This window comes from Pelobates fuscus, chromosome 9, assembly GCF_036172605.1.
Source record: "Pelobates fuscus isolate aPelFus1 chromosome 9, aPelFus1.pri, whole genome shotgun sequence".
NCBI classification, from domain to species: domain Eukaryota; kingdom Metazoa; phylum Chordata; class Amphibia; order Anura; family Pelobatidae; genus Pelobates; species Pelobates fuscus.
Window position 1 is genome coordinate 28644820 of NC_086325.1, and position 70816 is coordinate 28715635.

The 70816-nt window shown below is 43.7% G+C and overlaps 1 protein-coding gene across 1 annotated transcript; it reads right to left on the reverse strand.

Annotated features, from left to right (window-relative positions):
• Positions 1–40275: 40275 nt before the first annotated feature.
• Positions 40276–57294, reverse strand: ERCC2 (ERCC excision repair 2, TFIIH core complex helicase subunit). The gene is made up of 23 exons (XM_063431749.1): positions 57249–57294; positions 55610–55709; positions 54662–54739; positions 54498–54560; positions 54278–54391; positions 53389–53505; positions 52457–52573; positions 52153–52276; positions 51977–52073; positions 51599–51732; positions 50199–50367; positions 48297–48415; positions 48099–48168; positions 47757–47826; positions 47241–47342; positions 46067–46130; positions 45264–45385; positions 44871–44963; positions 44708–44780; positions 44019–44089; positions 43407–43550; positions 42105–42248; positions 40276–41979 (listed from the first exon to the last, which is right to left on the reverse strand). Exons 1-23 carry the CDS (start codon positions 57251–57253, stop codon positions 41887–41889), a joined length of 2283 nt encoding a protein of 760 aa, XP_063287819.1. The 5' UTR covers positions 57254–57294; the 3' UTR covers positions 40276–41886.
• Positions 57295–70816: the final 13522 nt, after the last annotated feature.

A 70816-nucleotide genomic window follows, 5' to 3' on the forward strand; every position in this document is an offset into this window, starting at 1 on the left:
ACTATAGTGTGTGCCATTTAGGAGTAGGATGTAACGGACCGTTTCACTTACAAGGGGATAAAACCCAGTTTAGGCGATAATCCCCTTTCCAGATGCACAGGCAGCTACTGCAAACACCATTCTCCCGACTGGAACCACACGAACACTGGAACAGCTGAACAAGAAAAGCAGACATCGGCTTACACTCTTGGCAGTCAGCATACAATCCCATTCTCCCAAAGACCGAGACGACACATCGCTTTGAGGGTTAAGCAAGAACTCTGGACTGGGACACCCAGTCTGGCTTTTATTACAAACAAGTACATACAGGACACTCCCAGGGGGAGGATGAATTTAACCAATCACATGGATGTACCTCCCACACATTTCCTCCCCTTAGATTAGCACTTAACATAATTATACCGTACACCCTTTTCCCCAATTCCTGGATGTACCCCAAAAACAGGGGGTACACCTTTAAACCCAGCATCGCTGGATAGCCCTTATTCAGGGGGACAACATATCCAAAATTCAAGTAATTCGGATGAATGGTTCGTGAGATATGGGGTTCCAAAGATTTGACCGACCGCATGGGTAAAGTATCCAAAAACAGTTCCATGCATTTTGGCCCTGCGGTCGGTCACAAACAAGGGAATGAAAACAGGCGAATTGCCTGTGTTATAGAGCCTGGAGAGGGTTTGAATGAATTCCCTTGTTTATGGGGCTCTTTCTACCGAACGGCGGGTCATTCGGTAGTTTTTATACGAATTCCTGGAAGTCTGGAGGTCTCAGCGGTGTTTGCCTAGTCAAGTGTCCGATTTTAGTTCCAGACACTCGACGGCAAAACACCGCTGTTCGGTAGTTTAAGATGGCCGCCGCCACGTGTTTGTTTCCCGAATGGCGGCCACCCAGAGGACAAAGCATACATTACACGGATTGCCAATTACCCGTTTGCAACATTGTTGCAAACTGTAATTGGAGGCACACTTATTCCTGGGTGGTCTGGTTGTTCGGTAGTTTCACTCAATATAATGAATGGAGTGATTCTACCGAACAATCAGATGAATGCTGCATACATATCACCCAGGTTAAACTTAACACATGAATACATATACAATATTACAGGCAGTACACTAGAATATGCTTCACAGTCTTAAAGGGACAGTAGTCCCAAAAGTCCCAATCTGTTCATAGATGATTTTAAAGGGCCAGTAGCAGCCATATACATTATTACATGCCCAAATATAGTTTTTATAGAGCAATATGTCCAGGGGCCGTAGTCAGCGGGCAGGAGGCCAGCAGCCAGGCCTCTCCAGTTCACAGTGGCGAAGCTGGTTTCGCCACATTTCTCCCCTTTGCCAATTAGACTAACAGGGTACCTGACTTTCTGCCGGTCAGTGCCCTGGTTAGTCCAGCAACCCACCCACAAAACAGAAATAACAGAGCAGCCCACCCACACTAACCGGTTACTACATCTGGGTGAGAAAGGATTTTGTCCAAGTTCTGGTGTTTCACCACTGCTGGGTGGGAGACGGGTAGGTTGCCTTGGTGGGTTGCTGAGGGGGCAGAGACCAGCGGTACTCTGTCCTGTTGCCAGCACTACCACGGGAGTAGTCTGGTGGGCGCCTGGTTGCTGGAGACTGGCTGTCTCCCCTTTAGGTGCACCGCTCGACGGCCGGAGGGGGAGACCGACTGTCTCCCCTTTGGATCCATCACACTGAGGCTGGGGAACAGGACCGACCGTCCCTATCCCTTGTGCTGTAAGTGCAGAGACTACGGTCCCATCTGCACAGTTGTGGGGCTTAACATCTCCCCTTGGTGGGTTAGGTTGCCGTGGGAGAGAGGGTGTAACAAGTTCCTCTCTCTGGATGGCAAACTGCCGCTGGGGAGAAAGGATGGCACCTTCTGCTCCCTGGGGTACACACTGCCGCTGGGGAGGAAGGATTGCACCTTCTGCTCCCTGAGGTACACACTGCCGCTGGGGAGGGAGGACGCTGCTCTCCTCTCCCTTCACCTCACACTGCCTTCCTGGCACATCACTTTGTTGCTGGGGGGCAGGAACAACAACCTCTGCCCCCTGTAACTCAGCCTGCCGCTGGGGAGGAAGGATGACACCTTCATCTCCCTGGGGTTGCTCACAGGACCAGTCTAGGAACTCTGCTACCTCGGGTACTGCTGGTTGCTGTTGGGCGGGAGGACCGGTTGTCTCTTCCCAGGCCTCATTGATGAGTCGCAGGTAATCCCCCTCCAGGTTCCATTCCTTGGTGACCAAATATCGTAGGTCTGCCTCGAGGTCCACAGCGCCAAAGAGACCCAGCATGTTCTCCCGGATGCCGTACAGGTCCCAAAAACGATAGTCGGCATCTTCCCCAAAGTCCCCGTCACCACTATTATCCCAAAATAGACCAGTGTATTCTCCGCCTTCTGGGAACTCATACTCTGCCATCCTGGGGACACACTGAGCCGCGTACCACTGTAGCGCCTGGTACGCGTTGTCGAGCGTCAGTTCTGCGTATACTAGAATCTCGAGTCTAGTCACCCACTTTTCTGTGGTCTGTTTTCTCAGGAGGGGCATCCGCTCTGCCATTCTAGCCAGAATTCGCTGCCTTCTGCTGCGACGCCGATCCCCTCGTGAATACTGTACTTCTTCTAGGGCTTCGTCCCACAATCTGGCTCTGGCCATATCTCTGTACCTCATCATGTCCTCCTCTGGGACTACTCCAGCCCACAGGCCTACGTAACTGGACATTACATCCTGAAGCTTCTTCTCCATTTTCTGAGTTCCTTTGTAGATAGGGTCGCTGTACGGATACTAGCGTTGCCCTCAATTTGTAATCCAGAAATAGTGTTGTCTGTAGCTGTCCCTCTGGTTGTAGGAACGATCCCGCCGCTTGCCACCAATTGTAACGGACCGTTTCACTTACAAGGGGATAAAACCCAGTTTAGGCGATAATCCCCTTTCCAGATGCACAGGCAGCTACTGCAAACACCATTCTCCCGACTGGAACCACACAAACACTGGAACAGCTGAACAAGAAAAGCAGACATCGGCTTACACTCTTGGCAGTCAGCATACAATCCCATTCTCCCAAAGACCGAGACGACACATCGCTTTGAGGGTTAAGCAAGAACTCTGGACTGGGACACCCAGTCTGGCTTTTATTACAAACAAGTACATACAGGACACTCCCAGGGGGAGGATGAATTTAACCAATCACATGGATGTACCTCCCACACATTTCCTCCCCTTAGATTAGCACTTAACATAATTATACCGTACACCCTTTTCCCCAATTCCTGGATGTACCCCAAAAACAGGGGGTACACCTTTAAACCCAGCATCGCTGGATAGCCCTTATTCAGGGGGACAACATATCCAAAATTCAAGTAATTCGGATGAATGGTTCGTGAGATATGGGGTTCCAAAGATTTGACCGACCGCATGGGTGGTCTGGTGGTGATTCTACCGAACAATCAGATGAATGCTGCATACATATCACCCAGGTTAAACTTAACACATGAATACATATACAATATTACAGGCAGTACACTAGAATATGCTTCACAGTCTTAAAGGGACAGTAGTCCCAAAAGTCCCAATCTGTTCATAGATGATTTTAAAGGGCCAGTAGCAGCCATATACATTATTACATGCCCAAATATAGTTTTTATAGAACAATATGTCCAGGGGCCGTAGTCAGCGGGCAGGAGGCCAGCAGCCAGGCCTCTCCAGTTCACAGTGGCGAAGCTGGTTTCGCCACATAGGAGAACCTAAGTGCTTCAGTCCGGAGTATCAACCTCGTACAATTTGGTTGACTCTCAGGAATGGAGATCCTCAGGGGACCCTAATTAATAAGACGGTGTTAGAATCCGTACATTCTTCGGGTGTTCTGCTATTTGATGCGTGTAAAGCGATATCGAGTGGTAGAAAGCCGTGGAATGTATGTGGGGATCTTAGATGGGAGAGGACGTATGGGTCTAATGATAAATATATTTGTCCCAGTAGTAAAAATAAATATGTGAGTCCTAGATGCCCAAATAAAGACTATAACTTTTGCCCATATTGGTCTTGTGTGGGGTGGGCGACTTGGGGACAGACAGTAGACAAAGACATGATAGTGACTAAGTTGCCGACTAGCCCATATTGTAAGTCTATGGAATGTAATCCCATCCATATACTTATAAATAACCCCGATAAGTTCTTAGACAAATATGGCAATTTATTTGGGTTTCAGATATACGGGACGGGTTTAGATCCTGGGACATTATTGTTTATAGGGATAGAGACTGATACGGTATCCTCCCAAACTCATCAAGTATACCATTCCTTTTATGAAGAGATGAGTATAGATAATAAGATCCCCCATAATGCTAAAAACCTGTTCATCGATTTAGCCGAAAGTATTGCCGGTAGTCTTAATGTTACCAACTGCTATGTGTGTGGAGGTACTAACATGGGAGACCAATGGCCTTGGGAAGCAAAGGAGGTAATGTCCGGTTCTGAGGCAGTTGACCAACTAATATCTACACAAGCCGATTATCATATGAGTGTTAGAGGTAAATCTGAGTGGAGATTAAAGACCTCCATCATAGGTTATGTTTGCATAGCAAGGAAAGGAATAATGTATAACACTTCTGTAGGAGAATTAACTTGTCTAGGGCAAAAAGCTTATGATGATGATACAAAGAATACAACTTGGTGGTCGGCTTCAAATGTCTCAGAACCATCTAACCCGTTTGCTAGATACGCCAATTTAAAGGATGTGTGGTTTGACCTATCCATCACATCTACCTGGAGAGCCCCAGCAAATTTGTACTGGATCTGTGGTAAGAAAGCCTATTCGGAGTTGCCACAGGACTGGGAAGGGGCATGTGTGTTGGGTATGCTCAAACCATCCTTCTTCTTGTTACCGATTGAAACAGGTGAGACTTTAGGTGTTAAAGTGTATGATGTGAATCATAGGAAGAAAAGGGGACCCATAGAGATAGGCACCTGGGAAGATATGAATGGCCTCCCCAGCGTATCATAGATTATTATGGGCCAGCCACGTGGGCTGAGGATGGTACCTTTGGTTACAGAACCCCTATTTATATGCTCAACCGTATTATAAGATTACAGGCGGTGGTTGAGATTATCACCAACGAGACATCACAAGCGCTCAATCTTCTAGCGAAGCATAACACCAGGATGAGGACAGCAGTCTACCAAAATAGATTAGCCTTGGATTACCTTTTGGCAGTAGAGGGAGGTGTATGTGGGAAGTTTAACCTGAGCAATTGCTGTCTTCAAATAGATGACGAAGGGCAAGCAATAGCTGAGCTTACTAGCCATATGGTTAAACTAGCGCATGTGCCTACTCAGGTATGGAAAGGGTATAATCCAAGTAGTTGGTTTGGTAGCTGGTATGAGTGGTTTGGAGGGCTTAAGGCAGTGGTAGGTGGAGTCCTACTGATTTTAATGTTGTGTCTACTCCTGCCGTGTCTTATACCCTTAGTAGTTAGGTCTGTGCAAAGCCTGATAGGAAATATAGCAGAGAGGAAGGCTGCTGCACAGATAATGGCGATTTATAAGTATAAGGCTTTAGATCAGGGAGAACCAATGCAGGAAGATGAGTGTTAAAAGATTCACATCATAAGATAAGTCTGGTCTGGTTCAAGGTAACTTGCGGTGTATGCAAACCAAGGCTAAAGTGATGCCTCAAGTAATTGTGAAATATCAAGAGGCATCAAAGGGGGGAATGTGGTGGAATCTCGGTAAAAATAAATTTAGTAGGCCGAGATTACCACGTGGCATGTGTACGTGCATATGCTGACGTATCGATCAGTTGGTTGCACGAGGCAAGATACGATCAGTAGTGTACGGAGCATGTGCAAGAATACAGGATGTAGTATTCCCCCTCCTCCATTAGTGCTGGACAAGCCATGCGGTCAAGCAGGAAGTTAATTCTGTAGCGGAGAGCCGATCTTGCACAGCTATTCTCCACTAGAGATTCCAGTGAGGCTCAGGAACAAGGTGATGTTAAGTCCATAGGCAAGGTTTCCAGCAGGTAAAGTAATACAGCAGTATCCCCATCGCAATCCCAATAACTGGACGACACACAGTTTCAGGAGTAGACTGACAAGCTTTATTCCACAGTTCCTTATAAAGCCCTCTCCCATGCAAGGGAGGAGGTTCTAACACTTAAGACATTATCCAATCTCTAAGTAGTAACCTCCCACAGATCTCCTCCCCTCCTCTAGCATCATAATCCCCTTATTGTGTACACAGTTTTCCCCGAGTTTTGGATGTACCCTAAATACTTGGGGTACATCCACAAATCCAACATCCCCAGATAGCTCTATTCTGGGGGACCAACATACTTAAAAATTAGCCCATTCGGATGAATGGTTCGTGAGATATGGGGTTCCAAAGATTTGACCGACCGCATGGGTAAAGTATCCGAAAACAGTTCCATGCATTTTGGCCCTGCGGTCGGTCACAAACAAGGGAATGAAAACAGTCGAATTGCCTGTGTTATAGAGCCTGGAGAGGGTTTGAATGAATTCCCTTGTTTATGGGGCTCTTTCTACCGAACGGCGGGTCATTCCGTAGTTTCCATACGAATTTCTGGAAGTATGGAGGTCTCAGCGGTGTTTGCCTAGTCAAGTGTCCGATTTTAGTTCCAGACACTCGACGGCAAAACACCGCTGTTCGGTAGTTTAAGATGGCCGCCGCCACGTGTTTGTTTCCCGAATGGCGGCCACCCAGAGGACAAAGACCACACTGCACTGATTGCCAATTACCTGTTTGCAACATTGTTGCAAACGGTAATTGGAGGCACACTCATTCCTGGGTGGTCTGGTTGTTCGGTAGTTTCATTCCCTTGTTTTATTTGAATGATTCTACCGAACAACTAGAGGAATACAATTCTTTACATACATTTAACTGTCATTATACCCGGATACCATGCTTTCTATACATGTACATACACATTAAACCAGCCATATGACCAAATACACTTATTCTCATACATGTCGTGGGACAGCCCGGTACCAATCCGCTACACTGCTCCCCCTTGCCCACAAGCCGGCATACACAGTCTGATCCAACACGGATCGGCTTGGGGATGTCCGGGGGCTCACGGATCATTTCTCTAAGTCAGTTTGTCTTGACAACCCATCAGCATTTCCATTCTGCTTACCCGGCCGGTACTGGATATTAAAGTCAAAAGGCTGTAGCGCCAAACTCCAGCGCAGCAGCCTGGCGTTGTCTCCAGCCACCCGGTTCAGCCAGACTAACGGGTTGTGATCCGTGAGCAAGGAAAAGGGCTGTCCATATAAATAGGGTTGTAGCTTCTTTAGGGCCCACACCACAGCCAGGCATTCCTTTTCGATGGCGGCGTAGCTTACTTCTCGAGGTAACAGTTTGCGACTGATGTAAGCCACTGGATGTTCCCCGCCATCGGCCCCGACTTGACTCAGTACTGCCCCCAATCCAAACATAGAAGCGTCTGTGTGAACAAGAAAACGTTTAGTTGGATTGGGAGCTGCCAAGACAGGGGCATTTATCAGTGCATTTTTCAATTGTTGGAATGCCTGCTCACACTCCGGGGTCCAGTTTACTTGGCGGGGAAGGTTCTTACGGGTCAGGTCAGTGAGGGGTTTGGCCAGGGCGCTATAATTGGGAACAAACTTCCGGTAATACCCTGCTGTCCCTAGAAACGCTAAAACCTGGGTCTTAGTCCTAGGGGTGGGCCACTGGGCTACAGCCTCTACTTTGGCGGGTTCGGGTTTTTGTTTACCGCACCCTACTCTATGTCCCAGGTATTGTACCTCAGCCATGCCGATACTACACTTGGCCGGCTTCAAGGTCAGACCTGCTTCCCTTATCCTATCTAGTACAGCTCCGATGTGAGCTAAGTGTTCCTGCCACGTATTGCTAAAAATAGCAATATCGTCCAGGTAGGCACATGTATAGTCCTGGAATCCATCTAGGAGTCGATCCACCATCCTTTGGAAGGTGGCTGGGGCGTTTTTCATCCCAAATGGCATGACCTTAAACTGGTACAAGCCAAATGGGGTGACAAAGGCCGACTTCGGGATGGCGTCTGGGGCCAGGGGGATTTGCCAATACCCTTTACACAAGTCAATAGTGGTGAGGTATTGGCCCCTGGCCATTCTGTCCAGTAACTCGTCTATCCGGGGCATCGGATAGGCGTCAGATACAGTCTTCTCGTTCAATCTCCTATAGTCCACGCAGAAGCGGGTCGTACCGTCTCGCTTTGGTACGAGGACTACAGGAGATGCCCAAGGACTGTCTGAGGGTTCAATCACCCCCAGTTGGAGCATTTCGTCGATCTCCTTACGCATGTTTGCCCGTACCGCTTCTGGAATGCGGTATGGCGTCTGGCGCATGGGTAGTTGCCCTGGGGTCTCGACCCGGTGAGTTGCCAGAGGCGTGTATCCAGGTACATTAGAGAACGTGTCGCGTTTCTCTTCCAATAGTTGCTGTACCTCGATCCGCTCCTGTGGGCTCAGCCGATCTCCCAGCGTAACCTCCCCTAAATCTCCGGACAGCTGCCCATCCCCCAGCAAATCGGGGAGGGGTAAGCTGTCAAACTCTTCCGTGTTAGGGGCACAGATGGCGGTTACCTCCTCAGTACGCTCGTGGTAGGGCTTCAGCATGTTCACATGGAGCATGCGTCGCCCCCCAGTCCCTGTGCAGGGGCCGATAATATAGGTGGTATCGCATCTTTGCTCCACCACCTTATATGGGCCCTGCCAGGCGGCCTGTAACTTATCATGTCGGACAGGTTTTAAAATTAGTACCTTCTGCCCGACCTGAAAGCTACGGTCCCTGGCTCCCCGATCATACCATGTACGCTGGCGGGTCTGGGCCTCCTGAAGGTTTTCCCGTACCGTCTTGGTCAACGCTTCTAGGCGGTCCCGAAAGGCCAACACATATGGTAGGATGGGAGTGCCATCTGTGCTCCGGTCTCCCTCCCAATGCTCTCTAATAAGATCCAATGGGCCTCGGACCCTCCTTCCAAACAATAATTCAAACGGGGAGAACCCTGTGGATTCCTGCGGCACCTCCCGGTATGCAAATAGGAGGTGCGGCAGGAATCGTTCCCAGTCCTTGTGGGTCTCTGCGAAGGTTCGGAGCATCTGCTTCAAGGTACCATTGAATCGTTCGCAGAGCCCGTTCGTCTGGGGGTGGTAAGGGGCGCTGATAATAGGCTTAATGCCACAGATCCTCCAGAGGTGTTGGGTGAATTCTGCGGTAAACTGGGTACCCTGATCCGAAATAATCTCCCTGGGTAATCCCATCCGGGAGAATATCCGCATGAGGGCATCCGCGACCGTCTCAGCGTGGATGTTGGTCAGAGCCACTGCTTCTGGATACCTGGTGGCATAATCTACGACCGTTAAAATATACCGTTTTCCTGACGGGCTAACTTTATTGAGGGGGCCTATCAGATCCACCGCTATTCGGCTAAAAGGTTCCTCTATTATGGGTAAGGGGTGAAGTTTAGCCTTCCTGCGATCCCCCCTTTTTCCCACTCTCTGGCAGGTATCGCAAGTCGTGCAATATCTGCGTACTTCCTGGCTAATCCCTGGCCAGAAGAAACTCTGGGTTAGTCTGTACCTGGTGCGACTAACCCCTAGATGTCCGGATAGCGGAATATCATGCGCTATCCGGAGTAATTCAGCCCGGTACCGCTGTGGTACCACTAATTGTCTCCTCGCTATCGGGTCTAACCCCGTAATCTGTTTGGTTGTTTCCCTGTATAAAAGTTGTTTATCCCAGATAAACTTCTCTCCCTCCGCCCCGGGGGAACCCGTGCCAACCTTGTCCCTATACACCTGAAGCGTGGGGTCTGTTGCGACTTCAGCTACAAATTCATTAGGTGGAGCCCAGGGGACACATTCTAGAGGGGGGGTAGGGTTGCTTACCTGGACCTCCGGCAGTGTGTTGTGGTCCTGGGTGCGGGCCTGTTGTCGGGTGACTACAGGGTTGACCTCTCCTGTGGTGGGTGACTGGGGCTCAAAAGCAGAAGTGAGCCTCCCCAGATCGTTCCCCAATAAAACCTCCGCCGGTAAATGTGGCATCAACCCCACCTCCACTTCCCCTGTCCCCGCTCCCCAATGTAAATGTACCCTTGCTGTAGGTAGCCGGTACACTGCTCCCCCAGCTACCCGGACGGCAACAGTTTTGTTCAGTTTTGCCTGATCTGAAATCAGGTGGCTCTGTACCAAAGTGATGGTGGCTCCCGAATCTCGTAATCCCCGGACTGCTGTACCATTCAGATATACCGTCTGTCGATGGTGCCGTAGATTATCCACATTGGCCTGGACCGGATCTGCCTCGTGCAGTACCTCCCATTGTTCCACAGTAGTAATGGGGACTGCGGAACCATATGGGGTGGTGACTAGGTCCTGGTAGTGGTGGGCTGCGGCCGCCCTGGGTGGAGGTGGGCCTGGACGAATCCAGGTGGAACGGTCCCGTAGCTGTGGGCATTCCCTTTTATAATGTCCCCACTTCTGGCAGTGATGACAGGGGCCAGCGGTGGGTTGTCGGAACCGGGGCTGTGCAGCGGGTGGTGGAGGTGGTGGTAGCGGTCTCGGTGGAGCTGGGGTGTAGTTGTTTCCCCCGAATGTTTTAAAGGTTGCTTTTGGAGCTGCAGGTTTTTGTGACCTGCGTGCATCCAGGTAGTCATCCGCTTTCCTAGCCGCCTCGGTAAGGGAAGTAGGGTTTCTGTCCCTTACCCATTCCTGGACCTCATTGGTTACTCCCTCATAGAACTGCTCCATCAGCAACATTTGTATTACATCCTCCATAGAACGTGCCTTGCTAGCTTGCACCCACCCGAGCGCTGCCCCCTGTAATCGGCATGCCCACTCTGCGTGCGAGTCCTTCTCTGTTTTCTTTAGATCCCGGAACCTCCGCCGGTATGCCTCGGGTGTTATAGCATACCTGGCGAGTATAATTTCTTTCACTTTACTGTAATTCCTTATTTCGTCATTAGGTACAGTCCGATATGCCTCTGCTGCCCTCCCGGTTAACCTTCCGGCCAAAATAGGTACCCAGTCCTCTGCGTTAATTTTATGCAGTGCACACAGTCTTTCAAAGTCTTGCAGGAAAGCGTCTATATCTTCCTCTGCCTCCACATATGTTTTAAAAGCCTGGTATGGTATTTTAGGCTTACCTTCCTGTGGCACATTAATTGCAGAGCTTTGTTCTGGTGCCTGTGTCCTTAGGATGAATTCTTGTACCTCGGCCATTGTCCTGGTAACAATTTCTGTTGGGGGGTTTTCCCCATAAAAGGATAGCCTGAACTGAACCTGCCTCTGGAATTCCGATCCTTGTGGTGTTCCTCCCGGCTCCCTCTGTGCCGGAACTGAATCGCCCTCCATTCTGTACTCTGCCATGAGTTCTGTAACAAGTACTGCTTTCTTCTTATTGCTGGCTTGTATACCCCTTGCCTCTAGGAGGTCCTTTAGCGTGGAGCGTTTTAGCGATGAAAAATCAATCTCCATCCGTACTCCATTTACGCTTGTTCCTCTGTGAGTTTGGATCCCAGCGCTGCCAACCAATGTAGCGGAGAGCCGATCTTGCACAGCTATTCTCCACTAGAGATTCCAGTGAGGCTCAGGAACAAGGTGATGTTAAGTCCATAGGCAAGGTTTCCAGCAGGTAAAGTAATACAGCAGTATCCCCATCGCAATCCCAATAACTGGACGACACACAGTTTCAGGAGTAGACTGACAAGCTTTATTCCACAGTTCCTTATAAAGCCCTCTCCCATGCAAGGGAGGAGGTTCTAACACTTAAGACATTATCCAATCTCTAAGTAGTAACCTCCCACAGATCTCCTCCCCTCCTCTAGCATCATAATCCCCTTATTGTGTACACAGTTTTCCCCGAGTTTTGGATGTACCCTAAATACTTGGGGTACATCCACAAATCCAACATCCCCAGATAGCTCTATTCTGGGGGACCAACATACTTAAAAATTAGCCCATTCGGATGAATGGTTCGTGAGATATGGGGTTCCAAAGATTTGACCGACCGCATGGGTAAAGTATCCGAAAACAGTTCCATGCATTTTGGCCCTGCGGTCGGTCACAAACAAGGGAATGAAAACAGGCGAATTGCCTGTGTTATAGAGCCTGGAGAGGGTTTGAATGAATTCCCTTGTTTATGGGGCTCTTTCTACCGAACGGCGGGTCATTCGGTAGTTTCCATACGAATTTCTGGAAGTATGGAGGTCTCAGCGGTGTTTGCCTAGTCAAGTGTCCGATTTTAGTTCCAGACACTCGACGGCAAAACACCGCTGTTCGGTAGTTTAAGATGGCCGCCGCCACGTGTTTGTTTCCCGAATGGCGGCCACCCAGAGGACAAAGACCACACTGCACTGATTGCCAATTACCTGTTTGCAACATTGTTGCAAACGGTAATTGGAGGCACACTCATTCCTGGGTGGTCTGGTTGTTCGGTAGTTTCATTCCCTTGTTTTATTTGAATGATTCTACCGAACAACTAGAGGAATACAATTCTTTACATACATTTAACTGTCATTATACCCGGATACCATGCTTTCTATACATGTACATACACATTAAACCAGCCATATGACCAAATACACTTATTCTCATACATGTCGTGGGACAGCCCGGTACCAATCCGCTACAAATTCTTATTTGTGTTGATTGGTTAAGAGAATGTGCGGGTGGAGCTTAATATGGGAGGAGTTATGTGCCTATATAAGGAGCCTGCACTATTGTCCGGGGCTCAGAACTTGCTGTATTTTGGTGACGTTAGTCCCTCTGAGTCCCGATCGGTGATCCAATAAAGAATCTCTTCCTTCCTGAAGAAACCTGTGTCCATCTCTCTGTGCTTGGCTTCCGTCAGTTTCTCCGGTATCAAGTATAGTTTAATCAGGGTGGTAATCAAGGTGAGGATAGTGTAATCAGGATGGTAATTCATGTGAGTATAGGGTAATCAGGGTGATAATCCATGTGAGTGTAGTGTAATCAGAGTTATAATCCATGTGAGTATAGTGTAATCAGGGTGATAATCCAGGTGAGTATAGTGTAATCAGGGTGATAATCCATGTGAGTATAGTGTAATCAGGGTGATAATCCAGGTGAGTATAGTGTAATCAGGGTGGCAATCCAGGTGAGTATAGTGTAATCAGGGTGGTAATCCAGGTGAGTATAGTGTAATCAGGGTGATAATCCATGTGAGTATAGTGTAATCAGGGTGATAATCCAGGTGAGTATAGTGTAATCAGGGTGGCAATCCAGGTGAGTATAGTGTAATCAGGGTGGTAATCCAGGTGAGTATAGTGTAATCAGAGTAGTAATCCAGGTGAGTATAGTGTAATCAGGATGGTAATTCATGTGAGTATAGGGTAATCAGGGTGATAATTCATGTGAGTATAGGGTAATCAGGATGGTAATTCATGTGAGTATAGTGTAATCAGGGTGATAATCCAGGTTAGTATAGTCTAATCAGGGTGGTAATCCAGGTGAGTATAGTGTAATCAGGGTGATAATCTATGTGAGTATAGTTTAATCAGGGTGGTAATCAAGGTGAGGATAGTGTAATCAGGATGGTAATTCATGTGAGTATAGGGTAGTCAGGGTGATAATCCATGTGAGTGTAGTGTAATCAGAGTTATAATCCATGTGAGTATAGTGTTATCAGAGTGATAATCCATGTGAGTATAGTGTAATCATGATGGTAATTCATGTGAGTATAGGGTAATCAGGGTGATAATTCATGTGAGTATAGTGTAATCAGGGTGATAATCCATGTGAGTATAGTGTAATCAGGGTGATAATCCATGTGAGTATAGTGTAATCAGGGTGATAATCCAGGTTAGTATAGTGTAATCAGGGTGGTAATCCAGGTGAGTATAGTGTAATCAGGGTGATAATCTATGTGAGTATAGTTTAATCAGGGTGGTAATCAAGGTGAGGATAGTGTAATCAGGATGGTAATTCATGTGAGTATAGGGTAGTCAGGGTGATAATCCATGTGAGTGTAGTGTAATCAGAGTTATAATCCATGTGAGTATAGTGTAATCAGGATGGTAATTCATGTGAGAATAGTGTAATCAGGGTGATAATCCATGTGAGTATAGTGTAATCAGAGTGATAATCCATGTGAGTATAGTGTAATCAGGATGGTAATTCATGTGAGTATAGTGTAATCAGGGGGATAATCAAGGTGAGTATAGTGTAATCAGGGTGGTAATCCAGGTGAGTATAGTGTAATCAGGGTGATAATCCATGTGAGTATAGTGTAATCAGGGTGATAATCCAGGTGAGTATAGTGTAATCAGGGTGGCAATCCAGGTGAGTATAGTGTAATCAGGGTGGTAATCCAGGTGAGTATAGTGTAATCAGAGTAGTAATCCAGGTGAGTAAAGTGTAATCAGGGTGCCAATCCAGGTGAGTATAGTGTAATCATGATGGTAATTCATGTGAGTATAGGGTAATCAGGGTGATAATTCATGTGAGTATAGTGTAATCAGGGTGATAATCCATGTGAGTATAGTGTTATCAGAGTGATAATCCATGTGAGTATAGTGTAATCAGGATGGTAATTCATGTGAGTATAGTGTAATCAGGGTGATAATCCATGTGAGTATAGTGTAATCAGGGTGATAATCCAGGTTAGTATAGTGTAATCAGGGTGGTAATCCAGGTGAGTATAGTGTAATCAGGGTGATAATCTATGTGAGTATAGTTTAATCAGGGTGGTAATCCAGGTGAGGATAGTGTAATCAGGATGGTAATTCATGTGAGTATAGGGTAGTCAGGGTTATAATCCATGTGAATGTAGTGTAATCAGAGTTATAATCCATGTGAGTATAGTGTAATCAGGATGGTAATTCATGTGAGTATAGTGTAATCAGGGTGAGTATAGTGTTATCAGGGTGGTAATCCAGGTGAGTATAGTGTAATCAGGGTGGTAATCCAGGTGAGTATAGTGTAATCAGAGTAGTAATCCAGGTGAGTATAGTGTAATCAGGGTGCCAATCCAGGTGAGTATAGTGTAATCATGATCGTAATTCATGTGAGTATAGGGTAATCAGGGTGATAATTCATGTGAGTATAGGGTAATCAGGGTGATAATCCATGTGTGTATAGTGTTATCAGAGTGATAATCCATGTGAGTATAATGTAATCAGGATGGTAATTCATGTGAGTATAGTGTAATCAGGGTGATAATCCAGGTGAGTATAGTGTAATCAGGGTGGTAATCCAGGTGAGTATAGTGTAATCAGGGTGGTAATTCATGTGAGTATCGTGTAATCAGGGTGATAATCCATGTGAGTATAGTGTAATCAGGGTGATAATCCAGGTGAGTATAGTGTAATCAGGGTGGCAATCCAGGTGAGTATAGTGTAATCAGGGTGGTAATCCAGTTGAGTATAGTGTAATCAGAGTAGTAATCCAGGTGAGTATAGTGTAATCAGGGTGCCAATCCAGGTGAGTATAGTGTAATCATGATGGTAATCCAGGTGAGTATAGTGTAATCAGGGTGATAATCTATGTGAGTATAGTTTAATCAGGATGGCAATCCAGGTGAGGATAGTGTAATCAGGATGGTAATTCATGTGAGTATAGGGTAGTCAGGGTGATAATCCATGTGAGTGTAGTGTAATCAGAGTTATAATCCATGTGAGTATAGTGTAATCAGGATGGTAATTCATGTGAGAATAGTGTAATCAGGGTGATAATCTATGTGAGTATAGTGTAATCAGAGTGATAATCCATGTGACTATAGTGTAATCAGGGTGATAATCCACATGAGTATAGTGTAATCAGGGTGATAACCCAGGTGAGTATAGTGTAATCAGGGTGGTAATCCAGGTGAGTATAGTGTAATCAGGGTGGTAATCCAGGTGAGTATAGTGTAATCAGAGTAGTAATCCAAGTGAGTATTGTGTAATCAGGGTGATAATCCATGTGAGTGTAGTGTAATCAGAGTTATAATCCATGTGAGTATAGTGTAATCAGGATGGTAATTCATGTGAGAATAGTGTAATCAGGGTGATAATCCATGTGAGTATAGTGTAATCAGAGTGATAATCCATGTGAGTATAGTGTAATCAGGATGGTAATTCATGTGAGTATAGGGTAGTCAGGGTGATAATCCATGTGAGTGTAGTGTAATCAGAGTTATAATCCATGTGAGTATAGTGTAATCAGGATGGTAATTCATGTGAGAATAGTGTAATCAGGGTGATAATCCATGTGAGTATAGTGTAATCAGAGTGATAATCCATGTGAGTATAGTGTAATCAGGATGGTAATTCATGTGAGTATAGTGTAATCAGGGTGATAATCCAGGTGAGTATAGTGTAATCAGGGTGGTAATCCAGGTGAGTATAGTGTAATCAGGGTGATAATCCATGTGAGTATAGTGTAATCAGGGTGATAATCCAGGTGAGTATAGTGTAATCAGGGTGGCAATCCAGGTGAGTATAGTGTAATCAGGGTGGTAATCCAGGTGAGTATAGTGTAATCAGGGTGGTAATCCAGGTGAGTATAGTGTAATCAGGGTGATAATCCATGTGAGTATAGTGTAATCAGGGTGATAATCCAGGTGAGTATAGTGTAATCAGGGTGCCAATCCAGGTGAGTATAGTGTAATCATGATGGTAATTCATGTGAGTATAGTGTAATCAGGGTGATAATCCATGTGAGTATAGTGTAATCAGGGTGATAATCCAGGTGAGTATAGTGTAATCAGGGTGATAATCTATGTGAGTATAGTTTAATCAGGGTGGTAATCCAGGTTAGGATAGTGTAATCAGGGTGGTAATCCAGGTGAGTATAGTGTAATCAGAGTAGTAATCCAGGTGAGTATAGTGTAATCAGGGTGCCAATCCAGGTGAGTATAGTGTAATCATGATGGTAATTCATGTGAGTATAGGGTAGTCAGGGTGATAATCCACGTGAATGTAGTGTAATCAGAGTTATAATCCATGTGAGTATAGTGTAATCAGGATGGTAATTCATGTGAGTATAGTGTAATCAGGGTGATAATCCAGGTGAGTATAGTGTTATCAGGGTGGTAATCCAGGTGAGTATAGTGTAATCAGAGTGATAATCCATGTGAGTATAGTGTAATCAGGATGGTAATTCATGTGAGTATAGTGTAATCAGGGTGATAATCCATGTGAGTACAGTGTAATCAGGGTGATAATCCAGGTAAGTATAGTGTAATCAGGGTGGTAATCCCGGTGAGTATAGTGTAATCAGGGTGATAATCTATGTGAGTATAGTTTAATCAGGGTGGTAATCCAGGTGAGGATAGTGTAATCAGGATGGTAATTCATGTGAGTATAGGGTAGTCAGGGTGATAATCCATGTGAGTGTAGTGTAATCAGAGTTATAATGCATGTGAGTATAGTGTAATCAGGATGGAAATTCATGTGAGTATTGTGTAATCAGGTTGATAATCCATGTGATGATAGTGTAATCAGGGTGATAATCCAGGTGAGTATAGTGTAATCAGGGTGGTAATCCAGGTGAGTATAGTTTAATCAGGGTGGTAATCCAGGTGAGTATAGTGTAATCAGGGTGGTAATCCACATAAGTATAGTATAATCAGAGTGATAATCCATGTGAGTATTGTTTAATCAGGGTGCCAATCCAGGTGAGTATAGTGTAATCAGGGGGCCAATCCAGGTGAGTGTAGTGTAATCAGGGTGATAATCCATGTGAGTATAGTGTAATCATAGTGATAATCCATTTGATTATAGTGTAATCAGAGTGATAATCCATGTGAGTATAGTGTAATCAGGGTGATAATTTATGTGAGTATAGTGTAATCAGGATGGTAATCCAGGTGAATATAGTGTAATCAGGATGGTAATCCAGGTGAATATAGTGTAATCAGGGTGGTTATCTAGGTGAGTATAGTGTAATCAGAGTGATAATACATGTGAGTAGAGTGTAATCAGGGTGGTAATCCAGGTGAGTATAGTGTAATCAGGATGGCAATTCATGTGAGTATAGTGTAATCAGGGTTATAATCCACGTGAGTATAGTGTAATCAGGGTGATAATCTATGTGAGTATAGTGTAATCAGGGTAGTAATCCAGGTGAGTATAGTGTAATCAGGGTGCCATTCCAGGTGAGTATAGTGTAATCAGGGTGTTAATGTAGGTGAGTATAGTGTAATCAGGGTGTTAATCCATGTGAGTATAGTGTAACCAGGGTGGTAATCCATGTGAGTATAGTGTAATCAGGGTGCTAATCCATGTGAGTATAGTGTAATCAGGGTTTTAATCCATGTGAGTATAGTGTAATCAGGGTTTTAATCCATGTGAGTATAGTGTAATCAGGGTGGTAATCCATGTGAGTATAGTGTAATCAGGGTGCTAATCCATGTGAGTATAGTGTAATCAGGGTTTTAATCCATGTGAGTATAGTGTAATCAGGGTTTTAATCCATGTGAGTATAGTGTAATCAGGGTGATAATCCACGTGAGTATAGTGTAATTAGGGTGATAATCCATGTGAGTATAGTGTAATCAGGATGGTAATTCATGTGAGTATAGTGTAATCAGGATGGTAATCCTGGTGAGTATAGTGAAATCAGGATGGTAATTCATATGAGTATAGTGTAATCAGGATGGTAATTCATCTGAGTATAGTGTAATCAGGGTGACAATCCATGTGAGTATAGCGTAATCAGGGTGATTATCCACGTGAGTATAGTGTAATCAGAGTGATAATCCATGTGAGTATAGTGTAATCAGGATGGTAATTCATGTGAGTATAGTGTAATCAGGGTGATAATCCACATGAGTATAGTGTAATCAGAGTGATAATCCATGTGAATATAGTGTAATTGATGTGAGTATAGTGTAATCAGAGTGATAATCCACGTGAGTATAGTGTAATCAGAGTGATAATCCATGTGAGTATGGTGTAATTAATGTGAGTATGGTGTAATCTGGGTGATAATCCATGTGAGTATAGTGTAATCAGGGTGATAATCTATGTGAGTATAGTGTAATCGGGGTGGTAATCCAGGTGAGTATAGTGTAATCAGAGTGATAATCCATGTGAATATAGTGTAATTGATGTGAGTATAGTGTAATCAGAGTGATAATCCACGTGAGCATAGTGTAATCAGAGTGATAATCCATGTGAGTATAGTGTAATTCATGTGAGTATGGTGTAATCTGGGTGATAATCTATGTGAGTATCGTGTAATCAGGGTGGTAATACAGGTGAGTATAGTGTAATCAGGGCGGTAATCTAGGTGAGTATAGTGTAATCAGGGTATTAATGCAGGTGAGTATAGTGTAATCAGGGCGGTAATCAAGATGAGTATAGTGTAATCAATGTGCCAATCCATGTGAGTATAGTGTAATCAGATTGATAATCCATGTGAGTATAGTGTAATCAGGGTGTTAATCCATGTGAGTATAGTGTAATCAGGGTGTTAATCCATGTGAGTATAGTGTAATCAGGGTGTTAATCCATGTGAGTATAGTGTAATCAGGGTGTTAATCCATGTGAGTATAGTGTAATCAGGGTGTTTATGCAGGTGAGTATAGTGTAATCAGGGTGTTAATCCATGTGAGTATAGTGTAATCAGGGTGTTAATCCATGTGAGTATAGTGTAATCAGGGTGTTAATGCAGGTGAGTATAGTGTAATCAGGGTGTTAATCCATGTGAGTATAGTGTATACAGGGTGTTAATGCAGGTGAGCATAGTGTAATCAAGGTGTTAATGTAGGTGAGCATAGTTTAATCGGGTTGCTAATTCATATAATTGTAGCATAATCAAGGTGTTAATTTATGTAAGTATAGTGTAAATATGGTGCTAATCCAGGCTAATATAATGTAATCAAGGTGTTAATTCAGAGTGACGTATTAGATGTGCCAACATCTAATGCTTTTATCATAACCATGTTGCTAATTTGTTTGAATTATTTGAGTTTAGCATAATCAGGGTGATAATCCATGTGAGATTAGGGAAATTAAATACTTCCTGAGAGATTAAGATTGTGTATTGATGTCAAGGCCATGGTGTATCAGTTTGTATATGAGATACGTGGTCTATGACTGAATGGTTACAGTTGTATAATATTCTCTCCCAGAACAATAAAGGGCAGGGAAAGGGTACAGACCAACTGCTGCTGACACAGACAATGACACAGATATCTGTTTATTCAACCCATAACTCCTGCCAGATTGCTGCTCTCATTGTTTAGTTCCTAACTAATATCCATTCAGCATCATGAACAATCAGAACACCTTGTTTCTCTTTGTTCTTGTCGAGTTCCCAAAATTTTGGTTCCAGTTAGTGAAGCTGTCCCCATAGAATCAGATTCTATAGTTGTGTAGTGTAGTGTAACCAACATGCCAATCCATTTGAGTTCATCATAATCAAGGTGCAAATCCATGTAAATTCCTTACAATCAGAGTGCCAATCCAGGTGAGTATAGTGTAATCAGAGTGATAATCCAAGTGAGTATAGTGTAATCAGAGTGATAATCTATGTGAGTATAGTGTAATCAGAGTGATAATCAGGGTACCAATCCATGTGAGTATAGTGTAATCAGATTGATAATCCATGTGAGTATAGTGTAATCAGGGTGGTAATCCATGTGAGTATAGTGTAATCAGGGTGTTAATGCAGGTGAGTATAGTGTAATCAGGGTGCCAATCCAGGTGAGTATAGTGTAATCAGGGTGTTAATCAAGGTGAGTATAGTGTAATCAGATTTATAATCCAGGTGAGTATAGTGTAATCAAGGTGTTAATCCATGTGAGTATAGTGTAATCAAGGTGCCAATCCAGGTGAGTATAGTGTAATCAGGGTGCTAATCCATGTGAGTATAGTGTAATTCCTAGATTTTACTAGTAACATGACGTAAAGTCATGATTTTATTAAAGACACGGAGGCGAGTATTATGCTTCTCTTTCTTTAATTCTCCCTCAGCAGCGAAGAGAGATATATGCAAAAAAGATAAAAGAACAAATAACATTAGCATATTGACAGTGCTATCATAGGTATCCACCCCCTTAGTATATAAGGTGTAGCACTCCATGCTTCTTCCTCTTTCTTCCGTGGTCCGAAGAGTAAAACCATAACCGAACGATAAACTTGGCCCGAACAGGAACAACGGGTGATAGCCAAATGTCCATTCTTTGAGGTTGGACTGTAGCGCCTTGTAACGGAACTTCAACACCTTGATAGTATAATTCAAGCTAAAATGAGAGGAAAAATATGGTAAAATTTGGATGATAACTGGTTGTATCATGTATCACCACATAGGTCATAAGTATTGTGTAAAGAATTGTAGTCATGTCGTCATAATCTAAAATATTAGTTAAGGTCTGTCTACCTGTATCTCAATATGGTCACTTACCTGAGTGACGTATGATACCTTCTAATAAGGTAGCTTGTTCGGAAGGGCACCCGATCTGTGGTCGATATCCGTGTGAAATCCAATCCCTCCACCCAGGGAGGGCGGGAGGGAATAATACTCGCCTCCGTGTCTTTAATAAAATCATGACTTTACGTCATGTTACTAGTAAAATCTAGGAATTTTATTAAAGACACGGAGGCTCCTATTATGCTCTTTCAAAGCTGAGCAATAACTCTTTCCGAGAAATGTTGGATTGGTTTAAAATAGAAATTCCGGAATGTGGATTCCGTAGACCAGTCTGCGGCCTTCAAGATGTCTTCTAATCTACATCCTATTGTCGATGCTTTAGAAGCCATAGCGCCTCTGACCGAGTGTGCTGAAAAGACTGTAACGTCTATCCCGGCCGAAGCTAATAACCATTTGGCCCAGCGGGCGAGAGTTGGTGTAGTCACTGGAAGGTGTGGTTTCTTCAGTGAAATAAATAATGGGCCGTCGTTAGATGGTTGTAGGGAAGAAGTACGGGATTCGTATTCCTTTAAGCACAGTATCGGGCATAAATTTGGTTGATTCGGCAGTCGTGGATAGAAGACTTGTTTAGTCGCCGATTTTGTTCTCCGTGAAATATCAAATGAAACTCCTTCTGGAGTGAACGTGCGGGCTTGCCAGTCCAAGGCCCTTACATCTGACACTCGTTTACTGGATAGTAAACATAAAATCATGAGTAATTTTGTCGACAATTGTTTGATTGACAGTGCAGTATTGCCGGGCCATTCTTCCAGGAAATTGAGCACTATGTTGATATCCCAAAAGGATCCGTATCTGGATTTCGGTGGACGTGAGAAATGTATACCTTTGAGTAGGCGACAGACAAGGGGATTTTGTCCGAGAGGAATTCCATCCACAGTATCATGACCTGCCGATATCGCAGATCTGTAGATGTTGACTGTACGGAATGCCTTGCCTGATGCGAACAATTGAGTGAGGAAGTCTAGTACCGTCTTTACAGAAGCTGATATGGGATCCACTGATTTTTCCAGGCACCAATCGGACCAAGCTCGCCATGCCGTAGCATATGTGCGCCGTGTTCCTGGTGCCCAGGCGTTCGCCAAGAGTTGGGTAGTCGTTCTCGAAACCTCCGTGATTTCCCAGGGTCCCCGGAAAGGAGCCATGCCATGAGCCGGAGGGTTCCCTGTACTATCAGTTCGTGGTTCTCCCCATCCGGATTGGTTAACAGGGACGTTTGATCCGGTAGTAACCGTGGGAAGTCGATTGCCATGTCCAACAGGAGAGGGAACCAGGGTTGAGATCTCCAGCATGGTGTCACTAAGACCAACGTGGTTCTGCAGCGGCAAATGTATGCCAGAGTCCGAGCAATCAGGTTGAACGGGGGAAAGGCGTATGCTCGTCCCCCGGACCAGTCCTGAAGGAAGGCATCTGTCGCCAGGGCTTCCGGGTCTGGTCGCCAGCTGAAAAATTGAGGAAGTTGCGTGTTCAGTCTGGACGCAAAGAGATCCGTGCTCAATGGACCCCATAGTCGTGCGATTCTGGAGAAGACCTTCGGTTGGAGTCTCCAATCCCCTAAGTCCCTCAAGTATCGGGAGTTCCAGTCCGCGGTGTAATTGTCCAGGCCCGGTATGTGTTCTGCGGTCACCGACACATTGTTTTGTAGACAGTACTGCCAGAAGTCTCGAGCCAAAACCGCCAGGATGCGTGATTTGGTGCCTCCTAGATGGTTTATGTATCTGACCGCTGAGATGTTGTCCAACTTGAGGAGGATTGAGCAAGAGATGCCTTTGGGTGAGAGGCTGCGGATGGCAAATGAGGCCGCCAGTAGTTCCAGTGAGTTTATGTGTAGGAATGATTTGTTTACTGACCATCTGCCTCCTGTGGATATGGAGCCGCAGCGCGCGCCCCAGCCATGTAAGCTTGCATCCGACTCTATTATTAAATCTGGAGTGGAACCAAAAATCGCCCGTCCGTTCCATGCTTCCATGTGGGTTAACCACCAGTCCAGTTCCTCCTTGGATTCTTTGTCCAGAGTGATGTTGGACTCGTATGACTGACCGTTCCTCAGACAAGATGCTTTCAGGCGTTGTAACGCCCGATAGTGGAGTGGTCCCGGGAAAATCGCCTGTATAGAGGCCGCTAGCAAACCGATAACCCGAGCCAGTTGTCTCAGAGAAATGTTCGGACTGTTCATTATTTTCCTGATCTCCTTCTTTATGCTGGACATCTTTTCCGAAGGGAGGCACAGAATTTGTTGTACGGAGTCGACTCGGAATCCCAGGAATTCCATCTGTTGAGAGGGTCGCAGTACCGATTTCTCCCAGTTTATCAGGAAGCCGAGGTTCTGTAGGAGGTGAAGGGTCCACGACAGGTGTGACAGCAGAAGGGATCGTGTCCCAGACAGTATGAGGATATCGTCCAGGTAGATAATGAGACGAATTCCGTGTAGCCTGAGGAAAGCGACCACTGGTTTCAACACTTTTGTAAAGCACCATGGAGCGGAGGATAGACCAAAAGGAAGGCAGTGGAAGCGCCATTTCTTTGTGCCCCACTGGAATTGTAGTAGATTCCTGTGTGTTGGTGTGATAGGGATCGTGAGATACGCATCTTGCAGATCGAGTTTCACCATCCAGTCTCCTGGGAGAAGGAGGTCTCGGAGGCAGTGAATGCCCTCCATTTTGAAATGCCGATATTGGATGAAGGCATTGAGGGGTCTTAGGTTGATAACCGGGCGGACACCCCCGCCTTTCTTTGGTACCAGAAACAGGTTGCTTATAAAACCTGGGGTATCTAGAGGGATCTCCTCTATGGCATTTTTGTTGTGAAGTATCTCTATCTCCGTGGAGATGAGGTCGCGGTGAGACTGCGGCATGTGTGGTACGTTTGGGGGGCAAACCTGAAAAGGGGGGTCCGTCAGTTCTAGGTGATATCCCTCTACAGTCTGTAACACCCAGCTGTCGGACGTGATAGTGGCCCAAGTCTGAGAGAACAAAGCCAATCTGCCCCCCACATTTATATGGGAAAAATGGGGAAAGATCGTACTCACCATAAGGGCGTTTTCCTGGGGTCGTTCCTCTACGGGTATTCCAAGCTCCTCTACGGGAATTCCTCCACGGGTATTCCAAGCTCTTCCTCGAGAGGGAAAGAATGGAGTGTAGGATGGAGTGTAGGAGCGCTCCTGGTTTTGCCTCTGTGTGCTGAAGGAGCCTCTGCCCGGTCTGGAGAAACCTCGGGGATTGCGGCCGGGTAGACGGCTCCTACCTCTACCGGCCCCACCGAAAACCTTTTGGTGGAAGACCCTTTTTATGGATGATTGGGCTTTATCCAGAGCCGTGAAGGTTTTGACATAGGAGCCTAGGTCTTTGACGAATGATTCGCCGAATAATAGACCCTTAGCCGCGGCCCCTGGCTCAGTGGAGGCCATGCTCGCCAGTTTGGGCTCAATTTTCATCAGGATAGCCTTCCTGCGCTCCGTTGACATGGCAGTATTGGCGTTGCCAATCATGCAGACCAGGCGTTGGAGCCAGCCAAATGCCACCTCAAAGTCTAATGGTGCCTCACCCGACTGAGCTGCTTCCAGCAGTTCATACAGTTTAGTGACGGGACCCAGGGTGTCTAGGAACTTGTCCTGACAATTACGGAGGGAATAGTCCAATCCCCTTTTAGGTTTCCAGCCGGTTTTGGCTAGAAACTGGACTAATTGGGGGTCCACTTCTGGGGTTTTTGCCACAGCATCAGGTATAATGGTACAACTTATTACGGCCCTCCTGAGAGAGGGACTTGCGTACCCTGAGGGCCAGGTATTGGGCGATGTGTACGGGTGGTTCCCACTCAGCAGAGCGTGGGTGTCTCAAGTTGTCAGGGTCAAATAGCGGAACCTCTTTAGGGTCGCCTGTAGGCTCTGCCCCGGGCGCCCCTGAGTGCGCCGAGGTACGTGTTGGCGCCAAGGGGAATTGTTTACCCTGCAGGCCTTCGCCCTCTGAGAGCTCGTCCTCGTACGGATCAGAGTACGGGACGTCTGACCCCTCTTCCCCCTCCTCGTCTGAATCAGACAGTATATCTTGGGCTCTTGCCCGTTTCCAGTCTCTGGTAGCCGTAGCTCGCCCAGAAGCTCTATTGCGCGGTTGTTGCGCGCCATCATGGACAGCCTGAGGCGTGTCAATCAGAGCAGGGTCAACCTGCATGGGGGGGGGGGTCTTGTGAGTGCTTGCGTTTGCCTGAAGCCTTGCGTCCTGACAAGGTCCCCTCAGGGGGGGTATGAGTCAAGGCAGGGGTAGTGTGGGGCTGGACCTGCCTGAGCGCTTGTGCGATGGAGTCTGAGATGGTAGAGGACATAGCTCCCATGGCTGATGATATGGCCTTAGAAATAGAGTTGGACATGGTGGCGTCCAGGAGGCATTGAAATTCTTCCGAGCCCATGACCCCAGGGTCAACTATGGGGTCAGGGTTAGCATTGGCCATAGAGGGGCTAAGTTTGCCAGGGAGTTTATCCCCAGATTGCATGGTAGCAGGATGAATGCAAGTGAGAAAATAACAAATGAAGCTAAAAGGTGAACTAGAGTACTAGGATTGATTAACCCAGGTACAAGATGGGAAGGTACAGGGAGATGGAGGGTAGCTCCAAAGAATAAAAGGTTAGGAAGACACTGTACCCGCCTGGAGAGATGAGAGGATCGAAATCAGCGTGCAAGAACGAACCAAAGCACGATAAACGGATCATAAGATGGCCGCCGCCATAACCGGCGACCAGAAACCAATAAAATGGCCGCCGCGAGCTACCGCGCATGCGCGCTGCTCGCGAGCGGCAAAAACGAAAGTAAAGTGAAATCGCCGCGCGGCCGAAAGTAGGTCCGGCCGCCGGTGCTGAAAAATAGTGCCGGGAAGCGCCGTGGGGGAGACAGTGGAGTCCCGTCGGCGAAACCAGTATGGAGTGACCGGGGGGGGGAGCCCCAACCGGAGGGGGGGGGCGGGAGGGAGCGAAAACAGATAAGCCCAAAGGTGGAAGGGAGGGCAACACGGTCACACAAGAGATATAGTAAAGGCACAGTAAAAAAAACAGATAATGGAGTAAACTAGTGGGAAAAAAGGGGAATAAACGTTAAAGTCTATCCCAATATAAGTAAAAAACCGGGTTATATACAGTACAATAACAGAAAAATCCCACCAGAGCACATTATAGATAAAAGGAGGTGTACTTATCTCCTGAGGGAGCAGCGAAGAAAGAGGAAGAAGCATGGAGTGCTACACCTTATATACTAAGGGGGTGGATACCTATGATAGCACTGTCAATATGCTAATGTTATTTGTTCTTTTATCTTTTTTGCATATATCTATCTTCGCTGCTGAGGGAGAATTAAAGAAAGAGAAGCATAATAGGAGCCTCCGTGTCTTTAATAAAATCAGGATTGTAATTCATGTGAGTGTAGTGTAATCAGGGTGTTAATCAAAGTGAGTATAGTGTAATCAGATTCTATAGTTGTGTAGTGTAGTGTAACCAACATGCTAATCCATTTGAGTTTATCATAATCAAGGTGCAAATCCATGTAAATTCCTTACAATCAGAGTGCCAATCTAGGTGAGTATAGTGTAATCAGAGTGATAATCCAAGTGAGTATAGTGTAATCAGAGTGATAATCCAAGTGAGTATAGTATAATCAGAGTGATAATCTATGTGAGTATAGTGTAATCAGAATGATAATCTATGTGAGTATAGTGTAATCAGGGTGATAATCTATGTGAGTATGTTGTAATCAGGGTGGTAATCCAGGTGAGTATAGTGTAATCAGGATGGTAATTCATGTGAGTATAGTGTAATCAGAGTGATAATCCAAGTGAGTATAGTGTAATTAGGGTGTTAATCCATGTGAGTATAGTGTAATCAGAGTGATAATCCAAGTGAGTATAGTATAATCAGGGTGATAATCCATGTGAGTATAGTGTAATCAGAGTGATAATCTATGTGAGTATAGTGTAATCAGAGTGATAATCCATGTGAGTATAGTGTAATCAGGGTGGTAATCCAGGTGAGTATAGTGTAATCAGGATGGTAATCCAGGTGAGTATAGTGTAATCAGGGTGATAATCCATGTGAGTATAGTGTAATCAGAGTGCTAATCCATGTGAGTATAGTGTAATCAGAGTAATAATCCATGTGAGTATAGTGTAATCAGGGAGGTAATCCAGGTGAGTATAGTGTAATCAGGGCGTTAATCAAGGTGAGTATAGTGTAATCAGATTGATAATCCATGTGAGTATAGTGTAATAAGGGTGTTAATCCATGTGAGTATAGTGTAATCAAGGTGCCAATCCAGGTGAGTATAGTGTAATCAGAGTGATAATCCAAGTGAGTATAGTGTAATCAGGGTGGTAATCCATGTGAGTATAGTGTAATCAGGGTGCTAATCCATGTGAGTATAGTGTAATCAAGGTGCCAATCCATGTGAGTATAGTGTAATCAGGGTGGTAATCCAGGTGAGTATAGTGTAATCAGGATGGTAATCCAGGTGAGTATAGTGTAATCAAGGTGCCAATCCATGTGAGTATAGTGTAATCAGGGTGGTAATCCATGTGAGTATAGTGTAATCAGGGTGGTAATCCATGTGAGTATAGTGTAATCAGGGTGCTAATCCATGTGAGTATAGGGTAATCAAGGTGCTAATCCATGTGAGTATAGTGTAATCAGGGTGGTAATCCAGGTGAGTATAGTGTAATCAGGATGGTAATTCATGTGAGTGTAGTGTAATCAGGGTGTTAATCAAAGTGAGTATAGTGTAATCAGATTCTATAGTTGTGTTGTGTAGTGTAACCAACATGCCAATCCATTTGAGTTTATCATAATCAAGGTGCAAATCAATGTAAATTCCTTACAATCAGAGTGCCAATCCAGGTGAGTATAGTGTAATCAGAGTGATAATCCAGGTGAGTATAGTGTAATCAGGATGGTAATTCATGTGAGTATAGTGTTATCAGGGTGGTAATCCAGGTGAGTATAGTGTAATCAGGATGGTAATTCATGTGAGTATAGTGTAATCAGGGTGTTAATCCATGTGAGTATAGTGTAATCAGGGTGTTAATCCATGTGAGTATAGTGTAATCAGGGCGGTAATCCAGGTGAGTATAGTGTAATCAGGGTGTTAATCCATGTGAGTATAGTGTAATCAGGGCGGTAATCCAGGTGAGTATAGTGTAATCAGGGTGGTAATCCATGTGAGTATAGTGTAATCAGGATGGTAATTCATGTGAGTATAGTGTAATCAGGGTGTTAATCCAGGTGAGTATAGTGTAATCAGGGTGGTAATCCATGTGAGTATAGTGTAATCAGGATGGTAATTCATGTGAGTATAGTGTAATCAGGGCGGTAATCCAGGTGAGTATAGTGTAATCAGGGCGGTAATCCAGGTGAGTATAGTGTAATCAGGGTGTTAATCCAGGTGAGTATAGTGTAATCAGGGTGGTAATCCATGTGAGTATAGTGTAATCAGGATGGTAATTCATGTGAGTATAGTGTAATCAGGGCGGTAATCCAGGTGAGTATAGTGTAATCAGGGTGTTAATCCATGTGAGTATAGTGTAATCAGGGTGTTAATCCATGTGAGTATAGTGTAATCAGGGCGGTAATCCAGGTGAGTATAGTGTAATCATGGTGTTAATCCATGTGAGTATAGTGTAATCAGGGCGGTAATCCAGGTGAGTATAGTGTAATCAGGGTGGTAATCCATGTGAGTATAGTGTAATCAGGATGGTAATTCATGTGAGTATAGTGTAATCAGGGTGTTAATCCAGGTGAGTATAGTGTAATCAGGGTGGTAATCCATGTGAGTATAGTGTAATCAGGATGGTAATTCATGTGAGTATAGTGTAATCAGGGCGGTAATCCAGGTGAGTATAGTGTAATCAGGGCGGTAATCCAGGTGAGTATAGTGTAATCAGGGTGTTAATCCAGGTGAGTATAGTGTAATCAGGGTGGTAATCCATGTGAGTATAGTGTAATCAGGATGGTAATTCATGTGAGTATAGTGTAATCAGGGCGGTAATCCAGGTGAGTATAGTGTAATCAGGGTGGTAATCCATGTGAGTATAGTGTAATCAGGATGGTAATTCATGTGAGTATAGTGTAATCAGGGCGGTAATCCAGGTGAGTATAGTGTAATCAGGGCGGTAATCCAGGTGAGTATAGTGTAATCAAGATGTTAATTCAGAGTGACGTATTAGATGTGCCAACATCTCATGCTTTCATCATAACCACGTTGCTAATTTGTTTGAATTATTTGAGTTTAGCATAATCAGGGTGATAATCCATGTGAGATTAGGGAAATGAAATACTTCCTGAGAGATTAAGATTGTGTATTGATGTCAAGGCCATGGTGTATCAGTTTGTATATGAGATACGTGGTCTATGACTGAATGGTTACAGTTGTATAATATTCTCTCCCAGAACAATGAAGGGCAGCAAAGGGTACAGACCAACTGCTGCTGACACAGACAATGACACAGATATCTGTTTATTCAACCCATAACTCCTGCCAGATTGCTGCTCTCATTGTTTAGTTCCTAACTAATATCCATTCAGCAACATGAACAATCAGAACACCTTGTTTCTCTTTGTTCTTGTCGAGTTCCCCAAATTTTGGTTCCAGTTAGTGAAGCTGTCCCCATAGAATCAAATTCTATAGTTGTTCCCTTTTGCTTTGCTGCCCTCTACATCATTGGCCACATAGCACCCCAGTCTCTATTTGCAGCGTGGAACACATGATCGGTCAACGATAAATTATCACCTTCACCGGTAACCCTGGCCAACTCTCCCCAGCTCAAACTGTAACTGAAACCTGGCTCTCACCCACAAGAAATCACCTGATCTGATCAGCCGTCCATGCCAGCTCTGTGACTTTATACAGAGGTGACCTTTACAAATCATAGTCTGGACCAGTAGGTTACAATGTATCTATCAGTTTGGGTATTAGGAGACACAATGTGGCATTGCTACCATTTGCTATGTAGTATTCCCGATTTCCAGTCTCCGCCTTCAAAACATATCCCGAATAAAGCATCTGTCTAGAATTTATCTTGTTGTCCACCAGCAAGAGCCACAGATTAACATTCAGTGCCATATATGGGCACATCTTAACATCCACAGAGAATAACATCCAATACTCCAACATATGGCAATAGCCCATATTCCTAGCCACAATCATAAACGCTAAATATCCACATATTGCAACAACTTACCACAACCAGCAATGTGCATCATAAACATGGAGTCTATTTTCTAAGCACCAAATGGCAACCAAATATCAGCCGAATGCGGTTTGGTTGTCACAATTTAGCTGATTGAACCCATTCTTGCTATTAGCAAAAGACAAATATGATTATTTTTACAAAATGTGTAAATTCCACCCGGTTAATTCGTCTGCTGAATTTAGCCAAATATCCATATAACATGCGTGATTCGGCTAGTCGTCAACAACCAATAATCAACCAAATTGACTTGATTTGGTTGTTCTAATTCCTTTGACGCAGGCCAGAGAAACTGCACCTCAAACTCCAAGCCCTCTAATCCCACCTCACTTTAACCCCAACTCCCATTAACCCTGTAAGGGTATAAATCATTTGCAATTTGGTTGTGCTAGTTTGAAATTAATTTCACTACAGCAATGGGATCCATGTGAAAAGAACAGGGGTCCAATTGGATCAATTCATTTACCATTCAGTTGTTGGGGAATATAGTGAACTACAGGGAGATTTTAACAACAATGTACGCTCTCAGCTCAAATAGAAACCCTATTACAACGTCCATCCCCAATCCCAGATACAGACGACCCACGTGTCTGCATGAGACAGATGCCTGGGATATTGTTAAAACCGTTTAGCATTGCACTGCCAGCAGCTTCAGGAAGCTACACATCATGTGTGTTAGCCTTGTCTCATGTCAAGGCTCAAATTTAGAATGTGCCCACCACCTGTTCAATGCACAGAAAGCAGGCTCAATACTAAATACATTAGGTGCTGAGTGTCAGGGTGACTTTATAAGCACCCGAGTAAAGTCAGCTGAGATTTTTTTTGTTAAAAAAGATCTTGCGGAGTGTTTGCATAGTCATGCATATCAAGTGACCATAATGAGAAACAGAGTACATAAACATTGGCTTATACAATTAAGACATTAACACGGTAGGGTGTACAGACATGGCAAGTGTCAAGGAACTTATTATACAGTACTGGTAGATGCAGATATTTTAGAGTGTCTTTTGTTTTGTTTTTTTAATCCCCAGTTTTCACTTCCATTGTGCTAGTGAATGTGATTGATACATATCCCTTTTACTCGAAAGCACGTTGGTAGCTCAATAGTAAACTTTTAATGCTAATTCTAGCTATCATACAGGTTCTTCAGTCATGGTAGGTCTGGCTCAGCTCCTGCCATTCCACGTCAATGCCAGATTTGACTAGTAGAGAGGCCTTCTACACCTGGTTGCTCAGAACCATCCCCTGTACCTCAATAGTAAAAGTGAGCTCTGACGAGGAGATACCACTCTCACTACTTATTTTCTGTCAGAGTTTCTCAGTACAAACACATTTGTGGGGTGCACAAGCCAGAACGAGCATGTACAGGGTTATTATCAAAGTGAGAATTCAAAATGAATTTTGAACTTTTTTTTTTTTTTAAATTCTTTATTTTGTTCGGGTGTTTCAAGGCAGTTATGCAGAGTTAAAAGACATTCGCGTTAACAAAAACATTGCAAATATATATGAGCGGTTACGTCCTTTTGTGAGTTGGCCCGTTTTTACATTATATACATCTAGGAGTTTGCTAGTAGTTCCCAGGAGTGGGGGATATTAGGGTATAAAAGGTGTCGACCACCAGGTAAGGCTATGTGTATGTTGCGGTCTATCCTGTGTGCGACTGTATGTGCGATTTATAGCTCCTGTTCTTAGTGTTTTTGCCCCCTAACCTGTGGGGCTGTGGGGGGGGGGGGAGAGGGAGGTTTACATGTGTAGCGGAACGCAGTAAGCCTGTCCTGCAAAATGCCTGTGTGACTGTAATTGTTATATTTTTACCTATGTTGAAATTGCTATTCGCCTACGTAATATGTGAATTGTATGTCATTCGGTAGTTTCCATCCGTACTATATACTTCTGGAAACTACCGAACGGAGAGACCACCCCGGAGAGAAGTGTGCCAGCAATTAAGGTTCACATTCTCTCCAAGCCGCAAGTTAACCGGCTCATTAACAGTGTGTCTGGGTGGCCGCCATTCGGCATGCGTACACGTGGCGGCGGCCATCTTACGCATGAAAATCTCAGCGGTGTTTTGTCGTCGAGTGTCTGGAACTCAAATCGGACACTCAAACAACCAAACACCGCTGAGACCTCCAGAGCTCCGTAACTGCCGAACGGAGAGAGTTAACGAATCCCCATTCGGTAGTTACAAAGTACCGAATGAGGGAATCACTATCTAGGGGAATTAAAGTATGGATGGCAGTTATAAATGTCTGTTTTAACTGCCGAACGGAGACCGACCGCAGGGCCCATTCTCATGGAACCCTTTTCGGATACCAACTCGTGTGCGGTCGGTCAAACTTCACCTTCCTGTAACTGCCGAACCACTGGTCCGATCTGGGTGAATTTTGGATATTATATTCACCCAGATCAGGGCTACCTAGCGGTACCCTAATATTAAGGATATGTGATGGTTTAGGGGTACATCCAAGTTTGGGGTAAAGCACTGTACAAGTTAAGGGGATTATGATGCTCTCTGAGGGGAGGAGATGTGTGGGAGGTAACAAGCACTGCATTGGTTACTGTCATAATTACTGTAGTTCCCTCCCTTGCATGGGAGCAGGCTTTATAAGAAACCTTGGAATAAACGATTGTCAGTTCTACTCCTGAAACTGTGTGTCGTCCAGTTATTGGGAGTGCTGTGGAGATATTTCTGTAACTTTTTACCTGCTGGAAACTCTGCTGTGGATTTACTAATGACCTGTTCCTGAGCCTTCCTTGGATCTAAAGTGGAGAATAGCTGCGAGAAATCAGCTCTCCGCTACATTGGTTGGCAGCGCTGGGATCCAGACTCACAGAGGAACAAGGATTAATGGAGATTGACCTTTCTACGCTAAAGAGAACCACTTTGAAAGACCTTCTGGAAGCGAAAGGTGTTTCTGCCAGCAGCAAATCCAAAGCAACGCTTATCACCGAAGTAATGGCAGAGTACAGAGCAGAAGAGGTCCAGGCCACGGAACAAAGACCTGAAACAGAACAGGAGGAGTTCCAAAGGCACTTACAATTCAGACTGGCCTTTTATGGGGAAAACCCACCAACAGAGATCATCTCTAAAACAATGACAGAGGTGCAGGAGTTTGTGATGAGAAATAGGAGACCACAAACACCGGAAAGAAGTGCAGCAGGAGCTGTGACACAAGAGGGTAAGCCCAAAATTCCCTATCAAGCTTTTAAAACGTATGTGGAAGCAGAGGAGGATATAGATGCCTTCCTCCAAGACTTTGAGAGACTGTGTACGCTGCATAACATACCAAGGGAAGAGTGGGTACCCATATTAGCAGGACGGCTGTCAGGAAGGGCAGCTGAAGCTTACCGCACTGTGCCTGATATTGAAATTAGGAACTATAACCGGGTAAAAGAAATTATCCTGGCCCGGTATGCAATAACAGCAGAGGCATACCGGAGGCGCTTCAGGGAATTGAAAAAGGCGGACAAAGATTCGCACGCAGAGTGGGCTTGCCGACTAGAAAGGGCAGCTCTTGGGTGGATGCAGTCCAGTAAAGCGCGGTCCATGGAGGACTTGTTACAAATGCTGCTGTTGGAGCAGTTTTATGAGGGGATATCCTCAGAACTACAGGAATGGGTGAGGGATCGCAACCCCACCACCCTCACCGAGGCTGCCAAAAAGGCAGATGATTTTATGGACGCTCGCAGACAGACCAAGGCAGTGAGTACCAAACCTGCCATGCGGCCACTAGGGGGGAATTCCTTCTCTCCTAACCCTCAACCCCAACCAAGACAAGTCCCTCCACCAGCACCAGCAGCAGCACAGCAGAGATACCGCACACCTGCTTCTGTGCAATGCCACCGATGCCAGAAGTGGGGACATTTCCAACGAGAGTGTCCACAGTCTAGAGACCGCAACACCTGGATCCGACCAGGGCCTCCACCACCACCACCGAGAGCAGCCGCGCATCACTACCAAGATGAGGTACCACTTCCCTACAGCTCTGCCGTTCCAGTTACGACTGTGGAACAATGGGAAGTGCTGCATGAGGCCAATCCCTTACAAGCACAGGCGGATAATCGACAGCACCATAGGCAGACCGTATATCTCGAAGGGAAGCCTATGCAGGGGCTCAGAGACTCGGGAGCCACCATCACCCTGGTGCAAAGTCATTTGGTTTCGGACAAAGCCAAACTGAATAAGACTGTGGCTGTCAGGGTTGCAGGGGGAGCCGTGTATCGGCTAGACACAGCCCGGGTACATTTGCATTGGGGTGCGGGGTTTGGGAATGTGGAAGTGGGACTAATGCCGCAATTACCTGCGGAGGTGGTCCTAGGGAATGATCTGGGCAAACTCACCTCCGCCTTTGAACCACAAACTACTGAGGAAGCACACCCAGTAGTCACCAGGCAACAGGCCCGCACCCAGCACAACAACAACGCACTGCCGGAGGTCCAGGTAAGAGATTCCTCCCCTTCCCTAGACTGTATGCCGTGGGCCCCTCCTGACGAGTTTGTAGCCGAGGTGATCACTGACCCTACCTTACAAGTATATCGAGACAAGGTCACCTCTATCCAACCTGGGGCGGAGGGGGAAAGATTTGTATGGGACAGGCAGTTATTATACCGGGAAACAAGTAAAGAGATAGCTGGGTCAGAACCCATAACTGCAAGACAGCTCGTGGTGCCGCAGAGGTACCGAACCGAATTACTCCGGATAGCGCACAATATTCCGCTATCCGGACATTTGGGGGTCAGCCGTACCAGATATCGGCTGACCCAAAGTTTCTTCTGGCCAGGGATAAGCCAGGAGGTGCGCAGGTATTGTAGCACCTGCGATACGTGCCAGAGGGTAGGAAAGAGGGGGGATAAGCGTAAGGCAAAGCTGCACCCCCTACCCATAATTGAGGAACCCTTTCATAGGGTTGCAGTAGACATTGTAGGCCCCTTCCGGAAGCCTAGCCCATCAGGCAAACGGTACATTTTGACCGTAGTGGACTACGCCACTCGCTACCCCGAGGCGGTAGCCTTAACTAATATCCATGCAGAGACGGTGGCTGAGGCGCTGATGCAGATTTTCTCCCGGATGGGGTTACCCAGGGAGATCATCTCGGATCAGGGCACTCAGTTCACGGCAGAGGTCACCCAACAGCTCTGGAAGTTCTGTAAGATTAAGCCCATCATTAGTGCCCCGTACCACCCCCAGACTAATGGGCTCTGCGAACGGTTCAATGGCACCTTAAAACAGATGCTCCGAACCTTCGCAGAGACCCACCGAGACTGGGAAAAATTCCTGCCGCACTTACTGTTTGCTTACAGGGAGGTGCCGCAAGAATCTACGGGATTTTCTCCCTTTGAACTGCTATTCGGGAGGAGAGTAAGGGGACCCCTGGACTTGATTAGAGAACACTGGGAGGGAGACCGTAGCGCTGACGGCACCCCTATTGTACCATATGTGTTGGCCCTCCGAGATCGCCTGGAAGCTCTCACAAAGACGGTAAAGGAAAACCTACAGGCCGCTCAGACGCGTCAACGCACCTGGTACGATAGAGGCGCCAGGGACCGTAGCTTTCAGGTCGGACAGAAAGTTTTAATTTTAAAACCTGTCCGACACGATAAGCTACAGGCCGCCTGGCAAGGCCCTTATAAGGTGGTAGAGCAACGGTGTGACACCACGTATATAATTGGCCACTGCGCAGGGAATGGGGGGCGACGCATGATCCATGTGAACATGCTGAAGCCTTACCAAGAGCGATCAGAGGAGGTGACAGCTATCTGCGCCCCCACCTCTGAAGAAGGCGACAGCCTACCCCTCCCCGATCTGTTAGAGGACGGACAGATGGCTGGGGATTTAGGAGCAGTTGTACTGGGGGATCGGTTAAGCCCACAGGAGCGTATCGAGGTACAACAACTACTGCAAGAAAAGCAGGAGACCTTTTCTAATGTACCTGGATACACCCCTCTGGCTACCCACCGAGTAGAAACCCCTGGCCAACTTCCCATGCGCCAGACTCCGTACCGCATCCCTGAAGCGGTACGGGAGAATATGCGCAAGGAAATTGAAGAGATGATTCAGTTAGGAGTCATTGAGCCCTCCAATTGCCCCTGGTCCTCTCCAGAAGTCCTCGTACCAAAGCGGGACGGCATGACCCGTTTTTGCGTGGACTACAGGAGATTGAATGAGAAAACCGTATCCGACGCATACCCGATGCTTAGGATAGATGAGTTACTAGACCGGATGGCCAGGGGTCAATACCTTACCACTATTGATTTGTGTAAAGGGTATTGGCAGATTCCCTTGGCCCCGGACGCCATCCCTAAGTCCGCCTTTGTCACCCCATTCGGCTTGTACCAATTTAAGGTCATGCCGTTTGGGATGAAAAACGCGCCGGCTACCTTCCAACGGATGGTGGACCGCCTCCTAGATGGGTTCCAAGACTATACCTGCGCGTATCTCGATGATATTGCCATATTTAGCAATACCTGGCAGGAACACTTGGCCCATATAGGAGCGGTTCTAGACAGGATCAGGGAAGCTGGCTTGACCTTAAAACCAGCGAAATGTAGCATTGGGATGGCTGAGGTACAGTACCTGGGCCACAGAGTGGGCTGTGGTAAACAAAAACCGGAACCAGCCAAAGTAGAGGCAGTAGCACAGTGGCCTACCCCGAAAACTAAAACCCAGGTATTAGCCTTCCTAGGGACAGCAGGGTATTACCGGAAGTTTGTGCCCAATTATAGTGCCCTGGCCAAACCCCTCACTGACCTGACACGTAAAAACCTTCCTCGCCAAGTAACCTGGACCCCGGAGTGTGAGCAGGCATTCCAACACTTGAAAGATGCACTTGTTAATGCCCCTGTCTTGGCCGCTCCCAATCCAACTAAACGTTTTCTTGTTCACACAGACGCTTCTATGTTTGGATTGGGGGCAGTACTGAGCCAAGTCGGGGCCGATGGCGGAGAACACCCCGTGGCTTACATCAGTCGCAAACTTTTACCTCGGGAAGTAAGCTACGCCGCCATCGAGAAGGAATGCCTGGCTGTGGTGTGGGCCTTGAAGAAATTACAACCCTATTTGTATGGACAGGCTTTTTCTTTGCTCACGGATCACAACCCGTTGGTCTGGCTGAACCGGGTGGCTGGGGACAATGCCAGGCTGCTGCGCTGGAGTTTGGCGCTGCAGCCCTTTGACTTTAACATTCAATACCGCCCGGGTAAGCAAAATGGGAACGCCGACGGGTTGTCACGACAAACTGATCTGGAGAAATAATCCGTGAGCACCCCGGTCATCCCCAAGCCGATCCGTGTGGGATCAGACTGTGTATGCCGGCTTGTGGGCAAGGGGGAGCAGTGTAGCGGAACGCAGTAAGCCTGTCCTGCAAAATGCCTGTGTGACTGTAATTGTTATATTTTTACCTATGTTGAAATTGCTATTCGCCTACGTAATATGTGAATTGTATGTCATTCGGTAGTTTCCATCCGTACTATATACTTCTGGAAACTACCGAACGGAGAGACCACCCCGGAGAGAAGTGTGCCAGCAATTAAGGTTCACATTCTCTCCAAGCCGCAAGTTAACCGGCTCATTAACAGTGTGTCTGGGTGGCCGCCATTCGGCATGCGTACACGTGGCGGCGGCCATCTTACGCATGAAAATCTCAGCGGTGTTTTGTCGTCGAGTGTCTGGAACTCAAATCGGACACTCAAACAACCAAACACCGCTGAGACCTCCAGAGCTCCGTAACTGCCGAACGGAGAGAGTTAACGAATCCCCATTCGGTAGTTACAAAGTACCGAATGAGGGAATCACTATCTAGGGGAATTAAAGTATGGATGGCAGTTATAAATGTCTGTTTTAACTGCCGAACGGAGACCGACCGCAGGGCCCATTCTCATGGAACCCTTTTCGGATACCAACTCGTGTGCGGTCGGTCAAACTTCACCTTCCTGTAACTGCCGAACCACTGGTCCGATCTGGGTGAATTTTGGATATTATATTCACCCAGATCAGGGCTACCTAGCGGTACCCTAATATTAAGGATATGTGATGGTTTAGGGGTACATCCAAGTTTGGGGTAAAGCACTGTACAAGTTAAGGGGATTATGATGCTCTCTGAGGGGAGGTTGCTCGGTTGGTATGACTAGTCAAGAACGTGACACGGGGGAGCAATGTGTGTGTTGGGCTATAGCTCTCTTAGGCAGATCTTAGTTTACCGCTGTGGGGTATTGGCGGTGAGCAAATTGTGTAGTAATGTCGTGGGCGTATAATAAGAAAATTAAAATAGAACATTAAAAGAAGCAAAAATTAACATAACAGGAGGAAACATATTATAGGTTAGTGTCCCTTATTAAGTCAGGTCACTGAGTTACTGGAACCACTGGGTGTAAAAGGGGTGACTCTGGATACGTCCCAGGTTCGGCTTGTGTCCGTCGTTGTACTTTGGCCTTGTATTCCGAGCGCCTGGAGGAAAGCAGTTCCTTCTGTGGGGTCTTGGGCCCTGAAAGTCTTTCCATCTCGGGTGACCACCAGAGCTCTAGGGAACGACCACCTGTAGGGGAGGCCAGCATCTTGCAGTGTCTTTGTAATCGGCTGCATCGATTTGCGCCACAGTAGTGTGGCCCTGCTCAGGTCCTGGAAGAACGTGAGCGTGTGTGACTCGAATTGTAGAGGGGTCTTGCCCTTTACTGCATTGAGGAGCTGTTGTTTGTCGGCTTGAGTTTGGCAGCGTAAAATAATGTCCCGGGTGGCCGTAGCCGGTGCCTGCGATGATTTGGCAATGCGGTACATGCCGTCAAAGTTGAGTTGTTTAGCGTGTTTTGTGGACATAACGGTGGAGACTAGGCGCCTGACGAAGTGGGGAAGCTCCTCGGGTGAAAGGGCCTCCGCCACTCCGCGGATCTTGATGTTCCTGTTCCGTTCTCTGTCCTCCAGGTAGGCCAATTTGACACCTTGGTGAGCTTGAGCCGTTTGTAGGTGTTGTACGGTATCATTGATGGTGGCCAAATCCTTTTTCAGATCAGTGAGGGCCTCTTCTGTCGTTTGGACCCTGTTAGTAACCGCCTGTACTTCTGCACGTACAGTTTTAAGTTCTGCCGCAAACATTTGCTGTATGTGTACCAGCAGGTTGTGTATGTCCTGTTTGGTGGACGGTGCATTCCCATCGGGTATCGCCGCGGTCTCCGGCGTGGAGGGGGTCCCTGCTGGTGAGTCTGTGGTTGTTGCAGGGCCGGGCTGTGGCGCCCCTTTGGGCTTCTGAGTGAGTAGATGGCTGATGTCTTGGCCCTCCTTAGGTGCAGACTGGGTCTGCTTCTGCGTTTTGCGTACCATGTCGCCGTCTGGAGGGGCTTGTCTGCAGTATTCTGTGCGGGCGTTTCCCTCTGGGCTCGTTCCGCTCCAGTAGGGGTCGATGGTCGGCCGCAGGCTTTCCACGTGGTAGGCCCGAAAGCCTCGGCGCCTGGTTTTGGCGTGCGTGGGGAAAGTGAAGGGCATCCGTTTGCTCGCTGGTACTTCCCTCTCTCATCGGTGGTGAGTCTACACCGATTTTAGCAAGTTTTGCGGTAATAAAGTTTAGTTTTGCCGTGTTTTAACACGGAGCTGTTTGGAGATGCGTCTGCCTCGGAGCTCCGCTTAGCTCCGCCCCCGAATTTTGAACTTAAGATCAAAATAGCCAAACTGGAAAAACTCTCCAAGGCAGATGTGCTTCCAGTTCGTCTGCTTTGGTCTTAAATTTGTTCTTTGAATGCCCCTTGAATTCTCGCTTTATTAATTAACCCAGCTATTTAGCAATTTTACCTGGAGTGCTGCTGACAAAGTGACCGAAAAACAGAATAGTATCAGAGCACATCTTTGGACACGTCTCTGATTTTAAACATAAAAGGTTTAGACATTTTATGCGTTAGGAATTTCGACCAGAATCCAGGAATATGCAACGACCCTAAACGATAACTGAAATAATATGTTTAGAAAAAAGAAGGAAAGGTTCAAAGTAAAAATTATTAGTAAAACATTTTACTCCCTGCATAAAATAAGGTTATAATAACTAATAATGGGAGAGATATGTTGGTGTTCATTTCTGAGCTTGATCATCATATGCACATAAACATGTGATGAAACCCAGAGGGTGCAGTCTGTCTGCCTTCACTGTAGAATTACGGGGATGAGGTCCTACTGCTCAATTGTCATCAATACATTTGATTTTTCACAACAGGTTTGCTCAGTGCCAGCTGCCTGACCTCTTCTCTTCCACTATACCAGCAACAACATCTTTTTGAACCTCATCACAGTAAATATCTTTACAAATCATGCGTGTGATCTAATGTAGCACAGGGTGTTCTACTGATTTTGCTCGTTAATAAAACATAATGAAACCCACATCTTGCGTCTAAATTTGGCGTTTCTATACAGTCAAGAGAGAATGAAATGTGTAAGGATGTACACAGATATTATATTACTTTCTGTATAATTCCAGAGTATCTCAAAGTCTCCCGCTACTACCAGCAGTGCAGATTTTAGGGTCTCACATGTCCAGTCAGCATTTTACTTGACAGATCCACTTGTGATGGAGAAGCCACAGGGTCATTTCTTGACCTTGGTGTTAGGGTTATTTGAAAACAGATGCCATAGCTAAGTAAAAGGACATTTTGAATTGAGGAATGGATTCTGTCAAGTTAATCATTCTCTTACAAAGGTGTATGGAATCCTAGCAATCCAAACATCACTACCATCTGTTCTGCTTTCTCATTGTCCAAAATAATAGTTATCACACAAGTTGTTATAAAATAACCTTTTATTTCAGTATGTAAAAACACATACACTTTATGGATGTAGAGCGGTCTTGTCGCGCTACAGCTGCACATTCTAGAAATTATTAATCAAATTGTGGCGGATTGCAAAATTTTGATCAAAGCAATCAAGTTGTAAAAAACGATGAACTAAGTCATTTTTCCTATTTCCGATAAGCGTTTATGATCTAATTTTTGCAGTTCAATTCAGCACAATTCACTGTCTGACAACACACCCTCTATGTGTGTGAAAAACATACACATGGGTCTGAGCGCTCTCATATTCAGTGCCAGGACTTTCACATTTTGTCTCAGCCTTGATCCCTTAATTAGATAAGTCTGTTAGGCACAACTCAAGGCTACCACCTTGCGGGCCTAGTCTTGATGTCTTGCTGGCTATGTGAGATGTCTAATAGGTCTCACATTGCTGTAACAATGGCTTTCATATCCATCTGCATGTGTAGGTCTCTAGTGAGTCCTTATTGATGAGAACTCTCAGGGTAGATGTCACACCTGATGAGCTATCTCTTGTATCTTCTGCAGCATCTCCTCCGATTGCAGCTGCTCAAGAGTCAATAGAGATAGTCCCAGCTGGTCCTCCTAAGAACGAGATGTCCAACATGAAAAAGAGGAACAAAATGAGCAAAGGAAGTGAAAGAGAGAAATTCAAAATGAAAAAAAGAGAGAATAATGCGGCATGAATGGATGGTGGGCGCCGATCTTACCCTGCGGAACGGTTGTGCCATTTCTCTCAGGAAGTGTCGGGACAGGTGGACACATTCATCCAGTGTGAGGTTCAGGTTTGCATCAGTCAAGTGTTCCTGGATCCAGAGTGGTAACTTCCCTCGCTTATCAGCACGAGCGTACCGCTAACAGATACCGGGCAAAAAGGGTTATAGCACAAATCTTGACTGCTTGTCTAATGCTATCATTTTGTATTTTACTCACTACAACCCAGCTCCTAATTCACTAAAATTCAGTTATTTTCCCAAGTTGGGTATCTTTGCCTAAAATGTGCTATTCTCTTAACACTCATTCTAGTCACAGATTATCTGCCATGCCACGTGACCGACATCCCAGCTCTAGTAAACATAAAACTCAAGGACATATTCAGCTCAACGGATTCATCTCAGTCAAACTCAGTTAAAATAAATACCTTATCATTTCAATAATTGATGGCTGATGTGCATAATTTAAGCATATTCTAGAGCAGAGATTCCCAGATGTTTTAGAACTACAGCTTCCATGATGCTTTGTGATTCTAAAAGCATTCTAAAGGCATGCAAAGCATCATGGGAAGTGTAGTTCTACAACATCTGGGGATCTAACTTTCGAGCACCCTTGATCTAGAGGAAACCTATGCACCAAGTGATAACATCTTGCCACGGATAAGTAAAACAGAGTTCAAATAAACACTGCGTAACTCAATCCAATGAAACGCTCAGTAATACTTATATTATTTTATATAAAAGCTATATATAGACACGATGGTGTTATTACTTTACTGATTATGATGTGAATGCTACCTGCATTAAGAACAATTATAGTTTGGTTTCACTGTCTCTCCCTGCATTTCCCACTGCTCACTTTCTCTAAAACCAAGAGTGTACGGAGACATCAGACATTTTAACCAGAATTCAGCTGGGTAGAAGATTAATAAACTCATCTTGCATTGTTTAAATAGACTCCTGCATGTAAATGTACCATGTTCATCATTTATATCGATTTAATAGGCAGATTTGAATTAAATGAATGTTGATATGCAATAAAACAAGGTTGTATTCACTAAACTCCCAATTGTGGTTAACAGAAATTCAAAGGACCAAATTAGGTCTAAAATACCCAAGCTGTTACTACAGTTGAATTGAAGAATTTTGTTGAGCATGCGTTTGTGATTCAGATTTAAAACTGGCTAAAATTTGCCCTTTAGTAAATAAAAGCACCTGTTTTTATATTTTTTGTGTGCAAAAATCTGCAAAGTCAGATTATTTTTTCTGTTTATGTGCTGTGTTTATCTATAGAAATACCTTATCTGCAAAGAGCATTATCCCATAGTCCGTCTTGCCACGGATGACCCGACCCACGCATTGTGCAGCGTGTCTCATTGCGTCAAATGTCAGGAAATCATTTTCACGCAGGTGGAATTGGTCCCGTAAGAATTGCAGTCGAGCCTGATGGGAAAAAGGAGAGTCTTTTTAAAGAAATCTGAGTGATCAATTGGAATGATACAACATGTATTACTCTGTTTCTTTTTTGTAATCCCCTTTTCATCAACATGATTTATTATGTACTTTCTCTATAATTTTTAGAACAAACACTGATCGTGATAAACAAAATTGAGTTAAGAAAAAAGAAAAAAAATGCAGAATCTCATGGACTTGTTGGGAAATTTCAGCCACAACATGGTAGCCAGCGAAACAGGGGATGGCATTTTTTGGGAGATGGAACTGGACGGATGGGGGTGACTTTGAAGTACCAGGATGGATGGAAGTCCTTGGAAATTCGTTTTGATTTAGGAAATAACGTGCCAGTTATTGTCTGGTCTCTTTAACGCTTGGATTAGCTATAAATGTGTGTACATAGGATAATACAAAGACAAATACATTGGGGGAGGGACAGAAGAAGACTACAGTACTAACCTTCAGTATACGGCTCTGTGTATACACATACGGTACTCCAAACATTATGACAGCTCGCCCGTAATGATGTACTGAGAAGAAACCACATAGTCCATTAGCACTTTATTTTACCAAACAATCAAACAAGGTCATTTAAACCTAAGGCAGACAAAACGGTGCAAAATTTGGAAAATTCCTTCCTCTATAAAATATTGAAAGGAAGAAGCCAGCAATAATATTTTTTGAACGCGATAGGTCACTGGCTCCTTTATCAAACCCAAAATTATTTAAAAAGTGCCCTACAAATACATTATCATTAAAATGAGGATTTCATGTGCATTTCTCCATTCACTACAGGCAGGGTTGCTTTCCTCTGCTTATCCAGTAAATTAGTGAACATCTAAATGGTTTATGTTAAACTGTTGCTACAATTTCCTGGGGATTTGGAGATCTACACCAGTGGTTCTCAACCCAGTCTTCTGGTCACATCAACAGCCCAAGATTTTGTCATGTCCCAATTCTGTTCCAATGGGATATTGACCCATTGAACCATTTTCAATAGAAATATCATTTAAAATAAGATTGTTAAATGACTTCTGAGCAAAGCTCAGGTCAACAAATCAGAAAAAAAGAGAACCCGTCCCATTTGAGACTTTATAACATTGATCCCCAAAAATGTTTATTTAAAGTTAGCTTTCTACACTACTAACCAAAGTCAATTCCCTCTGACACTTTGCCACGAGCCACTGACAACAGGATGGCACCACGTCCATTCTCACATGCCTGAAATATAATCACACAAAACAAAAATTAAACAACCATTTCACACAAGCTATGCGTTGCGCCCCCAGTGTGACCATCACCACATCTAACCTCCTGATATTTCTCTAAGGCGACACTGGTCTCCGCACCATCCTGCGTCTCAATGAAAATCAGCTTGTTCCGCTCAATGTTGTCCAATATTCCCTATGAGAATAAATGTAATGCAGGGTTAGAAAAATCCTCACAGTCTGGCATATTTTTTTAATTGTGTTTTTTTTTTTTGTCTCAATAATTGCGATAGATACTTATTTACATTTATATGAATATATCCAATGAGTGGTTATGGGGTCAATACTGGGAATAAGTTAACATAATATTAAAAACCCTGAGCAGTGACTGTTCCTTTAGTAATGGTTTTAATTTGAGATGGATACTGATGTAGTACTGTGTGGTAATCCCTTTTTTTCCTGCATTACATAGTGTTCTGTTGTGTAAAGGGTTTACCTGCTCATACCATGATGCCACAATGTTCTCCATGTATTGATAACTGGTAAAAAAGCCCACAATACCATCGGGGACCACAGCCGACATCTCCAGAAGAAGGTTTCCATAATTTCGCATCACAGCTTGAGGGTGAAGGTCACAAAAAAATAGAGGAGGTTGTAAGAGAAGAACATAAAATGGTAACAATAACTACAGCTTAACCAGCGACCGATATTGCATATTTATCTCACAAACATAGTCAAAGAAGAACATGTTATTGGGTCTCCCTGGATTTTTGACTTGATTTGATTACTTGGATAATAGGATCCACGATTCATAAACAAAAAAGGAGATTTGTACTATGTAGAGTTGTATTTTTCTTTTACTGCCAAAATCATTGTTTTTGGTATTTATACTATTACAACAAAAACAAAGTAAACACAGCAAACAGTTACAAAGTTTAATAATTTGCCCTTTGGTTATGGTTAGATTTGTGCTGTTGGAGAAAGAACAAATAACAGTTTTTTTATTGCTTGGATTCCACCCACACGAGCTGTCCAGATCCGATATACCGGGAAAGTCCTGGTCTCTGTGCTAAAGATACTGCGACCACGGACGTTCATTTGGGCCTTGCTAGTGATATGTAGCCGTTACCTCTCAACACACAGCAAAGCGTTCATGTCTGCATTATCTGTTAGACTCAAGGACATACTAAAATATGCAAACTGACCCAAAGTCATGTTTCACCACATGCAGATATAGTTTGTGTTTTGAAATAAATCCTATGGTTTAACATTAAACAGTTAAAAGTTATTTCTGCTTACCCAGATCTTCCCTTGTCTCGAATTTTGAGGTCATTGCCACCTGATCGTTCCCACGACCCACCACCTGAGGAAGACGGGGACGTCAATTCCTAGACATTTCTAATACGCAGTATGAGTGCAAGATTCTGCGCACCTTACCAGCTTATCACAGCAAATCTCTCTCCACCCTTACAGCTGAGAGATGCGGATAGAAAATATCTACCCAGGCATAAAAAATCTAATCTTTGTGGCAGTAATATAGGAAGTAGCAAAGTGTCTAGTCAAAAATATTTTTGTTAACAAAATATATTCATTTTTAAATGTCAGTAACTATATTCTTAGAGCTTGGGCAGAGTCTCACCACAGGTCACCTGGATGACCATTAAACCCCGCAACAGACTCGGTGTATTTAAACGGATTTTCTTATATTAAAAATTTGAATTTAACAAAAATGAGGCTAAAATAACCAAGCAGTGACTATAGCTGATTAGTAAACATTTTACATATTAGCATTTGTCTGAATTTTGCAATATGCTAAAGTTAGTTGTTTAGCGAATAACCCCCTTGGCGTTTTCACAAGACCTTTTTCTCATCGCTGCGTCTCTCCTGCTAATCTTTGTGCATTGTGCTAGGCTTGGTTCGAGTGATCCCCAGAGTCGATCAACTAGTATTACGGAATGGGTCCATTAGTACTACGGACGTCTTTCTGAGTTATATATCCTCATGTCCATTGAATATAAATTATAATTAATTTAATCCTTTCCTTATATATTGAGGCTTGTGACATAACTCTATATGTGATTATTAGATAAATCTTCACTTCCTGGATTACATTTGCAGCTATCAGGTGGTAACATCCATCTTTCACCTTTCCTCATCACAAGCCTGTAATCTGACCTCTTATATGTCCAAACCTTGTTCTCTACGTGACTGACAGTCACTGCCTTTTATCTGTCCTCTGCTTGTACCATGGCCAGGAGCCTGCAGGAGATGCTCTTTAAACATGGGTTTTTCCTGTTCCAGTGATTCTGATATATACTATCCCCATCAAGCCATAAAAGTCTTCTCTCCCTTATCTCATGGCTCAGTCCATCACGATATTAAGCTAAACCCAGTCACATTTTAGCCCTGAGTCTATCTCTGAGCCTTTACCCATTATACTACTAAGAATACCATACTTCGCTACAAATCTTACCATAGGACACAAGCAGACACGAGCCAGGGTCATTGTGAAGGTTGCCATAGTAACTGGCCGGAAGTCCAGGATTTTGGGATAAATATCCAGTGGAGAGAGAGTCTGTGAGTCACAATAAGTGGGTATAAATGAAAGCATCTTTGATAATTCAAATGTTACAATAAAGCGTATTTGCAGCAGTCCGCATGTGCATGTTTCTGCATCTCTGTCTTTTCGTGAATCTGTCTTCATGTCCCAATGTCTATGGTTGTGTGTATATACACATATGAATCTGCATGTCTGTGCTATAGGAGTTTTGTTTGTGTATCTGCCTGTTCCCATGATTGTGTGTCTGCATGAATGTGTGCGTTGTTTGTGTATCTGCCTGAATATAAATGTGCGCGTTGTTTGTGTGTCTGTCTAAAGGGTTGACGATGGTGCATTTTACAGTGGTGACAAGTAAGACATACTCTGGATGTTGTTGGTAAAATTATTTTGTAAGTTTCCCAATAAGAAAACAAATACAATGTTTCTCACCCCGGATGTGATGATGACAGATTGAAACCTCTGGAATACTGGTTTAATAGCGAGGGAAGAATCGAGGCAGCTAAGGAATAAGACAGAGAGCGTGAAAAAAAATTTGTAAAACAGAATTGTCTGTGCACAAACAGATACAAACATTGAAGACAACTTACATATGTAAAATTAGAGACAAAAAGCAGGACAGGAGTTCATTCATGGCAGAGACAGGGCAAATAAAAAACAGGCGAAGAATAAAAACGGATTGGTAAGAAAGGTTAGGGGAGGACTAATGGACTGCAGAGAGAGAGAGAAAAACATGATACATGACAGAGACAGACAGCTAGAGAATATTATCACCTGAGGTGTAGGACAGGATTACTGATAGTTGGTGTTCTGTCTTCAAATGGTTCAATGATGATCATAAAACCTGTCAGAAAGAGACAGCAGATAATAGGAGATAGGGAAAAGGAACACTGGAAGAAAAATCAGAGAGCAGAGAGAAGGTACAGAGTGATCAGTGGGAACGAGAGCAGTAGAGTCACAATGGTCTCTCACCCTTTGTGTACGTGCTGACAAGTGTGGCGAAGTGGGTGATGAGAGTGAGGGGGGAGAGGTCTGCGATGTCTGCAATCTCCAGAGTACGCGTTAAAGAGCGCAGTCGCTCCGCACAGAACCTAGACGACATAGAATCAATCTTCAATGTTCATTCTGTAGTTACCGTATATACTCGAGTATAAGCCGACCCGAATATAAGCCGAGGCCCCTAATTTTACCCCAAAAAACTGGGAAAACTTATTGACTCGAGTATAAGACTAGGGTGGAAAATGCAGCAGCTACTGGTAAATTTCTAAATAAAATTAGATCCTAAAAAAGTTATATTAACTGAATATTTTTTTACAGTGTGTGTATATAATGAATGCAGTGTGTGTGTGTATGAATGCAGTGTGTATATGAATGCTGTGTGTGTGTGAATGCAGTGTGTATATAATGAATGGAGTGCAGTGCGTGTATATGAGTGCAGTGCGTGTATATGAGTGCAGTGTGTGTATAATGAATGCAGTGCAGTGTGTGTATAATGAATGCAGTGCAGTGTGTGTATGAGTGCAGTGTGTATGCAGTGTGTATATAATGAATGCAGTGTGTATGTATGAGTGCAGTGTGTATATAATCAATGCAGTGTGTATGTATGAATGCAGTGTGTGTATGAATGCAGTGTGTATATAATGAATGGAGTGTGTGTGTATGAGTGCAGTGTGTATGCAGTGTGTATATAATGAATGCAGTGCAGTGTGTGTATATGAGTGCAGTGTGTGAGTGCAGTGTGTATATAATGAATGCAGTGCAGTGTGTGTATGAGTGCAGTGTGTATATAATGAATGCAGTGCAGTGTGTGTATGAGTGCAGTGTGAATGCAGTGTGTGTATGTGTGTATGTATGAATGCAGTGTGTATGCAGTGTGTGTATTAATGCAGTGTGTATGCAGTGTGTGTATATAATGAATGCAGTGCAGTGTGTGTGTATGAGTGTGTGTATGAATGCAGTGTGTGAGTGCAGAGCATTGGTGGGGGTGGGCATTTTATTAATTATTGTAATATATATTTTTTTAATGTTGTTATTATTTTTTTATTATAATTTTTTTTGTTTATTATTATTATTTATTTATTTTTTTTCGTCCCCCCTCCCTGCTTGTTAGCTGGCCAGGGAGGGGGGCTCTCACTCCCTGGTGGTCCAGTGGATGGGCTGTAGGAGCGGGGCTGTCAGGAAGCTGTAACTTACCTTCACCGCAGCTCCTGTCAGCTCCCTTCTCTCTCCTCCGTCCGTGCAGCTCCCAGGTCAGCTTCCTCTGCAACTCTCGCGGCCGCGCGGAGCGTTGCCACGGTAACCCGTGGCAACGCTCTGACCCCGCGGCTCTCGCGAGAGTTGCAGAGGAAGCTGACCTGGGAGCTGCACGGACGGAGGAGAGAGAAGGGAGCTGACAGGAGCTGCGGTGAAGGTAAGTTACAGCTTCCTGACAGCCCCCGGTCCTTGTCTGTATTATGGCAATGAAAATTGCCATAATACAGACAACTGACTCGAGTATAAGACGAGTGAGTGTTTTTCAGCACAAAAAATGTGCTGAAAAACTCGTCTTATACTCGAGTATATACGGTACTTTATATTCTGGACAAGACATGCTCCCCAGAAACGAACATGATCTAGATTATCTTGTAAATCCCACAGCAACGTCCCCTAAAAAGCTAGATGGTCTGAAGTAACAATATGGCAGGTAATTCACTAGTTTTAATGTTTGCCATTGCTGGGATGTCAAAAAAGTTTTCACTAAGCAGCATTTCCATCCTTCACCTAGAATTCCTCATTTCTATTTGCTTCTGGAGATCTGCATTTAAGAACTGGAACAGATGTAAGAAGGTCCAGGTAAGGCTATGTTGTTTTCAGTTGTTTATAATACAGACTCACCTCATTGGCTTTCTTTCAATGCAGACCTTTTCAAAAAGGTCACGCAGAAAAGCAGCTGGGCCCTCTTGTGTCACGTGACCGGAGCGCAGCCGAGACTTGACATAACCCACAAACCTCCGCAAAAATCCCAGGAAGTGTAGAGCATTACGGATACAGCCTGGAACGGCCTCTGTGGAGAACATGAAACACTAAGTAAGTCATTTACTCTGTCTTCTCCCCACCTGTAAGTTTACGCGTTTTCAAACAGCTAGGAGTAAAGTTATAGTCAAAAACTACTAAAGAACAGAGCAAAGGACCCGAAGAACGCTTCTTTTCGTTGGGGTGAAAGATTGTTTCAATAGCTGGTATACGACACTGATGATTAACGTAATAGTAAACTTTCATTTTAACTTTTAGTTATTTCATAGAAACAAACTTTAAAATTAACTACCAAATAAAGAGAGACATACTGAAGGGCCCTGTGCAGATTGTTGCCACAAATGTGGGAGTACAGAATTGTCTAGATTGTTACTACTAGAATTGTCTACTTCCCAATAGTACCACTACAGTTAACGGTGGCTACTCTAGGAAGCCAAATTTTTGACAATCTGACTTTTAATTTTGGTACCCAATAAAGAAGCCATACTGAATAACACTGAGCTCCATTGCTTGTCTGCATGAATTGAATGTCTGAATGACATGTTTATACAGCAGTGCATGTGTCTGAAACGGGTGAATTTACTGAGAAGTGATATACTCGGTCCATTGTAAATATGTATTGTACAGAACAAAGCAGGCTGCCATCAGGGGATTCTCCTCTGTGTATTGTGTGGTCACTGACCAGCTGGATTGTGTCTGGGTGAGACCACCAAAGGGTTCATTTTAGATAGGTCCATTGGATTTTTTTCTTGCTGTTCAGACTCTTTAGCGCTTATCAATAATCACTAATTTATTTTTTGTTTTTTTTACAGTGGTAAAATCACAACTTTTGCAGAGTACGCAATAAAAGATTATACACGAGCAGAGATATGTGCGTAAGTATCGTTAATTAACTTTAAATGCGTGATCTCTCAGAGATTAGACAAACCTCATTTTAGTTAAAGAAAATAAACAAGATTTGGGTAAAACGTTGTGCCGCGTAAATCAAGCATTCTGCCAGAGTAAGCGACAAGCTATTAGCAGTAATGTGGGTTATCATGCAGTAAATAATATTATATCATATTATATCACGAGGGACCTATTAATGATGACACGGAGTGCATGTTGCAGTTTACAGGCTAGGTGTCACGTTTAAACAACAATAAATACGAGTCTAACTGACAGGCAATATTTATAAATGTGATTTTATTTATATGTTCTATATCACATAGTATTATATAATCTTTTGAAATGAAGGTTTGTGTTAAAACTTGGTAACCTACCTTGCAGGATTTCATCGGGCAGCACTGGGTTGGAGAGATAAATATCTGTCTCTCTGGCTACCGTAGCTTCACGCAAACCTTCCACCAAACGGGCGTATTCCTCTTTCAACTTTCTTTCATCTGTTTCTTTAATTCTAAGGGAATTAAAAAAAATATATATATATATATATATATATTCAGAAACTTCTAGAAGAAAACCGCTGCCTTAGGTCCCCTTTAGCACAAAAAATATTTTAATACCAAATTTGCTTGTACTCTCCTTCCTCCCAGTGACTGATCTGTTATTGTATCACTAATGCGTCATTATTTCCCAAATCTCACCAACCGGTAATAGTTCACTTCCAACTCATTATAATGAACCCAATGCCCCTTGCTCACTTTTGTATAGCAGTGTCGAGTGTCTCAATGTTAGTCTGACAGCGTTCGAGGGTCCGGCGTGTGATGGTAACGCTCATAGAGTCAATGCAGACATTATCTTAAAAAGACCACAAACATTATTGTCAGGATGTAACAAAGAGACACATGGCCAGCCCGTCGCCCAGACAATCACTCACCGATATTGTGAGCTTCATCAAAGACAACTACAGACTTCTTGGCGAGCTCGCGAGAAACAAGGTCAGCAATCTTGGGGTCCAGTAGGTAGTGATAACTATACACGACAACATTGCACTGCGACAGCTACATCAACACATGTAAGAATGTTACAGCATGAACAATGCATTTACCCAATGCCAACACTACCTCCTGGTATCAAAGAAAATACACAGATACAAATAATGGAATGTCTAAATTACGTTCCATCTGCAGCCATACATTACCAATGACAGTTTACAAACATCGACACATTGAAACACTCACAGCGTGACGGGCGAGGTAATACGGACACCAGCCTCGCTGTCGCCCCAAAGCTTTGAGGTCATCCAGGTTATATACCCCAACAGGTAACGGAGTCTGTCTGCCGATGGCATCAAATTCCTAGAAAGACAGAATATCAGCATGTGTGTATAGCGGCACATGGCCTAAAACAGCAACTAAATAGATATATCTGGATAAATTCTAATAACAGAAGCTGCAAAGAGCAGAAAATAAATAAATAAAAAAGATGGTGACTAACAATATCATATGTGAGTTCTAAACATTGCTTTCTTCAATCAAAATCACAGAGAAATAAACTGATGCAATATTCTCAATAGTTGAGAAGTAGTTGACTCAGTCCAGCCTCTAGAATCAACATACTTTGCATAACATAGATTAATTAACTGAGTTTAAATGTGTCTGGAGCCCCTAGTAGCTATCTGTTTGACAGTCACTAGTAGTTACGGGTACTGCAACACGTGAACACTGACGTTTCTCAGAATGGCGCAGATTTAATTAGCATCTATTCCCTAATATCGCCTCATTAATATGAAGTGATTTTGGGGTTTAGACTATCTCTTTAATGAATATTTGAGGCCTGTCTGTCAGTGTGGAGAAGCCTGGCCTTTTCATTCACAGTGTCTCGCAAGACGTTTCAGTCTATTCCACCATTTTCTGTAAATTTTTCGAAATTGCAGTGTATAGAACCTGCAGATAAGCAGCCGTCCTGAATTCCTTTATCTACCGTCAAGAATGCGTCTCGTCAATGTAAAAGTAATCAATCAGCACCTTTTAATTATAATGACTGAGCCACAATAGATTATTTAGCTGTAACAGGAATTCTTCACTAGGCTTCATCTATAATCAGTAATCTGAATCTGGCCCTTTACACCCAGTCTGAACAGGACCACCGATATGTGTCATTAGTTACATACTTCATAGAACCGACAGTAGGGGGTGCTGGGGTCTCTCTGCCTTTGCGTCCGTATAAAGGATGCAGTGAGGCTATGACAACGACCATCTATCTCCTTCCCGAAGCGTAGAGCACTGACCTGGGAAAGAAACACAAAGGGATATACTGAAAATATCACATGGCAAGCTTTAACCAGCAACCAACATTGTCTCACAGCTTGATGAGCATCCAAATTAATACTAAATGTTTACTGATGGGTGGCAGTATGTCCCCGCTATTCCCACATTCAAAGGCCCGCTCATTCTAAGTAATGGTTTAAGTAACAAACCATTCCTAAGGGCCAGGCAAGGGAAGGAATGGGAACTCAGAAGTGTCACCAAGTCAATACTTTTGAATTGATTCAACTTAAATATATATACACATATATAATTATTAATGTTTGATGCCCTTTTTGTACCATTTCATTATGTAAAGTATTTATAGTTAGAGGAAGAATTTAAGGATAGAGGTTAGAGATAACAAATGGAAAGATAAGGTGAATACATTTAAGAATAGGTATTAGGATTAAACACTGTGTCATTACAGCAACATTATGTGAAGTATCAAACACAATGTGAGAGTCAATATATTTAAGCTGCCTAAAATAACTTTATTAAAACATCCCACATCAGGCCAGTCAGGGCTATTGGGCGGATTGTTTGAGTATTTTCTGCAAAATATTCTACAGCTGTGTCTTTAGTAACGCGTTTTAACTTTATTGAATATTTTATTCCACCATTGCAATCTTCTATCAGTTTGCTCTTATTGTGCTTTTAGGATAAATGCGAAATATGAATTTTCTGACATAGATTTATATTTGATGAACTGAAAACATGAAATTCATGTAGATATGGACAATCCAGGAGGCTCACCTCAGGATTTACACACAGGTTTCGCCTGGAACTCAAAGCCAAGGCCAGGAAATTGAGTTTCTCTCCTGTTTTTGCCTGAGTATATTCAATCAGCTTCCTCAACTCCTCCACAACCTGGAAAAATGGAAACCCCCGTTCATTTGTTACATCCCTTCTCAAACCTCTTCACAGAAGAAAGAATACTGTTTGATAGAAAAACAAGACACGTTGTTTTGCTTACCTTCTCGATTTCTGGAACAGTTCTGGAGCAGTATATTAACTTGGTAACTTCTAGAGGGTATGCCTAAAGAGAGAAAATTAAAAGTGGTTTCAATGGGAGAATCCTATAAAAGATGCAATTTTTTAAAATAATAATAATAATAATAACAACAACAACAAACTCACCCTCTGGTAAGCCACTATCAGAGACAATAATGAGACTGTTTTGCCCGTTCCTGATGGCATCTCCAGCACACCGTGACCCTGTGACACAAAAAGGTGACGTGATACAGAGAAGACACAATCAAGGCTGGCCAGGAAAAAGTGACTTTGAGAAATTTTCAATCATTAGATGGAGTCAGAAAACTAAGGGGTTCATTTGCAGAGAGACCAAACCCATTGGTATATGGGCTAAAGACATAAGAACAATACAAACAGGGTTATTTTCTAAAGTGAGAATTTAAAGGGAATGTCAAATTTAAGGCCGAAGCAGCAGATCTGGAAGTATAGCTAACTTGGAGACATTTTCCAGTGTGAATATTTGGACCTTACGGTTGAAATCCCATTTGAATTCTCACCTTAGTGAATAGCCGTGTAAGTGTTCAGGTGTAGATAGCAGGAGAAAGCTAGTAAAACAAGGGGAAAAAACGAGAAGAAAAAAGAGGAAGACAGGGCTGCCTCTTTTCATACCTTTACATATAATGGTTGAGTTACATTGAGTGCTAGTGTGCATATATTCTAAATCTCAGCCGTTATTACATAATTCACTACAAAGAACAAATGGAGAGGCACTAAGGCATCATGGGAATGTTCTGCCATGTTAACATTAACCGTCGCTGATGTAGAAGAGCGAATGTAACAGAGACATGGTTCCAATCACAGGCTGAGCTTGACAGGTGGAGCACTCTAATGTGGATTTTAATTTCAGACTGCGTGAATTTTGTTTATTTTAAGTGAAAATGTACAACCATTAAGGGGACACTCCAGTGGATGAAAGTTGGTGCTATGTGGATGACATTAAGGTAAGGGGTAAGGTAAGTCGTCTTACTCTGTACGTTTCCAAGTACTTGAAATGTCCTAATGCACGGTAATAATAAAATTCTATTCCACATTAAGCATTTCTGCTATTCTAACCTTGGCATCCAGAGTCCTCTTGAGCTCCAACATGTAGGAGAATTGCTCTGGATATATGTACTCATAGGGGAAATACACCAGCAATCCATCTATATTTAACCTGAAAAAAGAGCATAATTTCATAAATATTATTCACACAGCACACATCCTGATTATCTCAAATGTGGGGCTCTTCACTTTACCCGGGGTACTTTCTCGGAGAAGACATGAGAAAATACATAAAAGAGCAAATAAATCGCAAATTGGGCTGTTAGCCACTTGGGGGCATTTCTACCTATATACGAATGATCACTCATTCACGCTATCACTGGCTCTCAGGATTCCTTGTCAAATCGGAGTGCACGGTGCCCAGTTATCACACCTCACCTGTAATGCTCATTCTGGTACTCCCATCATAAATCATCCTATTCTACCCAGATCTACCCCCTCCCAGTGTCAGAAGGGGTGCATACAGTGCCGGTATGATGACCAGGACATACCTTGTGACTCATGCTCCGAAATCAAATTTATTGTGAAAGGACAGATTTGCAGCGTGACTGCGAAGGTTCTTAGGGCAAAGGGGCAGATTCTCAGGTTGAACAAAAAGTACTGATGGTAAGGGGGCTGATGCTCAATGTGAATGGGCACAATCTGAGAGAATTATGCATGTTGACACAGGAAGTGGCAAACAAATACATTTTTGTGCCATTTTATTACTTTACTTTAGGTCTGCTATATGAATGGGGTTGCTAGACTCCCCTATCACCGGTACACATTAATGGATAGTACTTGAAAAGTGCTGCCCTGCCAGAGGGCACTCCAACCATTAATCGATGGAGATTCATGCAGTATGTGAGAAATACACAATGCAGGGCAGCACTTTTCATGTACTGCCAGCCAGCATGTAGAAGTTATATGTGTCCAGGAAACATGGACATTGATGGCTTAATTGTTCAGTGTAGGATCAGAGTGATAGGAGTAGTAATTATTTACAGTAAAAATCAGGATGAGGAACAGATCATGAACAAACACTACAGGCAGACACATTAACAAACACTAAAGACAGACACACGAACAAACAATACAAACACACACTATAACAAACAGTACAAAGACACATCAACATACAGACACATTGACAAACACTACAAACATGAACATACAGACACATTGACAAACACTACAGGCAGACACATGAACATACAGACACATTGACAAACACTAATAAACAGACACATGAACATACAGACACATTGACAAACACTACAGGCAGACACATGAACATACAGACACATTGACAAACAGACACATTGACAAACACTAATAAACAGACACATGAACATACAGACACATTGACAAACACTACAGGCAGACACATGAACATACAGACACATTGACAAACAGACACATTGACAAACACTAATAAACAGACACATGAACATACAGACACATTGACAAACACTACAAACAGACACATGAACATACAGACACATTGACAAACACTACAGGCAGACACATGAACAAACAGACACATTGACAAACACTAATAAACAGACACATGAACAAACACTACAGGCAGACACATGAACAAGCTGCGCTGTTTAAAAACACTATAGAAAAGGTTAAAATGAAAATACATATTACACAATGTATAACTCACTTCATGGCTGCTTCAGGCTCCACCCTCCTAGTAGCCACGCCCCTGCTTTCTTCCGATTGGTCACTCAAACTGCTAAGCTGTATCACGTGACTGGCACACTACTGGCGTAGTGGTTCAGCGGCGCCATGTTGGTTCTGGGCAGCTAAGCCAATCTGATGTCACGTGATGTGAACGTTATGCCTCATCTTTCCAAGGGAAAGCAATCTATGGCCCATACCTCAGCAAGGCATGGTTAATCTATCCTGAGTGTCAGGAATCTTTATTTACCTTATTGTTGCTATAGGCAATGTCACAGAGCTACATCAACACTGCTACATTGTAATATATCTAATATACATATAAATAGGAGAAGCTGTCATTTACCCCTTGGATCCCTAGTGTGTCTGTGAACTGGGTCATCCTCCTGTGAAAACCAAGCAAACTCATTTTGTTACAATGTATGAATTAATGTACCAAAGTAAATAGCCATACCTCCCAAGTGTCCCTATTTAGGAGGGACAGTCCCTATTTTTGGCCCATATCCCTCTGCCCCTTTTCTATCCTAATGTCCCTCTTTCCTAGGAGCTCTATATTGTTGGTGTTTCTGAGTGAATCAAAGAGCTCCGCAGCTATAATACTCGCATATACAATAAATGTGTTTAGAAAGTAGTCTGTAAATAAGATACATTGTTCTTAAAGTGGCACTGTCACCATCTGGGGACTTTGTATAATTTGCAAAGACCTCAGACAGGGACTTAGCTGCTCGGCGTCCGGTGGGCAGGGGACCAGGAAAGGTGAGTTTAACTTACCTGAACCTATCCCTCACAAGGCAGGCGCCACCATCTTCTTTCTGAATGTTCTCTTCTGCTCCTAGCGCTTCAGCGCCTGGGGCAACGTCAGTGCTGGACTCTCGCGCATGAGCAAGTGTACAACATTGAGGTTTATGGAGAATCCCATGAGACCGTAGAATCCCCTATAGACAGAGCCAATTCCCTGCAGCCATCACGATTGGGGGAATGAAACGTCTAGACAGCGATAGCTCTGCCCAGTGTTTAGAAGTGTGAGCCGCAGGAAAAATACTGAGATAGTCAGTATATATATATATATGAAATAGTCCCCACTATGTCTCAGTATATCTTTTGACTGGGTTGAAACTTCAGTGAAATTACAACAAGGTCAATCTAAGTATTTCATAAAGATTCTATTTTTATGAAATACTAATTTTGCAGGGGGTGGAGAGAGAGGGGAGCGAAATTGCGGTTTTAAATGACCTTTTAGTTGCAAAAATTAGTTTCACCTAAAATTTATCAGAATAACCGCACCCCTGTTCACGCTCCAAGTTACACCCCAAAAATCAAGTGCCCCTATTTTTCCATTTGAAATCTTGGGTAGTATGCCTTACCTGGCATTTTGCTAATTCAATCATAGGGTTATGTACCTGGGGCTATCCACTAAAGTGTGCGCTGCCAGAACCTGAGAGTGAATTACAAATGTTAGGTCACAATAGCTAAACTGGTTCTCTAAGCACCATAACCACTACAGCACAACCCTGATTTTGTTCCCTGGTTCTATATCAAACTATTTTTGAGCGGTTTAACACCCTCAGAGCAATCCCTGGGCCCCTGTCACCTGACCTCTTGCGCAGCATAATATTATAGCTGTAGTTACACTTCCACAATATCTATTCTGTCCATGTTTAAACAACATTCATTGGCTGAGCAAGTCAGCGGACGGAGATTGTTGCTGGTTTGACAAAGAAATACTGATGAAGTCAGGGGCATGTTGGCACCTTAACCATTACAGTAGGCTGTAGTGGTCATGGTGCTTAAACCACCTCTTTAACTCATGGGGCAGTTGCATATTTTTTCTGTTTTCTACATTTTTACATTTTGCTCCACTGGAGTCTATTCAGTAAACTATGAATTGTATTGGATTGAAATCGCTAAGGCAAAATCTAGGCTAAAGTAGCTGATTTGGAAAAGTTCTCGAGCTAGCCTATAGTCACAACTTGGCCATTTCAGCCAACATTCAGACTTCAATTCCCTAGTGACTTAGCCCCACCCTTTGTGAGACTGTTATGTGAGCTTGTGTGATGCCACTTACCAATAACAGCACTTACAGTTATTATTATTATTATTTTATTATTTATATAGCGCCATCAGATTCCTTAGCGCTGTACAATGGGTGGACTAACAGATATGTAATTGTAACCAGACAACTGGACGTACAGTTGACCTGGGTAGTCCTAACAAAGCCTAAGTCTGCTAAACTGACTTGTTAAAAAGATGGCACTGTATGACGGTGCCACAGTGACAGTCACTGAACTTTAATTAAAGGGGCACGGTCACAGGTTAGGTAAACTTCGGCACTCCAGATGTTATGGACTACATCTCCTACAATGCTCTACTAATGCATTATACTGGCAAAGCATAAGGGGAGTTGTAGTCCACAATCTCTGGAGTGCCGAAGATTTCATATCCCGAACTAGATCTTCATTTCTCAATATAGTCCAACGGCTACAAAGATAACTGCTTTATCCAGACAGAAGGGAAGTCTGTTAACCTGCCTGATTGAGTTCATTTGGAATGGCAAATATTCATGTCTGAAAGCAACGGCTCTGTGTTAGGAGACAGGCTGGGCCAAGCTTGCATAATAAGTGATAAGTAATAGAAATTTGTTCAGACTTGTAATGCAGATAAAACGAAGAAAATTCTCTCTCAAACAGCATTTATACAATTTTCACATTGTGCCACTGGAGGGCACTGCAGGATAATAAATAAAAACAAACAAACAAACAAAAAACATGACAGGCGCACATTATGTGCTAACCTTACCCAAACCCTCATTAAAACACGGACACAGGTTATACTGTTGGAAATAATTAGTCCACAGCTTTATTGAATTCTTAATAAAATAATTAAGGAATAACAAATGGGGTCATTGCCAACAAATCTTATTAAAGTTAACATCTCCCCATATACATAACATACCCCTAGCAATGACCCCACAATAATAACAATAGATAACAATCTAAATAACATGTTAATACAGAAACTGGCCACCCAATATGACCACATTTCCACCAGGTTAAATTGTAGGGGTGTACCGAGACACCGCTACCCACCATATCGATTGTAGGGGTGTACCAAGACACCGCTACCCACAAGCTCCAGTGTAGGGTGTACCAAGACACCGCTACCCAGCAGGTTCGGAGCCACCGACGGGCTTGAACCTACCAACCACGTGCAACAGTTCCCAATCCACACTTAACCTCAGGATGCCCCCTTTCTCCTCCATCTACCCTCCGATTTAACCAGGCCATTCCCTGCCGCTGTGAAAAAACGGGAAATCAACTAACCTAACCAAATACAGGGAGGGTGGGAGGGACAACTGACAGGTAAGCTTAGGTTCAGTTAAAATGGCCACTTCATATAATGGCCGGTATAAATACTCCCCTTATGGCTTCGCCCCACCCAGCATTCTAGCTATCACTAACTTCCTGTGGTTGCTATGCCTACCTCCTGGCTCTGTCAAGGCCTATTCCTCTTAGCTGCGCTGATCCATGGGCTACATTATTTGGTATTACAGGGGAACCTCGGAACTCGAACTGAATCCGTTCCAGAAGGCTGTTTGAGAACCGATTTGTTCAAAAACCGAATCAAAATTTTCCTTAAGAATTAATGTAAATTAGAATGATCTGTTCCAGACCCCCTAAAGTACAGCATTTTAACGCAGATTTTACAGTTATTAATACCTTAAATGCATGAAATCATATAGAAAACCAATAAACACAATGTAAATGAAATGAAAATGTAACTTCACTTTACCTGTCAGCTCTGTTTCCTGACAGAATGGAGCTCTGTTTGCTGACAAAATGGAGCTCTGTTTGCTGACAAAATGGAGCTCTGTTTGCTGACAGAATGGAGCTCTGTTCGCTGACAGAATGGAGCTCTGTTCGCTGACAGAATGGAGCTCTGTTCGCTGACAGAATGGAGCTCTGTTTACTGACAGAATGGAGCTCTGTTTGCTGACAGAATGGAGCTCTGTTCGCTGACAAAATGGAGCTCTGTTCTCTTTGTCTAGTGCTAGGCAGCCAATGGGTCATTCCAACGAGGTACCAATTAGGCTAATGCTGTGTGATTTTGTTCTAATACCGAGTTTTGTTCTAATTCCGAGACATTTTTTCTCAAATATATTGTTTGAATACCGAATTATTCGAGTGTTGGAGCGTTCCAGAACCGAGGTTCCACTGCATATAGCACCAACCTATACCCTTGTGCTGTACAATAGAGGGAATGCAGATGCATAATAAGCACATGGTGATATAAAAGGGAAAAAGAGCCCATGAGCTTGCAATCTAAGACATACAATACTTTCACACAAAGTACTTAGCAAGAAAATTGCTGATCTTGCGATTTAAAGTTAATCCAGACCAACATAACTAAATAATAAAAAACAGAAATAAGTGATTTTTACAAAGGGCAACAAAAGGTTTAGTTCTGTAATAAAAAAAAAAAAAAAAAGAAATGTTTTAGATTAATATTCTGTTCTGGAGGTTGGCATCATACAAGGACAATTAATTAACTTCTTAGATGGTATTTCTCAATAAAAATGGAAAAGTACCAAAGAATAAGACAATATTTGACATACTTTACACTGTTCCTTACCTATCTGGCGGGAATAGTATCCCAGTAAGTATTTTAAAGTAAAAGTGATCGTGTAAATTTCGACACAAGCATTCGTAAAATACCATTTAATGTAGCGTTACACGACCACCAGTATCAACTTAGGTTACAAGCGATGACAGCAACCTAGACATAAAGACACACAGCTAACATCCTCCTCTGTACTGGAAAATCAAATTCTTTATTTTATTGTCATAGTACATTTATTGTTTTGTAGAGGGATCGTTATCATTCTGTAGGTGACTCAACATTCCTAGGGAATTATTCACTAAAAGTAAAACAGTTGTGTATTCACCACAGTTCTTTGATTGACTGTATCAGTGCCCTGAAGTAATGGTGTCTGACATTTTGGCCCAAAGGCTGACTGGACGTCATGGGAAAAGTAATTCTCAGACATTGTCATAGTCAAATTCAGGTAACCAGCTGTGTCTTACAGGGTTATTCACTAGAGGGAGAATTCAAAGAGAATTTTTAATTCTGTGGATTTCTGTTACCAATCCCTCTACCTGTCTCACCCCTTCCACAACAATCACCAGATCCCCCTTAATCTCCACGTCTCTCTCAGTTAAAGGAACACTATAGGCACCCAAACCTAGTAGTCTGGGCGAAGTGCCCCTCTCCTCTTAAGCCTGCAATGTAAACATTACAGTTTTTGAGAAATGTTGCAGGATTAAAACAGCCTCGGGTTTAGGGTTTTTCTGCAATCCCCTCCTCCCACCACACACACCTTATGGGGATTCTGGACGTCCACTAGAGGCTATCTTAACCCTGTTTGCTGATGCAGGGCTAAGGGGACAGCAGGGACAGTGCGCCAGGACCACATCAGTGAGTCTGGGCGCCTATAGGGTCCACTTTACATGAGGACGTCCAGCATTTTCAGAATTTTCATAGGAATGTATTAAGTCAATACTTTCCTATGGGGTTGGCCTAATGCGTGGCACTCGCCCCACATGCACATTAGGCCTCCCGTATCGCTCATGTCAGAGGAGGCAGAGAGAGATCCAGTGCTGGGGGACCATGGCACTGGAATTAGGTATGTGTTTAAAGGGTTTTTTAACTCTTTATCTGCCGGGAGCAGGCAGCTATTGTGTTAGCTATACAGCTCTGTTTTCCATTAAACTTCATTATTCACTCTCTAATATCCGTTTCAGATCTAAACGGTCAGTTATAGGTTCCCATCTTCCATGCCAGTCCCCTTTCCCTCCACCACAACAATCATCAGAGCTACCACTTATACCATTATTTTATTATCATTATTTTACTCCTCTCCCACCAATGATAGCTGTCTTGTTATTCTCTATTCTTCTAGTTACCCCTCCCCCCCTCCAAACACCCCTCGTTTACCTTGTTTACCTGTAAGTGAAAATGTGTGTTAGTAAGTGTGTATGTCAGTGAGATTGTCTGTGTGTAACTATTATGTGTAAACTATACCTTGGGATATCAGATATCTATGTATCAAAATGATGTGCAATGCAGCTAATCATACTCAGCCAGCCACATCATCACTCACAGCTACCAACACACACCAGCATCACAGTCATCTACATAAAACACAGACAAGACACAAAAATCACACTCAAACAGTTTGTATACACGACTGCAAGGCAACCATACCCAGCAAACGTGTATATAAACAATTAGCATAACCACAAATGAAATGTATTTATTGCAAATTAATTTAGTTTGCAAATTATGCCATAATAACAGTCAGGGAGCTCACAACACAGTGACACAGGGAGCTGTGACACTGCAAGCCTCTGAACAATGAATACAGAGACTCTGTATCCAGTGCTGTAAGTGCGCTCTTAAAAATAACTACAGCTCGTTATACAAAACAATGCAACCTCCCCCCCCCCCCTCCCCTATATTTTAATATTAACACTTCCTAATAAGTTAATTTTAGATGTATTATCATGATATAACATAATGGATGTGACATGGTTTTGATGGCTCTGCCTTTTGGAATCTTTTGTCAACCCCAGGCTTGTCCAGAAGACTAGTCCCTACTGTGTCTTAAGGTATCTTTGGATTGTGTCTCATAAAGTGACAGAGCGGCTTTATCAAACCTCTAGGTGTAGGGAATGGTTTCACTGATGTAGACTTGGAGCTTGAGAGACCATCAACCCTGTGCTTGTTAGAACATATATTATGCCTATGTTAGACATCAGGTTGCGTCTCACTGTATATATATTGCATCTTTATGGCAGCCACATTAAACATACAGCATGGTGGATTAATAAACAACGAATAGTTAAATTACATTCCTTGCCTCTATTGTCCCAAAGCAGTACAAACACAGATAAGAACAAGGTGTATCTCAGTTGGTAGATGTTAAGAAAACCTGTCATCTTGTGATGACAAATTTGTTTCCAAAAGATTAAACAATTGGACACAGAGCAGAAACCGTTTAGCAAACACAGGGCCAGTTGGTGGGAAAAATCTGTTCATTCAACTTAGAAAGTACCGAGTTACTTAAAGATAACAGAATATTCTGGAAGGAAAACAAACATGAATCGAGTTTTATAAAAGATGCTTGTGTGTGCTTGTAAAAAAAGGGAGGCAGTAAATGTTAAAGTGGTCTGAGCAGGTTTCCATACTTAGCACTGTAATCAACATTTTCTTCAAATATCTACATCCTGGCAGTGGGACACCCTAGCAGGGGCAGAGATTAGGACAAGAAAAGCTCAGACCAACGCTGCCCACATCATGCCACTAGGTATAATGACGCCCACAAACAATGTAGTTTAATGTGTACAAACAAAAATTACTCAAACAGCTGGAAAGATCCAGACTGGCCGAGTATAACTGGATATGATAAGGAAAATAAATAAATAGAATCGATACAATCTAGTGGAAAATACTTGTAATTAAAGATAGTGTGAAACTTGCCTTAATGGCTCACCTCTCTAATGCCAAGTGATACTCTAATACCCACAAAGCTCCAAAAATTGCTAACTGGCTACTGACTTTATTGGGCAAAAGAAGGGTCAAGTCCAGAGCTGGGAGCGGAAAGGGTAGGTGTATGTCACTTAGCTGACATAGGTATCTATGGTATGGTTACTAAAATTTAGAAAATTCTTATGCCGTATGGCTAGTAACTGACTCCAGACTATAGGTCGTCTAGATATATACAGTAACAGTAATAAACCGAGTCATGGACCAAGCCGGCATATGGGGCAGCATATAGCTATTCCCTGTATGTCTAAAGAAATAAAATCTAGCTATTAGGGAGAAATGCGGAGATCCCTTTAAAATATTGAGCTAGAAAACTGTAACATCCAGCAAATAACTGTTGCAGTTGATACCAGGGGACCCCTTATTCTGTGAGAGTAAATTCTCTGCAGGCTGTTATAAAGTAACCATAACCATGGGCTCTTTTCTTTCACCACTAATACACTTAAGGCTATCTATCACCATGTGCAGGCAACCAACATTCTAAGTATGGTTCTGCACATGGAGCCACTTTAACTTTGTTTCATTTCACCTCTCTTTAATTTTGGTTATGGTTACTTTATAACAGCCTGCAGAGAATTTACTCTCACAGAATAAGGGGTCCCCTGGTATCAACTGCAACAGTTATTTGCTGGATGTTACAGTTTTCTAGCTCAATATTTTAAAGGGATCTCCGCATTTCTCCCTAATAGCTAGATTTTATTTCTTTAGACATACAGGGAATAGCTATATGCTGCCCCATATGCCGGCTTGGTCCATGACTCGGTTTATTACTGTTATTGTATATATCTAGACGACCTATAGTCTGGAGTCAGTTACTAGCCATACGGCATAAGAATTTTCTAAATTTTAGTAACCATACCATAGATACCTATCAGGGCCGTCTTTAATATGATTAGGACCCTGGGCAATGCATTTTCTTGGGCCCCCTGGGCCCTGCCCCTCCTATCCCTCCCCCCAATTACGCCCAATGTGCAATCACACTGACAGACGTACTGGCACATACAGACACAGACAGACATTAAAACATTCACAGATACACACTGACACACAAATATATACTGGCAGACATACTGACACACACACACACAGACGTATTGACACACACACAGGCATACTGACACACACACAGGCATACTGACACACACATAGACAGACGTACTGGCACATACACACAGACAGACATTAAAACATTCACAGATACATACTGACACACACATACACTGACACACAAATATACACTGGCAGACATACTGACACACACACAGACATACATACATACATACATACATACACACACAGGCACATACACTGACAGATATACTGACACACACAGACACATACACTGACAGATGTATTGACACACACACACACACACACAGACATATACACTGACAGATATACTGACACACACACAGACACATACACTGACAGACGTATTGACACACACACACGGACATACATACACACACAGACACATACACTGACAGATATACGGACACACAGATACATACACTGACAGACGTATTGACACACACAGACATACATACACACACAGACACATACACTGACAGATATACTGACACACACACAAACACATACACTGACAGATATACTGACACACACAGACACATACACTGACACACACAGACACATACACTGACAGAAGTATTGACACACAGGCATACTGACATACACATAGACAGACATACTGACACACACAGGCCTACTGACATACACACATACATACATACACAGACAGACATACTGACACACACAGACATACTTACACACAAGCATACATTTAGCCACCCTCCAGGTTCTTACCTTTTCCTGGAGGGTGGTTTCCCTGGGGTCCAGTGGCAGGCTGAGGCAGATGGGAGTTCTCCTCTGGAACTCCCCTCCCTGCCATTCTCCTCCTGCGCGGCTGTGTTCTCCGTCGGGAGGAAGTGCGGGAGGAAGCCGGTACAGGAAGGGGCCCGGTCGCGCTGTTTAAGCGTCACAGCGCCAGACCGGGCCCCTGCTCACACATGCTCCCCGGGTGGCCCTTAGTGCATGAGCCACCCGGGAGCCTCCTCAGCGTGCGGGCCGGTGCGGCTCTGTGCAGCCGCACCGCCGGGTCCAAGAGGGACTGCACAAATCGCGGGGCACACGGGGCAGCTGCTCTGGGCCCCCCAGGAGCAACTGGGCCCGGGGCAGCTGCCCCGTTTGCCCCGCGTTAAAGACGGCCCTGATACCTATGTCAGCTAAGTGACATACACCTACCCTTTCCGCTCCCAGCTCTGGACTTGACCCTTCTTTTGCCCAATAAAGTCAGTAGCCAGTTAGCAATTTTTGGAGCTTTGTGGGTATTAGAGTATCACTTGGCATTAGAGAGGTGAGCCATTAAGGCAAGTTTCACACTATCTTTAATTACAAGTATTTTCCACTAGATTGTATCGATTCTATTTATTTATTTTCCTTATCATATCCAGTTATACTCGGCCAGTCTGGATCTTTCCAGCTGTTTGAGTAATTTTTGTTTGTTCTCGTAGCCATAGGGGTTAAGCCCCAGGACACTACTGGAGTGTCCACAAAGGTGTTTTTCCACCAGTGGGAAGGTTCCTATCTTTTGGACCCATCCTCACAGGTGGAATCTTTTTTTGTAGTTTAATGTGTGTTTGGACATATAGAAAATGGGGAGTGTGAAAAACTTTAAAAACTGTTGCCTCTCTGCCGCGCCATGCATGGTAGGATAATGAGTTAACAGTGCATTTCCTCGAATAACTGGGTAAACAGATAGCCCAGTCAGTTAAACTCGACAGTGGGGAGTGTTTGCCATTTGAACCTTAATTCTCTATAATCCCACTATTATTCTCTGCTTTGCTTTCCAAAACTCAGAGACAATCCACAGGCTCACATCTGATTCCATACTTTATATGGGAGGGGGCATAAGATATCGCTCTCAGCAACACATGGGAAGAGATAGGGAGTTATTTTTGGCAGACACGACCCAGCAGAATTGTGTGAAGATTACACCCGGCCAAGTCCTGACACTTTCCATCACACCAGATCACATCTCAGAACTCCCAACGGCTACATCTGGCATTCCAGGCGTTTTTTATGAACTACATTTCGGACAGCCAACAAGCATTATGGGAGATGTAGTTCACAAAAATGTGAACTAATGTCAACAAAAAACAAAACTATACTATTGTGCTGAGCACAAAGAACATCATATGTGTGCGAATATGAATCGGTTTCTTCTAACTGGACTCAAAGCACCACAACCACCACAGTTTTTCATAGTGTTTATGGTACAAGGAGGCTAAGAAGGCAGTTCCATATATTCAAGGGATTTCACAATAAAGTATTTCTCATGGTTCCCAAATACTGGGCCTGCTAACAGCACTGAAATAATGCATTGACTGCACCACCAGTGTTCAAAGCCATATTAAGGTTGCCCAGGGCCATAGGCAGGGTGTCAGATTGAGGCCCCCTCCTAGAGCGCTGGGCTCTGTTTTTGTGAGTGATGTGTGAGAGTGTAGAGGAAGGTGAGAGCTGTATGGAGGTTGTTAGTGTCTGTGTGTGCTGGTTGATTTGTGTGTGTTTGTTGCTGATATTGGTACAGACCACAATACTCCCACCGTGAGGTAAAGGAGTACAGGGCCGTGCAGGAAGATCTCTTATTCCCCTTGCTGGGTCGAGGAGGTCCTGTTCACAACCAGAGCTCCTGGCCCAGCAGGATTCCAGCGGCTACTTTGGCAGCCTTGGTCGACTAACGGCTAATCTGGCATTGCCAGTGTTTTTGTTTTTTTCTCAAAGCTTTTCACATTATGCATCGTGTCTTATTTATATTTATTCTATCAGGGTTATTCCTGAAAGTGAGAATTGTTTGGAATCTCCAATTCAAGGCCAAAGTAGCCGATCTGAAAGCATAGCTGACTTTTCCATTTTGGCTATTTTGACCTTAGATTGGAAATTTAAGCTGAATTAGCAACAAGTCATAGTTTAGTGTATAGCCCTGTTTGAGTGTGGGATGTTCGGTTTTAGAGTTGGTTGTGAATATAATTATACTTTGCTCTAATGAAAACATATTAGACTGACTTAACCTATTTACTTTAATCTGTGCCAGCATTACTAATTACGTAGTGTGCCAATGTATGCAATATCGATTGGAACTGTAAAATATTATAGGCGTTCATGTGGGATTTGTTGGGTGTGCCCAGACACAACCTACTGCTGGGCTTAATTGTCCACCCTGTCTCTTATTAAGATCCCGATTAGAAACATTACATCATCAATTGGTTAACTATGTGGGTCATGAGAATCAGCAACCACGGGAGAGATTTATCAAAGTAAAATCAGCTGCTATTCTGAGACAAAAACCTAAATAAGGAGCAGTCACCACAGGAACCAATAGAACAATTTGCACCAAGAACAGCACCTGGTTTGCTTCGAGAAGGTCTCCTTATACAAGTACACCTGAGCAATACGCTTGCATGATTTCATATTTAGGGAATAGTGATTTTTAATAAATAATTATGTTAGAATAATCAATGATTTTCTATGGGAATTGTAAAATGCTAGGTGTCCTCATGCAAAGTGTGGAGACCTATGGGAGTCAAACTCTGTGTTTTACATTGCAGGGTTAAGGGGACAAGGACCCTCCACCCAAACCACTTTGTTGAGATAAAGTGGTCCTGGTGCCTATAGTGTTCCTTCAATAAGAATGTTCTTCAAAGTTTTATGGAGTAAAAATAGACAATAAAGATCACCGTTACTGCATTTTCAAAAATAAATAAACTGATTAGGTAAAAATCCCCACCTAGTTTCCAAAAAAGATGGTCAGTCCACTTGTTGCTGAATAAGAATGTAAATACTGTAGTGGTCCTAAAGAATAATCCCTTTACTGCACGTTGCATAAAATGAGGTTTCCATTATTTTATCTGGGTGGGGTATACAGAAGGTAAATTAGGGGGGAGTCTACCCGGAGTATATGGGAATGGACTGCCATAGGTTGTAGCTATGGCAACTATGACATAAATTATAGTGGAGTGTACCAGGAGCCATGGGCGTAGGAACCCCAAAAAATCTGGGGGGGTAGTATTTTTACTCGCCGGGTATATTCTTATTCCGTAAACTAGGAGTTGTTTATCCCATTGTACAGCGCTACGGAATTTGCAGTCGCTATATAAATGATTAAATAATAACATTAAAGGGTCACTACAGGGAAGGGGTTTTACTTACCCGGATACAGCGCCAGGATCCTCCTGATTAGAACCACCCCTACCCTTCCCATGAATATTAGATCCATCCCTACCCCTTCCATGCACAAAAGAACCCCACCTACCCCTTCCACGCATATTAGTACCCACCTATCCCCTTCCATGCATATTAGTACCCCCTAACGCCTTCCATGCATATTAGTACCCCCTAACCCCTTCCATGCATATTAGAACCCACCCTACCCCTTCCATTCATATTAGTACTCCCCTAACCCCTTCCAATAATTTTTCTACCTCCCCCTCCTCCCATCCATATTAGTAGCCCCCCTAAACCCTTCCAATTATTTTTCTACCTACCCCTCTCCCCCTATCCTTATTAGTAGCCCCCCTAACCCTTTCCAATTATTTTTCTGCCATGTTAACTAACGCCAGTGCTGGAGTGCTGCCGTGTTAACATTAAAAGGCCTGCAGGGACAGGCTAAAGACACCAGAACCACTACATTAAGCTGCAGTGCTTCTGGGGACTATAGTGTTTCTTTAATGTGAGGTAAATTAGAGATTAGTGCCACGAATAATATGCTAGATTGCCTACTTACAACCAGATGAGGATGATGATGGGCTCTAGCTGCAGTCTGGCTTCACTGGTCTGGTGTAGAACAGGCTCTATGGAGGCTGTTTGTAACTGTGGTCACAAAAATCAATGTTATGGGAGAATGGGAAGCAGCTCCATTTTTGGGGGGCCCTT

Bases quoted from the DNA above. Each gene is read 5' to 3' on its own strand.
- ERCC2 (XM_063431749.1), bottom strand. The intron at 44,090-44,707 runs GTTAGTAGTGTA...GTTTCTTCTCAG, and splicing joins GTCAGAGGGAATTGACTTTG to TACATCATTACGGGCGAGCT. The intron at 43,551-44,018 runs GTTAGTACTGTA...TTTTCCCATCAG, and splicing joins CACAGAGCCGTATACTGAAG to GCTCGACTGCAATTCTTACG.